A 57,375-nucleotide genomic window follows, 5' to 3' on the forward strand; every position below is an offset into this window, starting at 1 on the left:
CGTTTTTGGGTTTGTTTTTTTTTTTTTTAACAGCTTCCTGGCACCAACCCTTGAGATTCTGATACAGTAGGCCTGAAATCAGGCCTAAGGATTTCCATTTCTAACAAATTCATGGGTGCTGATCTGCTGATCCTCAAACCATACTTTGGATAACCTGGTTTAAGTTAGTGCGTATAATGGCACCCCACTCCAGTACTCCTGCCTGGAAAATCCCATGGATGGAGGAGCCTGGAAGGCTGCAGGGGTCATAGAAGTCCATGGGGTCACTGAGGGTCGGACACGACTGAGCGACTTCACTTTCACTTTTCATGCATTGGAGAAGGAAATGGCAACCCACTCCAGTGTTCTTGCCTAGAGAATCCCAGGGACGGGGGAGCCTGGTGGGCTGCCGTCTATGGGGTCACACAGAGTCGGACACGACTGAAGTGACTTGGCAATAGCAGTATAACTTGATGAAGTGTAAATCATCAATTTAGATTTGAAATTCAGTTTTCTATATCTCACTTACAGTCTGAAATCACTTCCTAGAAATGACCCAGTGTCTTTCAGACTTGATGCTCAACATCTTCAAACTCAAGTCTTTATCTCCCCCAACACCTCTGTTCCTTCCTCTGTGTTCTCTATCTCAACTTGTTTTCCTACTGAAGGATAGTTACAGGGCTCAAATAGCCTGGAGTTAAAACTCCCCTTGGGGTTCCCCCCACCATTCTATGCAAAACAAAGAACTCTCTCCTCGATTATGCCCAGTTCCCAGCCAGTCAGCCTCTGGCCGATCTCCAGAATTCCTTGCCCCAGCCATTTAAGAGATACCTACTCCAAACAACCCTGGAGAACAGGCTCCCTTAAGACAGTAGATTTCCACATATATGCCTAAATATACTCACTCTTTTCTTGGGTTAGTGCAGCAGCTCACTAATCTGACTACTGCCCCTTCTCGCCTCATTAAAGCTGATCAGTTCCTGTAAAGTGCCGGTCTCATTCTTTTTCCTCACCTCGCCTTCTCTAACTCCCTTACCTACTACACCTACCAAGGACCCATTCATTCTGGCAAGAAATCCATAAGTCATCTTTGATTCCTCACTCCTCTTCACCCTCATCCTTCACGTCTCATTAACCAACAAGCCAGGCCAATTTCACTTATATATTTCTCAAATCTGCCTCTGTCTCTACTATGAGCGCTGTAGTTCAGGCCTAAACTGTCACGGAGAAGGCGATGGCACCCCACTCCAGTACTCTTGCCTGGAAAATTCCATGGATGGAGGAGCCTGGAGGGCTGCAGTCCATGGGGTTGCTAAGAGTTGGACATGACTGAGCGACTTCCCTTTCACTTTTCACTTTCATGCATTGGAGAAGGAAATGGCAACCCACTCCAGTGTTCTTGCCTGGAGAATCCCAGGGACAGGGGAGCCTGGTGGGCTGCCGTCTATGGGGTCACACAGAGTCGGACATGACTGAAGTGACTTAGCAGCAAACTGTCACCAAACAGTTTTTGTTCCCGTCAAATTTATCCACACAGCTACCAGTGTAAACTACAGAGGAAAACATATTCTTTCTTCACTTTCAATGACTCTAAACCATGGACAGGATCAAAACCAAGCTCCTTGTTTACCAACATAAGTCATCTACTGTGATCTGTACCTGCACCTGCCCACCTCCAGGCATGCTTCTTCTCCTTGTGTGATGCACATTTTGAGGTCCAGCCACCTTGACCTGCTTTCTTGTAATCCCCTGCACATATCATATTATTTAAGGATGCTACATCTCTGCTCATGCTTCCTCTTTTCTCCTAAGGCTTCCCAGGTGGCGCTAATGGTAAGGAACCTGCCTGCCAATGCAAGAGACACGGGTTTGATCTCAGGGGAGGGGAGATCCCCTGGAGGAGGATATGGCAACCCACTTCAGTATTCTTGCCTGGAGAATGCCATGGACTAAGCAGCCTGGCAGGCTATAGTCCATAGGGTCTCAAAAAGTCGGACTCGACTAAAGCGACTTTGCACATATATGTGACCCTTTCCACAAATGCCTTCTCTTCCTGTTCCAGCCCTCCCCATGTCAACTACCTACTATCCTTTGAGACTAAGAGCTGTAGTCACTTCCTCCAAGAAGCCTTCTCTGATATGGTAACTTAGTGCTCTCATAATATCCCAGGTATATTACTTTTCCTAAACTAACAAAAGTTTTCCATTTGTTTGTTTTCCCCCGTTACATCTTTGGCAACTAAGACTAGCTGCACAGATGTAGGACTGTGTCTTGTTTATCTCTGTACCTGTGCACAAGTCCTGCCCTGGCATAGACTGGGAATGATCAAGGGTTTGTTGACTTAAGAAATGAGTTTTTATGCCAAGGCTATGAAACCCTGAATAGTGTAGTTTAAAATGTCATATATATAAAAGACAGGAAGAAAAAGGAAGGTTGGTCTCCGTGACCACTCTCATGCTCATCCTTTCCCGAAGCAATATTCTTACCCCAGAAAAGAGATAGAATTGGTGGTAGCATGTAGGTAACTCTCATTTATTTTATTTAATTTCTAAGGTTATTTATTTATTTATTTGGCTGTGTCAGGTCTCAGCTGAGGTATGCAAACTCATTGTTACAGCATGCAAGATCTAGATCCCGGATCAGGGATCAAATGAGGCCCTGCATTGAGAGAGCGAAATCTTAGCCACTGGACCACCAGGGAGGTCCCAATTCTGTCTAATTTAGATATACTTCTACTGGTGGTGGTTTAGTCACTAAGTCGTATCTGACTCTTGGGACCCCATAGACTGTAGCCCACCAGGCTCCTCTGTCCATGGAATTTCAAAGGCAAAAATACTGGAGTGGGTAGTCATATCCTCCTCCAGGGGATCTTCCAGACCCAAGGATGGAACCCGCATCTCTTATGTCTCCTGGATAGGCAGGTGGGTTCTAAAAAATGAACTACAGCAGAAGAAAGTGAGAAATGGTAATTTCAGGTAGACCCCAGCCCTGACAGTGATGCTGAAAGTCATTTTAGAAGAATATGAAATTGTCCTCCAACTTACTGAAAGTCCACCATCGTATCATCAAGAAGAGACTCTAGGGGCTTACCTGGTGGTCCAGTGGTTGGGATTCCTCACTTTCATTACAGGGGGCACAGGTTATATCCCTGGCCTGGGAACTGGGATCCTGCATGGTGTGCAGTGTGGCCAAAATAAATAAATAAATAAAACTTTTTTTAAAAAGAAAGAAAAGAGGCTCTTCATTAGCAACTCAATCCATTTGAGGTCATGGACTTCCTTGAAAATTTGATGAAAGTTAGGAATGCTCTCCCCTCCCCCCCAACTCCAGTAAATGCACAGAAACACCGCATATATATATTGATATCACAGACACTTTTAGGGGTTTCCATATCTTCTAATGTCTGTGCCTAAAGCAGCACATTAGGAATAATTTTGACGACACATTGAGCTTAGTAGGAAAAAACACCCTGTTTGACTAATGATGTCTTCCCAAATAGCATAAGAAATGGGTAGTGGAACCCACTGAATCTACCATTCCAGATTCTTCAAGTCCTTCTTGTTCCAAATAATGTATTTACCTATGTTGTGTTTTTTTTTTTTAATTGAGGTATAGTTGATTTACAGTGTTGTGTTAGTTTTAGTTGTATGGATTCTTCTTCAGATTCTTTTCCATTACAGGTATTACAAGATAATGCTTCCCTGGTGGCTCAGATGGTGAAGAATCCACTTGCAATGCAGAAGACCTGGATTCAGTCCCTGGGTTGAGAATCCCTGGAGGAGGGCATGGCAACCCGCTCCAGTATTCTTGCCTGGAGAATCCCCATGGACAGAGGAGCCTGGCAGGCTACAGTCCACTGTGTTGCACAGAGTTAGACACGACTGAGCGACGCACAGAGTCAGACACGACTGAGCGACGCACACAGTGAGCACAGCACAAGATACTGAAAAAGTTCCCCGTACCACCCAGTAGGATCTTGTTGTATAGTAGTGTTATCTGTTAATCCCAAACTCCTTGGGATTTCCCCTTTGGTAACTATAAGTTTGTTTCCCATGTCTGGGAGTCTGTTTCTGTTTTGTAAATAAGTTCATTTGTATCATTATTTTTTGGATTCCACATGTAAGTGGTGTCATATAATGCTTCTCTTTGACTTACTTCACTTTAGTATGATGATCTTTAGGTCCATCCACATTGCTGCAAATGGCATTATTTCATTCTTTTCTTATATCTGCTGCTGCTGCTAAGTCGCTTCAGTCGTGTCCGACTCTGTGCGACCCCATAGACGGCAGCCCACCAGGCTCCCCCGTCCCTGGGATTCTCCAGGCAAGAACACTGGAGTGGGTTGCCATTTCCTTATATCTGAGTAATGTTCTATCGCGTGTGTATATAGATATATAAATATCTATATATATGGCAACCCACTCCGGTACTCTTGCCTGGAGGGTCTCATGGACGGAGGAGCCTGGTGGGCTGTGGTCCATGGGGTCTCTGGGAGTCGGACGCGACTGGGTGACCTCACTTTCATGCATTGGAGAAGGAAACGGCAACCCACTCCAGTGTTCTTGCCTGGAGAATCCCAGGGACGGGGGAGCCTGGTGGGCTGCCATCTATGGGGTCGCACAGAGTCGGACACGACTGAAGCAACTTAGCAGCACAGATATATAAATATAACATCTACGTATATGTGTGTGTGTGTGTGTGTGTGTGTGTGTATACATCACACCTTCTTTATCCATTCATCTATCAATGAACATTTAGGTTGCCTCCATGTCTTGGCTATTGTAAACAGTGCTGCTGTGAATATTGGGATGTGTGTATCTTTTCAGATTAGGGCTTTTGTCTTTTCTGGAAGTATGCTCAGCAGCGGGATAGCTGGATCATATGGTAACTCTTCCTGTTTTAAAACTTGACCTATTTGGAAATTATCTTCTCCCAGATCATAAATTCCACAAGCGAGCAGAGATTTTGAGATTGTGACTGCTGCCTGCAGCTGTATCTTGATACTTTGCATTTGCCGACCCTGTATCTAGATGCAGTGTCTAGAACAGGACCTGGAGGAACTATGTGCTCAAAAAATATTCTTGAAAGAAGAAATATGTCCTCTCTTGAGAGTTCTGTGCTACAAAATTTACTGTCTACTGAGTAAATTAATATTTGCTTCTATTTATAATATGGTCATCCTCTTTGTTTCAAAAGCTCTTTGGTATCTACATCATCCTGAAATGTATAGACTAAATCTGTTTTTTGTTTTCAGTACTTTTACTGTTTTTCTTTTCATATTTTTCTAGATTAATCTCTTTTCTTCCATCAAATGATCACCACTTCCTTGATTACTTTAGTTCCATTGACTAAAGATAAGATTTAGCTGGTGCCATCAATATACAAAATGAAGTAAACAAAATGCATTACACTTCAATGACAACAAAATTAATGTCAGTTTCTCCAAATATATTTGCATAATTAATCAGCTCTAAACATATTGGAACAATGTAAATACTGAATGCATGTGTATTAAGTCACTTCACTCATGTCTGATTATTTGTGATGCTATGGACCATAGCCCATCAGACTCTTCTATCCAAGGGATTCTCCAGGCATGTATACTGGAGTGGGTTGCCATGCCCTCCTCCAGGGGGTCTTCTCCACCCAAGGATCGAACCCACATCTCTTACATCTCCTGTATTGGTAGGTGGGTTTTTTACCACTAGCACCACCTGGGAAGCCCCGAAATACTGAATATTTAAATATTAATAATAACCATTTATTATTGGCAGCAGTTGTGGAGATTTCTAATGAAAATGTGGTTTGGGTGCTTTAAAAACTTCCCTCAAATGATTTAAATATGGCCTCTGTAACTTGTTCCCATTCAAATTACTTCACAAGCCATTTCCTCAAATAAGGTACAAAGTCAGTTTTAGCACTTGTTAAATTATAACAAGTTCTGACTTAGAAGACTATGAATTAATGAAGTTTTATCTTGCTATCTGCAATCCTTAGGTTAAATCAAAACAAGGCTTTGACTTTTTAAAAGAAAAATTAGTGAAAACTACAATACATAGCATGTGATGATTTGTGCTGGCATACAAGCCACATCTTGAAATTCTGACCAACAAAACTCTAAAAACCAATTTGAGGACCAATGTTAAGATTTAGGGCTAAATACGTGTAGTTAAAATTCATAATTTCTTAGCACCCCTTAGCAGTATTCACTGCCAGCAAACTTTCAACATATCTGGCTGATAAGGGAGCTGGCAGAGACCCCAAAGGAACAGAAGTTAGTCATACAAAGTAAGGCCTATGCGAATTTTCTGCTACTGGTTTTAGACAACTTGCCTCAGAAGTGTATGCACTGAAATAGCTTGATTTTTAGGTGCAGCCATACAATTATTCACAGCACTCACAATGATAGGCTGCAGACCCTTGTCTGAACCCTCAGGCAGCTGTGTGTTCACCTGGGTGGTCATGCTGTAGCCTGCACCATGAATCATCAAGAGTGCTGCTCAGAGTTGGCTGATCAAGAGATACGCAGCTTGAAGGAACAGGATTTGAGACAGCCCAGGGTTTCCTCTTTGAGTAGGTTTAAAACATTTTTTTTTTTTTCTCACAACTTCCTTCCTGTTCTAACTGCCAGTACTCAGAAGTCAGGCTTGAGAGGCAGAGGCACCCAGGACGGAGACGTGGACCACTGACAGTAAGTTGAGATCCCTTCGGGGTGGGGAAGGCTGCAGGTGAGCACAGACAAATGCAAGAAATTTCTAAACCTGGCTACCGCCTGTACAGTTTATTTATTTTAAGAGGGGTTGTTCCTCTTTAAAATAAACCATGATAAGAAAGTTATTAAGGAGGCTGCAGAGAAGGGGAAGTCTGGGCAGGGAATGGCAACAGTGACTCAGGGGAGGCTGGTCTATGAGGGAGGGCGTGCACGCCTGCCCAGGAGACCCATCCTTCATGTCCTGGAGAAGGATTCCAAGGGCACCCGCCGGCAGTGCCTGGCCGGGTTCCTACAAGGTCGAAGCCGGCATCTGGCCAACCTCAGAAGCAAAAAGACTGTAGAACCAAGCTGTTACGAACCAAGCTGGTGCATGGTAAGTTGGTTGGTGCTGGGGTGGAGATGTGTGGTTTCCTGTTTTTAAGCAGACTTAAAGAGATGGGTTGAAAAGGAAAGAAAAAAAAAAAAAACATGAAACTGTTCTCCACGGAAAGAATTTTCTGGGCACATAAAGGAAATATATAATGAAAGCCCCCCCTGGGGTCCAATGAGATTTAACAACCCAGTGGAGAGCATAGCAGAACGCATGGCTATTGATTCATTAGTCTACCGAGATGACATTTCTACCACTAGCAAAAGCCAGTGAGGTGGGCAGAAAGATAACTGCTGCCGTTGCCAAGACCAGCTCTTTACATCTGAGAGGGCTAAAAGGAAACCCAGAAGACACCCAACAATTTATTGAGAAATGCACGCTTGGTTGCTCTTTGCTGGCATGCTCTATCTGACTCTTTGAGATCCCATGGACTGTAGCCTGACAGGCTTCTCTGTCCAGGGGTTTTTCAGGCAAGAATACTGGAATGGGTTGCCATTTCTTCTTCCAGGGGATCTTCCCAACCCAGATTGAACCCTGCATCTCCTGTCTCCTTCATTGCGTGTGGATTCTTTAGCTGCTGAGCCATCAGGGAAGCCCCTTATTAAGAGAGGCATTCTAGTAAAATTCAAGTAGGCTCAGCTAGGACACCTAGTCAGTGGGCCTTCCAAATGTTGTGGTCTGGTTTTGGCAGTCATGAGAAGTGCTTTAGGTGTGACCTGAAATACTTTCTTCTCTTTTAAAGGATGTTCCAGGTAGCACATGTTACAAACATGGTCTGTACTTCAACTCTGGTTTTTTGTTTAGTTGCTAAGTCATATCGGGCTCTTTTTGTGACCTCAGAGCACATTGGGCTCCTCTGTCCCTGGCATTTCTCAGGCAAGCATACTGGAGTGGGTTAAACTCTGGACCTAGGGTAATTTGTGGTATAAGTCAGATAAACTCTGAGGTGTTCTGTTCAAGGTAGGGGAAGGTAGATGCCTTGACTTGGAGGTCCCATGGTTGTATCTTCATGGAGAGACCAAGAAACACTGGATTCAGAGTTAGCATATTGGATGCTCAAGCAAGGGAAGTCAAGAGGTCTGTGCTGGCATCCAGGAAGTTCAGTCATAGGCAGTTGCCATTTATCTTCGCCATTGCTGGATTTCATTACATTTATAAGAAAAGGCCCCTCCCATAACTGGATATGACACAAGCACAGTAAGATCGTTTTATTCTTTCCTGATATGTGTGCAATTCTGAAATAAAAGTTCATTCACCACCCATACTACACAGATACAGCCCATGAAGAATAAGCAGGTTATAGCTGAACAAAGGCCAATAACCTCCAGGCACTGGACTATGGTCCTCTGTTATTTGGGAGAACATGAGCTTGTCCCTCAGGCAGTATGCTCTGAGCAATGAGCAGGTTCTGTTTTCAGTGGAAGCTCAAAATAGCTAGGTCAGTCTGATGGGAACATGAGGGCCTTGGCCAATTCATGGGCGCACAATAGATTCCAACTTCAGCAGGCCGATAGAGAGACACCCTGAGGAGTGGGGGTGAGGGGCAATAAAAGTTAAGAAGATAAAGAGAACCAGCTTATATGGAGGGCCTTCTGTGTGTCAGATCTGGTGTGAGAAACGTATAAAACTGAATCCCATGAGGACACTGAGAGGACAAGAAGGCTCAGAAGTATGCAATGACTTTACTGAAGTCACACACTGATGCAAAAAACAATCAGTAGCTATGCTGCCTCAGAAGAACATTTTAGGAAATGCACCATGGCAGAAATGTTCTTTAAGCCCCCATTCTGAGCATCTTTGTTCTGGGTCAGTATTATTGTCACCCCAGATCTTGTATTAGAGTCCATACTGGCACCCCCCACAGATGGGTCTCGTGTTCCTTTTGAAACTTCAATACTTATCCACTTAATAAAGAATTACTGAGTCCCTCCCTAGTGGTTTCCACATTCTGGTCTCGCTTGGGTTTTCTTAGAAGAGTTACTATTCACCATGTGTGCTTATAAAAATTGTCTTTGGAAAAGTGTCAGTTGCTCAGTTGTGTCTGACTCCTTGTGACCCCATGGACTGTAGCCTGCCAGGCTCCTCTGTCCGTGGGATTCTCCAGGCAAGAATACTAGAGTGGGTTGCCCTTACCTTCTCCAGGCGATCTTCCTAACCCAGGGATGGAATCCTGGTCTCCTGTATTGCAGGTGGATTCTTTACCATCTGAGCCATAATTTTTCATGTTTAATTTAAAACCTCTGTGAGTGGACTAATTGCAGTGTAACCTTTTGCCCAATAATGGCTGCCTTTATGCAATTTTCTTTGCAGATTATTTAAAATGAGTATTCATGAAAGCACCTAGAACTGTGACTTTACATAGTAGACACTCAGAAAAGCTGAATGCATCCACTGAGTTCTCTCTCCTTTTGCATATAAATCTAGGTGTCCATGGGGCATTGGTTCTAGGATCACACCCATCCTCCTTGATACCAAAATCCATGGATGCTGCAAGTCCCGTGCTCTTGGTATCAAGAGAGGACCAACCGTACTATGAATGCCCAGGGAGGAATAACGTATTATATCTTGGGAAATAATTACTTCAAGGGAATCACTAAAGAATTCTGCTTCTAAGAATCTGTACCCCACCTCTGGCTTGATCTTAATGTTTAATGCATGTAAGAGGACACTGTCCTCTCAGGCACTGGATTGGTTGCTGTCTTCCAGCTCTGCAGTTGCAGTTGCTCTTGGTGGGGTGGAGGCAGTAGAGAGCAGCTCCCAATTGGAAGCATCAATTCCTCTGGGTCATTTGGGAATAGTGACACACCAGAAAGGAATTTAGAACCGAGACAGCGTGCTGTGTCCCGGGGGTTAAAGTTAGATTCCCCAGTGAAGCCAAATCACCAGGCAGCAGAGCAGACCCAAATCCTCCTCGACTGGCTCCGAAACGTCTGTGGTCCTTCAGAGAGAGTCCAGCTCACCATGACCTGCTGTAGACCAATGACCTCCAGTTTGGGGAAAGTGGGCATATCCTAGACATCAGGAAGTAAAGATGACTGGGGGACATAGAATGCTGATGCTCACATAGGTACTTCTCTGCTGGAAACCCCCTACTTCTGGCACTTCCCCATTTCTTTCTATTCCTCCCTCAACTCTACCTCTTCTGTCTAATCCTCCTGGCCGGTGCATCAGGTTGTGTGATTAGGCAATTTCAGGGCTTGAGTTAAGTCTCCACTGCGCTTTCCTCCAGAGCCAAAGGACAATCTCTCTATTTGCTGTGCCTGTGTCTCCTATCATTTCCCATCAGTCCCAGAATGACCTCTGGCTTCACTTAGGAAAGGGAGCAATAAATAGAATCTAAAATTAAATTGCTCTTTAAAGAACTAGAATAGTGACGATTGCATTTTACAGGCTGATTCAGTTCCTAAACAATCCTGGCAGTTCCCAGAACCTCTTGTCTCTTCCATGCTCCTCAAAGAAACCAAATCTATTTTTAAGGAGGAAGGAGAGGACTTTGTCAACATGGCAGAGCCCAAAGAAAGCCTTGGTGTCTGGCAGTCAGGTACCTCGCTGAAGCTGAAACCAGCAAACACGGAGTATCATGAAGAAGCGAGGAGAAGAAGGGAACAGAGGGTAATTGAACATCTACTGTTGGCCAGAATAGTCCCAGAACTTTTCACGTCTTCTCTAACTCTTCAACTCCATCAGAAAAGCTTATGACTCCTACTTTACTGGTAAAAAAAAAACTCAGGCTCAGTGAGGCTAATAACACCCTTACATCCTGGAACGTCAATCATGGACACACATTTTGAATCTCTAGTCTATCTGACTCAGTGCTCAAATCCCAAGAGACACAACAAAGGGTCATTGTTTTATGAATTAACCAGGTGGTTTGTTTCATCTAAATTCAAGAGTTTTACCTTGTCTTTGCCTTCCACTTATTCAGAACTGCGTTATGAACCAGAAGAGTGTGCTGCATCCTGAGACTGGTAAATTCTTAGGTGTATGTCACTTCCGGTGTCTTGGAAATTTCACTGAATTTTTAAACAAAAACACTGATTTGTGCTGTTATACCCATGCCATGAATACCCACCCTAATTTAATTTGGCATTTTAATTGAGCCTGAGAGGATTAAGTTCCTGCCTCAGCCCATCTAATGCTTGACCCTGTTTCACTGAGCAGTAAACATGGGTGTGAGGGTTCGCTGTGAAAATTCACCTGTATAGGCATCTGTGAAGCAGGAAATAAAGATAACTAGAGAGGTGAGCACATGAAAACAGAAAAGAAAAGCATATGTGCTTTGGGGCCTTATTAAATATGTAATTGATAATTCCCCATTTCACGTTAGGGCTTCCCAGGCGGCTCAGAGGTTAAAGCGTCTGCCCGAAATGCGGGAGACCTGGGTTCGATGCCTGGGTCGGGAAGATCCCCTGGAGAAGGAAATGGCAACCCACTCCAGTATTCTTGCCTGGAGAATCCCATGGACGGGGGACCCTGGTGGGCTACAGTCCACGGGGTTGCAAAGAGTTGGACACGACTGAGCCACTTCACTTTCACTTTCATTTCACTTTTACTGTGTAAAGAACTGTAATCAAACACAGCATGAAAACAAGCGACACAGCCCTGCTCTTTGTGGAACAGGGTACAAGCCCCAGAGGGAGGTGAGCACAGCCCAATCTAGAATATTCTATGCTGATGATCTGGGTTCTCCCCAGCCTCACATCCACTTCCTCTTTCCCTTTCTTGGTTTACAACCTTGTTTAAATTAAGGACAGCCTTAGAATCACTGAATTATGAAGGAGCCTCAGAGATCTTTGAAGGCAACCGTTTCACTCTGCAGAGGCCAAAACTGGAGCAGAGGTTTAGCAGCTTGCGCAAGGGGACATGGGGTAGAGTTGCACCGAAATTCTCTTTAGATGACACTTCCCTGACTTGCTAAAGCTGCCCTGCAGAGTTTTGCAAAGCAGCACTCACCTCTGCCTGTGCAGCATCCCCCATGGAGATTCTCAAGATAACCAATAAGCTCTCTAATTTCATTATTGCTTCTTAATAAACACAGCTGGAGTGACAGAGCTTAGAGCCTGCTGTCAGAAACCTCCGCCCGGGCTCATATTCATGCTGTCACTTACACAGCATGCTTTCTCGGGCAAGTTATTTACTTCAAGTTTGGTTCCCTAATCTGTAGAAGGGAATGATGATAACAGCCATGCTTAAGGCTGTGGTGAGGACTAAGTGAGATAATCCTCGGGACAGGGTTTAGCGCTACGCGTGATAGCTGGTAGAATTATTGTTATCAATAACAAAACCAGATGTTCTTCACAGACTTACTGAATGAATTTATGGTTTTGGGGGTGGTGGGTAGTGGGGGGAAGGAATAATTAAGGAGTTTGGGATGGGCATGTACACACTGCTATTCCTAAAATGGATAACCAACAAACACCTACTGTACAGCACAGGGAACTCTACTCAATGGTATGTGGCAGCCTGGATGGGAGTGGAGTTTGGGGTGGGATGGATACATGTATATGTATGACTGAGTCCCTTCACTGTTCACCTGAAACCATCACAACATTGTTAATTGGCTATACTCCAACACACACACAAAAGCTGTTCTTTAGATGATGCAATTGGAGAGCAACCTGGCATTTCCCTAAAATTCCTACAAAATGGAAGGATAAAAAGAGAAAAATGAGGGAGTTCCCCAGTGGTCCAGTAGCTAGGACTCTGTGGTTTCACTGCCATGGCCAGGGTTCAATTTCTGGTCAGGAAACTAAGATCCTGCAAGGCACATGGTGCAGCCAAAAAACAAACAAACAACAAGAAAAACAAACAAAACACACACACAACACAAACAAAAAAGTTTTAAACTATTTTTAAAAGGAGAAAAATGATACTTGTAGTTCACTATACATACACAGCTTGGGAAACTGTTGTCAAGATATATTAACCAGTTGGGGCTTTGGGAGAATCTGAAATTTCCCAGAAATGAATTGTAAAATTGAAAATGCATACTCTTTGGGGAATTCACATAAATAAACAATATGAAATAATAAAACAGAGGCAGATAGCCTTTTATACAGGTGAAATAAGGTAACTGAAGGACAACTGAGCTGACACCTGACTACAGGTAGCAACCTTAGAAAAGGAAGCACCTAGAGATGGTCTCCCCTAACCTGTCACCTCCCAAGATGAGGAAAGGAAGATCACAGGGGTTGGAAAATTTGCTCACAGGGTCATAGCTAGTCAGTAGCAAAGCCAGAATGAAAACTCATGCATGATGAGGCCTAGTTCATTGAGGGGATAATTATCCAAAATCAAGTAGATTGACCCAGAACTCTTCCCAAACCACAGCTCTTCTGCTGGACTATGGTCATGTTCCCTGAGATCCAGACATTACTCAGTATCTCCTCCTGCCTCTGCAGGTCCAGGGTTTCAGGTTCACAGACATGATCCTTGGCTTGAGGCTGAGTTGTGTCATTGGTCGGGCTAGGCTTCAGAGAGAAGCAAAAAGTGAAAAAGAAAGTGAAGTCACTTAGTTGTGTCCAACTCTTGGCGACCCCATGGAATGTCTGTCCACACTCCTCTGTCCATGGGATTTTCCAGCCAAGAGTACTGGAGTGGGTTGCTGTTTCCTTCTCCAGAGGGTTTTCCCAATCCAGGGATCAAACCTGGGTCTCCCGCATTGTAGGCAGATGCTTTACCATCTGAGCCACCAGGGAAGTCCATGCTTAACACTCAATGCTTTGCTTCACTGTTTCCAAAAGTTATAGTTTCAAGGTCATGTTCTTAATCATGGACTCCAGTAGAGTCTATGAAGGACTTCAGGGCTCCACGAATCCCTGTGCTGCTTGCACAATTTCATGGGCTTTTGCTTTTCTCCTTTTATAAGGACCATGACTCTTACTAGATTTTTAAAGAGACTTGCAATCTCCAGAAAGATTAAGAACCACCAATCAAACCAGCTGGGCATTTTTGGTATGGATAGATTGCTCATCCCCCAACTTTTTCCACTTTGGAGAATAACTTAAACATCAGTATGTGCTAAAGAACAGTGTCTTGTAAATGCTAGATGCTCATCAAATATTTGTGACCTTCATTTTGCTTTCAGAAGGGCTTTCCCTGAGAAGTGCTTTCCAGTCCTTTATTTGTCATTTTATGACATTTTCATCTTTTTTTCTTTTTTCTAATCAGCTTTTCAGAGTGAACTGATTTGGAGTCATCTGACTTCATATCTCTTTTTCTTATGCTATATAATTAGACCAAATTATTTTCATTTGGTCCCAAATTTCCTCCTCTTGATTGCCACAATTTCATATCATAATCCCACATTATTCTCTGTTCTTCAATGTCTTTAAATAAATGTGTGGCTCATTTTCATTGAGCAATTATTATATGTTTGCAGTGGATCAAGGAAATTTAAAAGTGACATGTCTCTGATTTACCAATTAAAAAATCAAGATCTAGATGACAGATAAATTATGTTGCCAAGTATGACACTATCAAAAGTTAGAAAATACTGTCCTAGACTAGATCTTTCTCTCTGTCTCTGTTTCCCTCTCCTTTCAAAATTGAGATTTGAGGGTACAGAATTACAATTCCCTGTGTGTGTGCTCAGTCACTCAATCATGTCCGACTCTTTACAACCTCATGGATTATAGCCTGCCAGGCTCCTCTGTCCACGGAATTTTTCTAGGCAGGAATACTAGAGTGGGTTGTCATTTCCCTACAGATTATTAAAATCACCTTGAGCTAATTAGTGCCTGGATGTGGTGTCATCCTTTCGTAGTCAAACTTTAAGCGCATGACTTGTGAGAACCAAGTAATACTTTCCAGAAAGGCCTCTCTACAGTGCTGAAATGTCCTCATAAGGTGATAGCTTTGCTGATGCTCTGTCGGCAGTTTTTTTATGTGACCTCTACCCTGGGTATTTGGTCAGGCTCCTTAGTGTCACCAGAGGAGAACCTGTCTCATCTAATTAGTCTCATCTGCGTTGTTCTTTATCTGTGGCTTAATGGTTGTCCTTAAACTACCCACAGCCTACAACCTCCACCAACTGCATCCTTCATCGTTTTTCCAGCCAGTTTATTCACTTTCCCTGAGTGTTGTTTGGAATAGGACTTGAATTAGTCACTCTGTTGATTGTGCTGTTCTCTAGAGACTCAGCTCTGAGTGGTTCTGGTTCTTCGGCAGAAGCAAGAGTTGCCATAGCAACAGGCCTACAAGCTTCCTTCCTGCACAGGAAGTGGACTCAGGCAATGCAATACTGTTTGCAGAGTTGATCAAGGCTTATAGTGTTCAGCTTGTTATTTTTCTGGAAGAAGATAGATGAGCCAAGAGATATCATTTTTTTTCCTTTCCTTTTTTTTTTTTTTTCCCTGTTAAAATTGCTTTTGTTTAGCTTCACTTCCAAATTATTTTTCTTCCCATTGCCAATAATAGCAACATTAAATTTGAAACCACAACTGATTTTGGCCACAGATAGCTTCAAACTCTCAGAGGAACCTTATAGAACTTGGCAGGGTCACTCAAGAGGAGATGTGATAGGTATTGTCTTAGAGTTCTACCACTTCGGAACAGTAAAGCCTTTACCCAAGGCAGGGAAGAGTTACCCTGGGAGCAGAATGAAAGGAAACCAGGAAATTATCTCCTTGTCTAAATATCTCCCTTGTTTCCCCCAAATAGCTCCATTTCTGCCAACCCCAGGCCTGAAATTCTTCCTAGAGATTCCTTCCTCTTTATTAGGACAGGGCACCTCATTGAGATACATGAACTTGGGCAATTCTCTTAAGCTCTGGGTTTCGAGTTTCTCAGTGATAAAACAAGGGGAAGAGAATGGCTACCCACTCCAGTATTACAGCCTGAAGAATTCCATGGACAGAGGAGCCTGGTGGGCTACGGTCCATGGGGTCACAAAGAGTTGGACACGACTGAGTGACTAGCAAGTTTTTGGACTATATCACCTCCAAGGTTCATTTCAACTCTGAAAAGCTCTGACTATACCTGCTTTAAGAAAAATAATTTTAAAATTTACAATCAGTCATTAACATTTAAGTGTAAATAATTGTATTAGATCTTCCCTTGATGTTTTAACATAAAACAAGTAAATGTAGATGATGAAGGAAGAAAACAGGGTATGCCCAGGTAAGGTCTGAGAGCATAAGGTCACAGGAGATCTGGAGAAGGGAAGGAGGTACTAAAGGAGAAGTGGAGATGGACAGAAGGGTACTAAAGAGACAGTTGCAATTTGTCTAAAAGTTGGAGTCCTCTATTATTTTGTGTTATTTCAAAAGAACAGAAGCTCATTAGATATAGAACCTATTAACCCAATCAATGAGCACTTATAAAATGACAAGTATTCAAGTGTTTCGGGAGATTCAAGAGACTTTTTGGTGGTCCAGTGTCTAAGACTCTGCGCTCCCAATGCAGGGGCCCTGAGTTTGATCCCTGATTGGGGAACTAAATCCCATATAATGCAATGAAGAGCCAGGGCAGCCAAATAAATTTTTAAAGTGAGAGAGAAACAAACCCACTAGCTGGCCTTGGGGAATTATTAGCAATGTTGGGAGCCGGGGGAGGACACTCAGGCAGATATCACAGGGGCTAAAACTTCTCATGACTTGCTTTTGAGCTCTTGCAGGAGTTCAGGGAAATATGCAATGAATGGGGAAAAACTAACTTGCTTTACCAAGTACTTGACACCATTATGACTGGGATTGTATTGATACATGCTGAGCACTTTGACACCTGCAAGACTGGCTAGATTTGTAGGACTATGATCATTTCTATAACTCTCTGAACTGGGGCTGTTCGTTCATTGTTCAGGACAGCTTGTGCTGTGTTGCTTCACTTGTTTTATAGAATTCACAAGTGAGTTACTTACTGTCAGTTTCATTGAGTGAATAGGAGGGATTCATCACAGAATGAAAACATTCAGACATGTCAAAGGAAAACCTAGAATGTGTTATATTCTTATTTTGTGAAATAGAATGAGGCTGAATCAGAGGGAAATCTTCTGGAAAATCATTGACAATTACAGAAGTTTATTAGGGCAAAAATAGCACTAAGAGTGGGCTTTCCTGATGATTCAGTGGTAAAGAATCCATCTGCCAGTGCAGGAGATGTGGGTTCAATCCCTGGGCCAGGAAGATCCCCTGGAGAAGGAAATGGCAACCCACTCCAGTATTCTTGTCTGAGAAATCCCATGGACAGAGGAGCCTGGCAGGCTATAGTCCATGGGATCGCAAAGAGTGGGACAGGACTTAGTGACTTAAGAACGACAAGACTAAGAGCAGCCCCTCAAGCATAGCTCATATCCACGGACTTTTGGCCAATAGATCCTCACTGTCTTTCTTTCTGTCTCCCTCTAGATCAAAATGACTGAAAAGTCCCCAGAACCACACGTGGAAGAGGATGACGATGAGCTGGATGGCAAGCTCAACTACAAGCCCCCCCCACAGAAGTCCCTGAAGGAGCTGCAGGAGATGGACAAAGATGATGAAAGTCTAACTAAGTACAAGAAAACGCTCCTGGGGGACGGTCCTGTGGTAGCAGGTATGTGTGTGTGAGGAGACAGAGTGGGGCAGGTCGAGGGGCACAGAGAAGGCAGACATTTGAGCTACTCAGGAGCAGGTGCAAAGAAGAGTTTCCCAAGTGCTTCTAAGGTTAAGGGAGTGAGCTGCAGTCTCCATGTGCCAAACCAAGTTATAGATGGATGATTAAGTTTTCTTTGGAGATAAAGGGTACGTTGCCTTGAAATAGACAAAAATAACACATAGGAAGGATTTAGGAGTTTCAGACTATTACTCAGAATTGGATTCTCTCCATGGTCTCTCACGTTCTCTTTTTCTCCGTCTCACTCCTTACCTAACATCCATCATTTCCAACACACAATGGCAGAGTCAGACATGGTCCAAATATACGGATGCACCCTGCCCAACCAGCAGAGTACCTTACCCCTAGCCACTCTGGAAATGTTTGCTATTGATGAATAAGGTGGGCCTACAAGTACCTGGGTTCGATCCCTGGGTTGGGAAGATCCCCTGGAGAAGGAAATGGCAACCCCCCCTCCAGTATCCTTGCCTGGAAAATCTCATGGACAGAGGAGCCTAGTGGGCTGCAGTCCATGGGGTCACAAAGAGTTGGGCACGACTGAGCAACTAACACACTTACAAGTACCTGAAGCAGAAATAGCTTCACAGGAAGGTCCAAGGTCACTAAGACCAAGCCTGGTGAATCTGCCACTTCCATCTTTATTTCTCCTCTAGAGACAGAGATCCATTTTTCTTTTTCATCTTCTCTCTTTCCTACTTGAAATGTATACACACACACCCTGTATGTATATACCTCTTCTTTGTGCTCACAGTGCCTTATAATTTCTGCAGACCCAACAGCCCCCAATGTCACTGTCACCCGCCTGACCCTTGTTTGTGAAAGTGCCCCAGGACCAATCACCATGGACCTCACTGGTAAGTGATCACAGCTCTTCTGTTTGGTGGGGCCTCATGTCATCATGAGGACAAGGGCATGGTTTTTGTCCCTTGTCCCAGCCAAAAAAAAAAAACCTAGTAAAGTAAACAGCTTCCCAAGTGGCACAGTGGTCAAGAATCCACCTGCCAATGCAGGAGACACAGGAGACTTGGGTTTGATCTTTGGCTTGGGAAGATCCCCCGGAGCAGGAAATGGCAACCCACTCCAGTACTCTTGCCTGGGAAATCCCATGGACAGAGGAGCCTGGCAGGCTACAGTCCATGGAATCACAAGGAATCAGACATAACTGAGTGCACACACACACATACACAAACACACACACATACAATATAAAGATCAGAGAAAATATTGATCCTGTGTCAGCTACAGAACTTACCTGAAGGCAAGAAGAAATCTAAGACCTCCTGATTAATGCTAGGAATTCCATTGTGAAATATGCAGTACCTTTTTAGCTTAAAACTCTGATTCTTTGAAAGAAGCAACTTTCCTCACTAAAGATGTACAACTTAACATGTTATTTTCTTTCACTTTATTGCTGCCAAGATCAAGTCCTTTCCTGAAACTTAGGTCTGGAGGAGATGATGAGAGACTGGAAAGGTGGCTGATTTGGGGGAAAGTAGGCCACTGGGAGAAATGAGGAAAGGGCCACCAAGCCAGGGGTTGGGGACATCAAAGGCAGGTCTTTAGTGAAAAAAATAATAATTATTATTATTACCAGATTCATAAAATAGACTCATGAGACAGAACAGAGCATGCCTCTAGAACAGCAAGCTTAGGAGCAAGGTAGTTCCCCTCTCATAAGACAACCACTCTTTACCTTATATGGGCTTTTGTCAGAGGGAGGAAATTGGAGGCTGAAAAGACACACTTCCTGTTCAACTGAAATCATTAGAGCAGAGTCCCACATTCAACTACCCCCACGTTCTAGCATCTCTCAGAAAGAAATTCTCTCTCTCTCTCACCGGGCCTCAGACCTCTTCCTGTGAGAAATTGTGTAAAGTTAACAGGTACAACTGTCATTTTGCAAGATAAGGTCTGAAGTAGTACTAAGGAAACCTGCTCTGTTCGGAAAGGCTCAATCATCGATCCTGCAGGGAAAACTTGGTCCCTGTCCCTTTTTCCCAGCAACAAAATAAGCTTGGTTTTCTATCAGCGAAAAAAAAGCTACTGAAGTGAATCCTAGATGTATACAGAGGAGGCTGGTGCCAGCTATATGCATGAAGCATCTGCACAAAACTGTGCAAAACACACACACACACACACACAGTCACCCCAAATGTCAAATTATACAGGATCACTTTGGGAAAGGAACAAAGACCACCTCTCTAACCAAGGTACAGGAATTAGGGGGCAGATCCTGGTTTTATGGAGCCTGAAGCCTTTAGAACTTAAGTGATAAGCTTTCTTTTCCTTAAGAAAAAAAAAAAAAGTATGAAATTGCAAATGCAAAAGCAAAAATCTATTTTTTTAATTTTTTAATTTTACATATTTTTTAGAATGATAAAAAGGAACCAAACAAGCACATTTTCTAAAGCTTAGAAAACACAACACACGTTAACAAATCTACAAAAACAAATAGCTGGCATTCTTACATAATATTTTTCTCCTATATATTTGAGGACTGGGGGCAGAGTCTTTAAGCATAAAGTCTTGCATATTCTTAAGGTTGCAGTCAAACTTGGAGGGAAAGCTCTATCATGTTTCTTTCATATCGGCTATAAGATTTCAGGAATTCCAAATGTGTATTTGTGGAGCGACTAATCTCAAACATTCTTTGACCTGAGGACCATAGGGACCGTGTTGCTCTGAGGAGTCCAGAAAATGGCTCAGGAGCTTCAACTTCATTCATCTCCTTGTGAATGTCCTTTCAGTGAGAATTAACTCTTTTAAAATTCACATCTACAGGGGATCTGGAAGCCCTTAAAAAAGAAACCTTTGTCCTAAAGGAAGGTGTTGAATATAGAGTCAAAATTAACTTCAAAGTAAGTATATGGCCCTGTATGTTTGTATAAAGTTTCAATTCTTCCTGTAATCAGAAGAAGAAAAAAAATCAAATTTCTTACATTATCACATTGGCATACGTTTGTTAATTTCTATTTCTCCCTAAATCTGGGCTCTCGGTTTTAGTTCCCAAAGCTTCTTCCTCATGGGGTGGAAGACAATCGGGAAGGGTGGGCAGGCAGAGGCAGGGAATAACAAGGAATATTCACACTTTCCTTTTGTCCATCTCAACCATGTTTATATTAAATGGACGATCTGTGGAGCAGTAGAAAAACAGGAGTTTTTCTTTTTTGAAGTCCTTATTACCACTCCACCACCATTTCCGTCTTTTTTTGGTCTTTTACCCACCAGACCACATCTTCTACTATGCCCAGGAGACCAGCTTAAAGGCTTCTAGAAGGATGTGGGTTTTTTTCCTATATCTATGAGTCACATGCAGAAGTTAGAAGAATTAGAAAGTTCGGGTTTCATTTTATCACTCTTTCTTCAATGAAGCTGTTTTCCTTCTGTCTGCTTTCAATAGCTTTATGCTACAGGTTTTGCTGACTGACTGTTCCAAACCTAAGCAAGAAGTATTCATGGCTACACTACCCCATTGCCAACAAAACAAAATGTATCACTGAGAGACTGCTCTAATTGTTCTGTCCAAAATAAAAACAGAGCCCTGGTTATTGTCAAGGAGAAACAATACTCTTTCATTCTTACATGGGTGAACAATTAACCAAGCCATCCAGCTAATGGGGTTGTGCCCACTTTAATTTGCTTGTATAAACATGACCATGGTATAAAATTAACAGACCGGTTCAGCCCTAGGTAGAATGAATCATGGAAAAATAAAGTGCTCGAGCTGTCTATATTTTCATTCCACTTTAGTAAATTTTCTTTGAAAGGCTTGGGAAAGTGGCAAGATTCCAGACAACTTCTGAGAACGACAGCCATCCAAACTATATGCCAGAGGCAAATGGATTTCACCCATTATTTTCATCCGAGGGGGGTGTTTTCCTGTGACTCATCTCATCTCTAGACTCCAATCACAGTTATGCTACAAGCAAAATCATCTTCTAGGTCCAACTGTCCATTACGACTTTTCTCCCTGTTTGTTCTTCATATGTTTGGTGGATCATTTCTGAGATTAGGGTTTTCAGATATTTACATAATAGTTTCCATTAATGCCTTTGTAACCTAAAAACAAGAAAGGCCTTATGGACAGTCTTCAGGGAGAAGGAGCTCAAGACCCTTCTCTGGGCCATGGAGGAAGGAGAGACGTAATGTAGAATACTGAGACTGTTTTAATTAACCATCTCCTCCCCCACACCAAAAATCATAGTATTCAACAATTGGAACCAGCTTCGGTAACATTGAGTCTTGTGACTTCCTCTCTTTAATCTCTGCCTCATCGCCAGGCTACATGATGGTAGTAACTTATTCTGAACTAAATCTTCAGTCCTTTCATCCTTAGAGAAGCCTCAGTTAGGTCAGATCAGCATGAAATATGAGGAAAAATTGAAGACCCTCTTTAATCTGAATCACTTGGCTCCTTCCCACCTACAGGTGAACAAGGATATTGTGTCAGGACTGAAGTATGTTCAACACACCTACCGGACGGGGGTGAAAGGTAAAGTATGCACACTTACCACTGTACCAAACTCCGCTTCTCAGGGACACGTAAACTTCGGGTTATTAGCGATGTTTAGTCCTAAATTCATTGAAGAATCTGATGACAGCTGTGGACATTCACCCTTGGAGAGCCACACATATACTTACTTCCATGTTAACAGAAACCTAGTTAAGACTGGGTCAGCCACCGACCTTCAGCATTCTGCTTCTGAAATCCAATTTTATTACTTATAAAGGGGAAGAATAAGAATTCGATCCCTGGCTCGGGAAGATCCTCCGGAGGAAGGCATGGCAACCGACTCCAATATTCTTGCCTGGAGAATCCCATGGACAGAGGAGCCTGGAGGGCTACAGTCCATAGGGTCGCAAAGAGTCGGACACGACCTAAGCAACATAGCACGCAAGCAAACACAACCAAGTTTGAATTCAAGTACATAAATGTACTCTTGAATTTTTTAAAAACGCAGTTCACAAGTAAAAAACCTGCTGCTGCTGCTGCCAAGTCGCTTCAGTCGTGTCCGACTCTGTGTGACCCCATAGACGGCAGCCCACCAGGCTCCCCCATCCCTGGGAGTCTCCAGGCAAGAACACTGGAGTGGGTTGCCATTTCCTTCTCCAAAAAAACCTGAGTGTCAGAGAAATCCGATAGGAAAGACCTACCCAAATGGGAGGTGCTAGTAGCATATGATAGGCAGGTGCCAGCGGGGAGGGGTGGGCTGCGGTGCTCAATTTCCTGGCCAAAGAATAGGGGGGGCGGGGGGAACTCTTTCTAGAACTGAGAAAAGCGGCTCAGATGGTGAAGCGTCTGCCTACAATGCAGGAGACCCAGGTTCGATCCCTGTGTAGGAAGACCCCCTGGAGAAGGCAATGGCACCCCACTCCAGTACTCTTGCCTGGAAAATCCCATGGACGGAGGAGCCTGGTAGGCTACAGTCCATGGGGTTGCAAAGAGTCAGACAGGACTGAGTGACTTCACTTTCACTTTGTAACTAAAACAAATAATATCACATTATTTAATCTACAGTTTCCTTGACAAGCTGCACCTAAACGGTGCATGTTCAGTTGGGTTCTGTTAATAAGAGCAGAGAAAAATGAAAGGTGGAAGGCGGATGAAAGCACTTTAAACGTTTCGTTAACCTAATGGTGTGAAACAGCGTCCCCTAGAGGGGTGAATCAGTAGTGCATAGGTCAGTTCCACCAAATCCATCAAAGAGGACTAAGGAAGACAATGATCAGTTAGCATGGAGCACGACTAAGCGACTTCACTTTCACTTTTCACTTTCATGCATTGGAGATGGAAATGGAAACCCACTCCAGTGTTCTTGCCTGGAGAATCCCAGGGACAGAGGAGCCTAGTGGGCTGCCGTCTATGGGGTCGCACAGAGTCGGACACGACTGAAGCGACTCAGCAGTAGCAGCAAAGACCCACTTAATGACTCAAATCCCACAGAAGATAGTTAACCTTAAAGATCGTCCTTGCTCTTCCAATACCTAGTCTCACGAAAACATAGTTCAGTTTCCTATTTTCCTTTGGGTGTAAAGACTCTGATGTATCACTTGGGCAAAAGGTTGTCAAGAATGTCTGCAGCTATTCCTCCAAACTTATTCAAAATAACAGCCAATTTAAACATCACCTGCCTGCCTGCCCACCTACCTTTACTTAAACTTTCTAGTCCTTATTATTCTTAATATATATCCCAGTTGCTCACCTTTTAATAACTCTGGTTGGCTATTTTTACCATCTGTTTCAGTTCACCATTATTAAAAAAAAAAAAAAAAAACCAAATTATTGGTTTTCCCATTTCATCTAATTATTCCATCCATGATTTCTGTTCATTCTGATCACCAGCTGTTACCTTATCTCTTGCAACTATCCACAGAATGATAGTTTGTAGATAGAAGATCCTCAAGGTGTATTATATAGAAAAGAAACTGAATCCCCGAAACGTAAATAGTAGCAGGGCTGAGATCAGAACTCTGGTCTCAATTAGTTTCAGGGTTTTTTTAATTGAGATATAATTGGCATATAACATAGTGTTAGTTTTAGGTATACAACATAATGACCTGTACCTGTACATATTGTAAAATAATTACCGTGATTAGTCTAATTAACCCCCATCACCACACAGTTTCAGTTTTTTTTCTTGTGATGAGAACTTTTAAGATCAACTCTCTCTGCAACTTTCAAATACACAACATAGTATTGTGAACTATGGTCACCACACTGTACTTTAGGGCTTCCCTGGCTCAGTTGGTAAAGAATCTGCCTGCAATACAGGACACCCAAGTTCGATTCCTGGGTTGAGAAGATCCCCTGGACTTACTTATCTTGTAACTGGAAGTGTGTACCTTTGGAGTACCTGGAATTCTTTTTGTTGTTTGTTTGTTTTTTATGATATAATCTGCTACATTTTCATAGAGTCTTGATCCTCATTGATTTAGGGCACTAATTCCTCAGCTTTCCTAAATCTCAGAGTTAAAGACACTGATTCTTGGGACTTACAATAGTACTAACCATAGATTGAGAGTGGGTCAAAGCATACTACATTATGAAGAGATTCCAACTTTAAAAAATGTTTTTTAAGGAAAAAAAAAAAGTTGCTCCAGGTAAATCTGATATTTAGCCAGGCTTGGAAACTATTACTCTTGGCTTTGATCACAGTGAGCTCTGCTCCAAATTGTCACACAGGCTCTCACCCTAATGAACTTTTCTTTTTTCCCAGTGGATAAAGCAACGTTCATGGTGGGCAGCTACGGGCCTCGGCCAGAGGAATATGAGTTTCTGACTCCAATTGAGGAGGCCCCCAAGGGCATGCTGGCCCGAGGCACTTACCACAACAAGTCCTTCTTCACCGATGATGATAAGCATGACCACCTCACCTGGGAGTGGAACCTGTCCATTAAGAAGGACTGGACAGAATGAGCGCCCCAGCCCTTCGCTCTGCCTATCTTTGCCATCCAGAAGAGCCCTTGGTCCCTCCTCCCTGATCACAGTTGGGGCCCTTTCCCAGCACCCTCCACCCTCTTAGCACTGCACCCTTTCCCACACGGAGTCTCCCAGTGATAGCCGAACAAGATGCTTAAAATTGGGCTTTCGTCCTGCCCTCCTTCTGATCATGCCCAGATCTCCGAAGTTCTCTGTCCCATAGACGATCATTTAATATTCCTTCTTTTATTCCCATTTGAGCAACTGCAGATCAGAAAATGGGCACACTAGCACAGTCCTTCTGTCTCAGGTCCTTGTCTCTCCCTCCCACCCCTGGATTCTCCTGTGGTTACTGCTGGTTCAGTGAAGGTCAATCATCACGTTCCCTGCCAACTGGGGTTTTTCTTTTCTGGGAGACACTGTAAACAGCACAAGAGAACAAGAATAAAGCAGTTATAAGAGCTGACTGAGACCCTCCTTTCTCTGCATTCTCCCTTCAAGCAAATATGGAAACTGGAAGGTCCCCATTCATGCGTTTCCTCAGAATAGGTGGGCAGAGCTCAGTACAGGAGGTTTTACATAACTGGGAGTGGTTTTGCCCCCTGTTTCAGTGCAAATGCTAGAAAAATCTCAATTTATTTATTTTTTTAAATAAGCATGGTATTCTTCTTCTTCTTCTTCTTTTTTTAATTTGCTTTGCTGTGGCTTCCCTGGTGATTCAGACATTACCATCTTTACAGAATCTGCCTGCAATGCAAGAGACCTGGGTTTGATCCCTGGGTCAGGAAGATCCCCTGGAGAAGGGGATGGCAACCCACTCCAGTATTCTTCCCTGGAGAATTCCATGGACAGAGGAGCCTGGCAGACTACAGTCCAGGGGATGGCAAAGAGTCGGACACGACTTTCACTTGCTGTGGTGGATATTAGTTGCAGCACGAAGGATCTAGTTCCCTGACCAGAGATTGAACAAGGGTCAAATAGAAGCAAGGAGGATTTCTTTTAATTAATTTTTTTTTTTCTGGACTGAAATTTTAAAGTATCCATTTACCAAATCCATTACTAGTAATAGGTTAAATGCCAAAGAGCAGTGTTTTCGAGATCTTTCCCAAGACCCCTTTTCATTCCCCTCCTTCCTCTCTCAATCTAAGAAATAGACCCACCATTGCTGGACCCAGCTGCCTTTTTTCCAGACACACAGGTTCTTACCTTCCTCAGACACTATGCAATGACTAGTGTTTATCCCTTCAAGCTGTGTCTTATCAATTCCTTTCACTCCACCTTCTTGGAGCCTTCCTGGTCTATTGTAGCAGCTTTTTTTTTTTTTTTTTTTTTTTTGAGAAATTAAGAGCAATCCGTTTCTACAGTTACTTGAATTATGGGACACTCAGTGTCCCATAATTAATTTTTTTTTTTTATCTTTGGCCCTGCTGGGTCTTGCTGCACACAGTCTGTCTCTAGTTGTGGTGAACAGGGGCTACTCTTCATTGTGGTGCTCAGGCTTTTCATTGGAGCTGCTTCTCTTACTTCAGAGCACAGGCTCTAAAGTACAGACTCAGTAGTTCCAGCTCCTAGGCTCTAGAGCACGGAGTCAGTAGTTGTGGCTCATGAGCTCAGTTGCTCCAAGGCATGTGGGATCTTTCTGGACCAGAGATGGAATCTGTGTTCCCTTTATCTTCAGGCAGATTCCCAACCACTGCACCACCAGGGAAGTCCTTCAGTGTATTTTATTATCATATAGTGCATGCATGCTAAGTCGCTTCAGTCGTGTCTGACTCTTTGCAAACCCATGGATAGAAGTTTCTACTAAGCTTGAGGCTTATATATCCCCTGCCTTTGAGAATCCCTTGGATTTCCACAGGCACTTGGGCCACATTAGGCACTTTTTCTCTTCTGCTTAAGCTCTTCAGTGGCTTCCCATCACCTGAAAAATATAGCTGAAGCTCCTACACTTAGTATACAAGGTCCCCTGGGATCTGGCCTCAGAATGCCTTTCTGCCAAGATTTATTATTCCATTTTCTGGTAATACTCAATTACTAATAATTATCTTATTAGTAATTTGCACGTCACATTTGCATCTCAGTGCTTTGGCTCTTTACATGAAACTCCCTTTCCACCTTTATTGCCTAGAAAAGTTTTATTTGCCCAGGACTCTGCTTAGGCATGCTTCCCAGGCGGTGCAGTGGTAAAACCGCCTGCCAGCGCAGGAGACGCGGGTTCGATCTGTGTGTGGGGAAGATCCAAGGAGAAGGACATGGCAGCCGATTCCAGTATTCCTCCCTGGAGTCAGACATGACTGAGTCTGCACACACGCACTGCTTGGGCACCCCCTGCAGGAAGAAAGCTTTCACCAGACACCATCATTGTCCAAAATGTCCTTAGTTCATCTTCTCCTAGCACCCTATGAGCTTCCCAATTTTTTAATCACTTTCCATTTTACATTTAAATGATCTATTTAATTGCCCATTTTTCATATTAACAATCTAAGCTGGGAGAGGTGATCAGATCACCATTATTGCTATGTCTGTAGTGCCTAAGTCAACACTTGGCATAGAATGTTTTGTTTTATTTAAAGGAACTAGCCTGACTTTCTTCTGATTGGTTTTGTTCCGAGGCCCTGTTACCGAATCCTGTCTCTTATCTCAAAAGTTGAAGGTCCCCCTGCCCCGGAGTCAGCTGCAGTGTTCCCAGAGCACAAATTATGCCACAATCCATTAACTGCAGAGTGGGCTGCCCTGAGTTAGAGGCTCCAAACACCGAGACCAGGGCGTGGAGCGAGAGCAGGAAAATGGAAGCCATGCCGTCCAGATGCCTGTTTCTGTTATTTCTCTCCACATGCAAACTGTCCCCGGAAGTTGTTGCAGAAGTTCAGGAATCATCAGGTAAAAGAAAAGAGCACTTGAGTGACCAGGGGGTGAAACTGTTTTTGGGAGAAGGGAAGGGAATATTGGTAGAACTCTGGGTATTTGTTCCCCAAACCTAGGAACTTTTCAGGAAATGCTAGATAAAGATCTGCCTTGCCTAGTAGAGAAGAGGAGAGTCTGACATCCTTCAGAAATAGGCTATTATGGACTTCCCTGGTGGTCCCATGACTTAAGTCTTCGTGCTCCCAATGCTGGGGGCCCCAGGTTCGATCCCTGGTCAGGGAACTAGATCCCACTACTGCAACTGAAGATTCTGCATGCCACAACTAAGATTTGGAGCAGCCAAATAAATAAATAAATATTATTTTAAAATGGGCTATTATGAGAGGAGTCCCCCTTCCACAAGTTAGTAAAGAAATAAAGCCTTGGAATGACAACTGCACTCCTAAATCTCTTTGGCCTTAGTATGAAGAGGAAAAATAGAGATGCCTTTGTGATTTAGAGTTGCTTTTTCTCCACTTGGTACCTGCAAACTCTCTCTCTCTCTCTCTTCCTCCCACCCCTACCCTCATCTCTGTCTAGATGGTCCTGGTGCCCAGGAACCCATGCGGCTCACAGATGTCCAAGCTGCCATGGAATTCATTGCTGCTGCTGAGGTGGCTGTCATAGGCTTCTTCCAGGTTTGTTCAGATATTGCCACCTGCCCTTCTCCCAGTTCAGTTCACTTCAGTCGCTCAGTCGTGTCTGACCCTCTGTGACTAGAAATATGCTACCTTAAGGGAGCCATGCTAGTTACTTGCTGGCCGGATGATACTGCATTAAAAGTCAAAGGGCAGAGTCTAATTTTAGCTTGTCAATCAAGATCTCACAATTTCTAGATGTTCCCAGTCTCTGAATCATATCTTTCTCATATTTGTTTTGAGAGTTCTGAGGCTGCTGTCTGGGTCTCCCCATCTGTATATGCTTTGAAGCTTCAGTCAGTATTTTAATTTCCAAGGCAGGGCCCAGAGTAAACCAACTTGTATCAAGCTGGCAACACATTTGTGAATAGCTGCCTCCAGTCTAGAACCTTTTACCAAGTAAGGAGTCCCCCACTCTTCTTTTGCTTCCCAGGTGGCTCCATGGTAAAGAATCCACCTGCCAATGAAGGAAACACAGGTTCAATCCCTGGGTTGGGAAGATCCCCTGGAGTAAGAAATGGCAACCCACCCCAGTATTCTTGCCTGGGAAATCCCATGGACAGAGGAGCCTGGTGAGTTACAGTCCACCGGGTCGAAAAGAGTCTGACACAACTGTGCAACTGAGCATGCATACACACTTTTTTTTTTTTTTCGTTTGTTTGCTCTGAAATGTTGAATAAGGATGACATTTTGCATACTGAAGGTCTTAGCCAATCTTCCAGATCGGCTGCCTGGCTAAAAAAATCAACCATAAAGGAGAAGACATTATTCCAGCATTTTTCTTTTTCTCTGGAGGTAACATCTGGTGATTTCACAGCTAATTAATCCCCTACTCTCTCCTCTCAGACCTTGTCTGTTTCTATTCATTAATTCTAAATCACCATCATCTTGTCTTTTCTGTGTACACAGCTGGAAATAAAATCGATGAGATATAAGTAGGGGAGGAAGACGGGAGTGGGGTGGGGGAGTGGGGGTGAGGCCTGGGGGCAAATTTTTCAGTGATGAGAGAGAGATCTGACCTGTAGACAAAAACAGCAGCCTACACTCAGGCAGGAGTGCCAAGGCAGAACTGGAGGAGGGTGCGATAACTCAAATGGCCACCAGGTGTCGCTGTTTGCTCCGAGAGCAATTCAATTCTAAGGAGCAGATTTTTTTAAAAAGATGAAGCCTTGAAGAACAATTGTTCATAACCTAAAATGAACTCCACACGCTCTTTTGGATGAGCAAAGTGCCAACTCCCTCTACTTGACCCCAGCTGCAAGGCTAACCATGATCTTTTCTCTGAGCACATTTCCTTTTCTTGCCAGAGAAATGTCAAGGACAAACATGTTCATGGCTGTTTATTGCTCAGAGCTTCTGGGGAGGAGGGTCCCATGACTGCAGGGAAATAAGGCCAGCTTGCTGTAGAAGGTCTGGAATCATTATTCAGAACAGGCTTCCCTGCTCTGTCTTGCAGGCCTTGGTTCTAGAGGTAGAGCAACGCCTGAACAGTGTCTTCATGGCTTACACACAGTGGAGAGAGCACCCCAACGTCCTACACAGCCTTGTTAATAAAACTTCTAAGCTTCCACTTTAATTTCTCTTATTTTTATTTTCTCCTTTTTGGTTCTTTTGACAGCACCTATTTCTGATTTTTACGTTTCTTCTTTCCTCTACAAATTATTCCCCAAATATTTGCCTCCTTTGGTTTATCAATGACTGTGGAGGCCAACTCTTCAGGTCTTTGTGATTTTGAGCCCCCTCTCAGCTACTAACAAACTACAAGTTAGTCATTCAGTCATGTCTGACTCTTTGCGACCCCACGGATGGTAGCCCGCCAGGCTCCTGTGTCCATGGAATTCTCCAGGCAAGAAAACTAGAGTGGATAGCCATGTCCTTCTCCAGGGGAATCTTCCTGACCCTGGGTCTCCTGCATTACAGGCAGATTCTTTACCGGCTGAGCCACCAGTGAAGCCCAGCAAACTACAAGTTCTATGGTAAAGCCAGATAGGTGTTCTAGACTTAGCCACTCTGTCATAGTTACCTATTAACCCACCCAGCCTGGAAAATTCAACCATGTCCCTGAGAAGCCAGCCTACATTTTTAGAGGTCAATGTTGTCTCACTGGACACTTTGATTAGATAAGTGTGAGCATATTTCTACTCCCTAGTCTCTTTCCTCCAGAAACAACCTGTGGGATTTTTTCTTTTTCTTTTCTTTTTTTTCCTTCTTGTCTTTAGGATTCAGAAGTACCGGCAGTGTCCCTAATCCACAGTGTGGTGCAAAATTTCCAAGACGTGTCTTTTGGGATCAGCACTGCCTCCGAGGCTCTGGCTCACTACAACATCACTGGGAACACCATTTCCCTCTTCCGTCTGGTAAGTCAGGTGGGCAGCTCCAGCCTTCTAGTTCTTCCTTGGGTTGTGAATACACAGACTTCTGAGACCAGAAAGGAGTCTAGATCTTGAATCACAACAGTGATGCCGGCTTCAGGGACCATGTGAGGAGGATGGCTCAACTCAAGCTTCCTAAACAGATGCTGTCGTGAAATGGGAAGAGGCCTGGACTGCGGGTCAGGACATAAGATTTTCAGCACCGCTTTGTCACCGAGCAGCCATGTGACTTGGGCAGGTCACAAAACACTTTCTTGGCTTCAGTTCTTTCATCTATAAAACAAAAGGGGAGTGGGAGGGAGGCTCAGGAGGGAGGGGATATATGTATACATGTAGCTGATTCATGTTTTACAGCAGAAATTAACACAGCATTGTAAAGTAATTATACTCTAATTAAAATAAATAAATTTTAAAAAGAAAAAGTACCAAGAAAAAAACTACTGCATACAGCTCCATAATTTGGACATGGCATAGCTTAGTTAGCCATTTTCCTATTTATAGATAATTCAGTGTGTGTATTAGTCCCTCAGTCATGTCTGACTCTTTGCAACCCCATGGACTCTCTAGGCAAGAATACTGAAGCGGGTTGCCATTCCCTTCTCCAGGGGATCTTCCCAATCTAGGGATTGAACTCAGGTCTCCTGGTTAGCTCTCCATAGATAATTAGATAATCTCAAATATTTTATATTACTGAAGTTCTATAATAAATGCTTTTATGGGGCTTCCATGGTGGCTCAGACAGTAAAGAATCTGCCTGCAATGTGGGAGACCTGGATTTGATCCCTGGGTCAGATATTTTTATATTTCCATATATATATGCTTTTTAATATCTTCATATCTTTGAGAGTTTGCTTACATTTATCAAACATATGTTAACAACTACTGGGTTCTCTATGCAAGGTAATGATCCTTAAAACACATTGAGTATATTCTCCCCTCTCGTAGCTCTTAAAATATGGTAGAGATTATAAACATAACATACAAGTATCGATAATACAAACAGCATTACCATGGGTAAAATATTGTGTGTGTGTGTGTGTGTTAGTTGCTCAGTCGTCTTCGATTATTTGAGATCCCATGGACCTCCAGGCCCCTATTTGAGCCCTCCAGGCTCCTCTGCCCATGGAATTCTTCAGGCAAGAATACTGGAGTGGGTAGCCATTTCTTTCTCCAGGTGAAACATTATAAGAGTTTAACTGGTCAAAGCAGGATAAGCACTAAATGACTTGGCCCAAAACATCAGCTTTGTAACCTATGATCCAAGTTCTGGCTGAATGGCCTTAAGAGTTATTCCATATTCTGGACCTTCTGTATTGCCTGCACACATTAATCCAGAAATGTGCAAAATATAACATGCTGTTTTCCTCCTTTGAGCCATCTCCCAAACCCCTACAGTTTCCCTGTCTCTTTTACAATGAAGAAAATCAACAGTGGGTTAAGATTTCAGTGACTATTAGAACACAGTTCCTTTGTTCCCTTCTTAAGGACGTTCTCAGTACTGACATCAACACAGTTTCTAATGTTAATGCCATTATCAACAGTGTTAAGGGTAATATATTCTAATAAAAAGAATAAAAAATGGATTAAAAAAAAAAGCAGAGTAGGAATTCTGACCAAAATAAGTTATGAAGGAGGCAACTGAACTGGGATTTAAAGAACAGATAAAATTTGGACAACATAGAGGAGAATTTATGGACAAAATGGGGAAAAAAAGTTAAACTTGGAAAAGAGTGATCAAGCCAACCTGACTGGATCTCAGGGAACATGTTTTGGGCAGATGAATAAAAGAGCAATTTGATTGGAACCATATTGTCGAGAAATTTGAATACCAGCTTAATGAGTTTGCACTTAAGTTGACTGGCTCTGGGCAGCCCCTCAAGCCTTTAGATCAGGGGAATAGCATGAACAGAAATGTGTTTGCGCAAGATTATTTTGGCAGCAATGAGTCAGATGGATGATTAGGCATAAAGACAAGAATAAAGAGAACTTTTATTAGGCTGACTAGATAGATCGTGTACTAAGGATCTATAGCAAAGAGGTAGCAGCAGAAAGTGAAGAAAACAGCACCATATTCTCTTTCCTTGACCTGGGCACCTGCTTCTCTGGGTCCATCTCTTCTTTTAGCCTCCTTGAGTTCTTCTCTTTCTCTGTCCACACTACTGCAAGGATCAGATATCAAATTATGGAAAGGAGGAGAGGTTGAAAGTCACAGTATCTAAGGAATAGTGAGGTTATAACAGAAGTAGGTATTTCTGATGTTTTCTTTGGTTGTTGAGTTTATGTTTTTGGTGGAATGTCAAAGTGAAGATGACCAGAGTCCACTGGAAATAAGAAACTGAGCAGACATTAAAGTTTCAAAATTTCTGGTCTGAATGTCCTTCCCTCTCCTCTTTATCTTCTCTCTCTCTTACATTCTTCACCCAAATCTCTTTAAAATGTATTTTGTATTGTCTTCAGCTTTCTTTAAGCTCTTAATACATTGTTATCTAATTTGCATATCACTCCATTAAAACTGCTTTCAACCAGGTCACCATGGCTTCCATATCTCCAAACCCAACCAACATTGTTTAGATCTTATTTTACTGACCATTTATGCCATATTTGACGTTGTTAGCCACTCTTTTCTCTTTAATAGTCTCTCTTTCCTTGATCTAGGAACCTGCTTCTCTCGGTCCAACTCTTCTTTTAGTCTCCTTGAGTTCTTCTCTTTCTCTATCCATACTACTGCCTGACCCAATGCTCTTCCCAATCTAAGTTATAGAATCCATGGAGGCAGAGACTGTCTTATTCACTACTTCAACCACTGAGCATTTAACAGCATCTGTCAGGACTTCCTTGGTGGTCCGGTGGTTAATAATCTGCAATTCCACTGCAGGGCCATGGGTTTGATCCCTGATCAGAGAACTAAGATTCTGCATGGGGTAATCTGTGGCCAAATATAAACTAAAAATAAATTTAGGTAAGCATCTTTAAAAAAACAAAATAAAAAATAAAAGTGCCTGCCATGTAGCAGGTACTCATAAGTATTTATTGAATAAATGAATATGTGAATGAATCATTTCTTTTTTTGAAAAAGGCTTTATTTATTTAGAGCAGTTTCAATTTCAGAGCAGAATTGAGAGTAAAATGCAAAGATTCCCCTTATATCTCCTGCCACACACATCCATGGCCTCCCCCATCAGCAGCATCTCCACGAGAGTGGTAGATTTGTCACAGCCGATTAGGCTACATTAAAATGTCATAACCAACCAAACTCTATAGTTTACATCATAGCTCACTCTTGGTGTTCTACAATATATGGCTTTGGACAATGAGTAATGGCATAAATCTATTGTTATGGTATTCCAGGATTTTCACTGCCCTTAAATTCCTCTGTGTTCTGCCTGTGAATGAATCAATTAATGAATGAATGAGTAAGTCTTCAATAACAGGATCTTTTCTTATGTTTGACAGTTATGTGTTTGTTGAGGATTTGGCATGTTTTATCTCTAGCCTGGACCTCTCCATGATTCAGATGCTTGCTGGATATAACTATTTGAATATCCTCATAAGTACTGCAGGCCTGGAGTTTGAGCAAGCTCCAGGAGTTGGTGATAGACAGGGAAGCCTGGTGTGCTGCAGTCCATGGGGTTGCAAAGAGTCAGAGATGACTGAGCAACTGAACTGAACTGAACTGACTGCAGTCTTCACTTAGTCAAAACTGAATTTGTCATCTTCCCTCGCTGTGTCACGTTCTTCCCACGAAAACACTATTTTACTGAATAGCTATGTTCATTCAGTCTCTGGTCTTTGCCGATCATACCTCCCACCCTGTATTTGGAGCCTGTGTTCTCCTTCACTCTTCTTTTTACTTTCTATTACATCAGTTTATTCAGGCACCATCAAAATATTTGTAGAGACACAAAAAATACAAGTGATACTTCTGAAGGAAGACAGTAATCAACAATAATGAGTTCATAAATGTAAGGGAAAGGGTTAGTGGCTCAATTATGTCCAACTCTTTGGGACCCTATGAACTGTAGCCCACCAGGCTCCTCTGTCGATGGAATTCTCCAGGCAAAAATACTGGAGTGAGTATCCATTCTCTTCTTCAGGGGATCTTCCTGACCCAGGGATTGAACCTAGGTCTCCTTCACTGCAGGCAGATTCTTTACTGTCTAAGCTATGAGGGAGGTCCCTTAACAGCAATGAAAACTCAGTGTTGCCACTGGTGAGGCTCCGTGATAGAGGTCTGATTTAGCCAGTCCCACAGCCATGGCCATTACACGTTGTTTTATTATCCAGTTAATACTTCCATCTTTATTAAATAGATTGAAGTATTTTCTGTGTCTATAGCTGCCTGAATCTTTTGTTGCTCCTGCAGTATTATTATTGATTCAATTAATGTACTGATGGTGTAATGCACAAAATTGACTTTTCCTCTGCTCTTTCCATTTTGTTCCTCGCTTAGACTCTTGGCACCTTTGGCATAAATATTGTCAGTACCTTCTTAATAGGTTTCCCTTCACTATTTCTTATTCACTTTCTAGATTGGTATGACAATGATGGATTTAAAATAGACATTTGACCATGACACCTCCTTCTTAAAAAACTCTTCAATATTCCCCCATATTACAAGAACAAAATCAAGACATTTAAATGTGTAGTTTTTATGACCAGGCCACTACCTGCTTCTCCATTCCCTTTTCTAGCACATTCCCACCCTAGTCTCTACCATTTCAATACCCAACTATACACAGTATGAGGACATGATTTTATCATGTCACGTGGGCTAATTCTCTGCATAGAATGCCAGCCCCGCTCAGGCCCTTTTCTCTTAGGCTCACCCAACCAACTCCTCCTCATATTCGTGAATCAGTTCCAGCAGCTTATCCTTCAGAAAGGCTCCCTGGAATCTCCAAATTGTCCTAACTACTCCTCTAAAGCTTCCCAGGTCACACAGTGGTAAAGAATATGCCTACCAATGCAGGAGATGCAGGAGACTCAAGTTTGATCCCTGGGTCAGGAACCCCTGGAGTAGGAAGTGGCAACCCAGTCCAGTAGTCTTGCCTGGAAAATCCCATGGACAGAGGATCCTGGCAGGCTACAATCCATAGGGTCTCAAAGAGTCGGACACGACTGAGCACGGACAGAGTTTCTGCTAAAATCCCATGAAACTGACCACTTTAGAGTGCATGTGATGTATTTCTGTGTCTGTTTCACCTTTACCCTACTAGACCATGAGCTTATGCAAGGCAGGAACCATGACTTATTCATCTTTGTGTCCCAAAGGTCTACAGTAGGTCTCTGGTACCTCGAAGACATTCAGAAAGTGTTTGAGGAATTTACTCATTCCCAAAACTCTGTCTGAAGATGCCTGAGTCCCTTCAGCAGTTCTTCCCCCACCTGGACAGAAGCTGCTGGTTTGCACTGTAAAATAGGATTAAATCAAATCCTTCTGTGAAGAGTTTTGGTGAGAAAGATATAAGCTGTGTATAAAATAGACCAATAATAAGGTCTTAGTGTATTTCACAGGGAGCTATATTCAATATACTATAATAAACCATAATGGAAAAGAATATGAAAATATACATACATTGTATATATAAAATACATAATTGAATCACTTTGCTGTATACCAGAGACTAACATAATATTGTAAGTTAACTATACTTCAGTTAAAAAAAAAAAGATGCTTTTTTAAAGAAAGATATAGAAGGTTACACTAATGCATTTCCTGGTACCGTTGAACTATTTGTAGCAACCTGTCCATACAAAAAACTCCAATTAGCTACAGATCCACAAGTACTTCTTTCCCAGTTTGTTGTTTATAGTCTTATGAAAGCCTGATTTAAAAGTTCTAGTTCCACCAAGAGACACATTTGGGAAGAAAAACAAGTGCTTGTTGCTTCCAGTGTCTCTGCAGGTTTTACGACCTCTAACGAACGCTTTAACTTTGTTTACGATTTATTCTCTACAAAGCCCTGTTGATGACTTCCCAGAGCTGCTCACGCTTCTTTAGAATCTGCTGGTTGTTTCCCACCAGTGACAGACCTACCTACTCCAAATGAACTCTTGGAACCTCTGTGGAAAGATTATTTATGTGCCACACCGAAAACAAGCACCCTGCTCCATTGGCAGGTCTGTGGTGACAACTCTTAGATAAACATTTTCTCCTCAGTTTCAGTTCAGTGGCTCAGTCGTGTCTGACTCTTTGCAACCCCATGAATCACAGCATGCCAGGACTCCCTGTCCATCACCAACTCCCAGAGTCCACCCAAACCCATGTCCGTCGAGTCAGTGATACCATCCAACCAGCTCATCCTCTGTCGTCCCCTTCTCCTCCTGCCCTCAATCTTTCCCAGCATCAGGGTCTTTTCCAATGAGTCAACTCTTCGCATGAGGTGGCCAGAGTATTGGAGTTTCAGCGTCAGCATCAGTCCTTCCAATGAACACCCAGGACCGATCTCCTTTAGGATGGACTGGTTGGATCTCCTTGCAGTCCAAGGGACTCTCAACAGTCTTCTCCAACACCACAGTTCAAAAGCATCAATTCTTCTGCATTCAGCTTTCTTTATACTCCAACTCTCACATCCACACATGACCACTGGAAAAACCATAGCCTTGACTAGATGGACCTTTGTTGGCAAAATAATGTCTGTGCTTTTTAATATTCTGTCTAGGATGGTCATAACTTTCCTTCCCAGGAGTAAGCATCTTTTAATTTCATGGCTGCCATCACCATCTGCAGTGATTTTGGAGTCCTACACTTTCAAAAATTCAGTCCAAATTTTACTAGGATTATTATTCAAGTTTTTGGGATAATTTTTTTAAAAAAGAAAAAGAACATCAACCAAAACTATCCTCTTTTTTTTAGTGTTTTCTTAAATTGAGGTATATTTAAAAGTTTGGCATTGAACAAACTGAGGCTTTTAATATACTCAAAAAATACCATACAATGTGACTGTGCCCTTCAGAAGAGGATCCCAATGTTTAGAAATGATAATCAGTTCCTGTGTCCTGTAGGGGTGGTCTGGGAGTGAACAGACATACTTACACAATGGACATGGGTTTCACGGATTCCTGCCCGTTGGTCTCTGTGGCTCTGTGTAGACCCATTAGGAGGCCCTTTTATGTCTGCAGTTAAGACTTCTCCTTGACACTGGGAAATGTGAACCAACTGCAGATCTTCTGATACTTTCTTTTATTTAAGATCTAGAATTTCATCTGTTTGTTTTAGTGCCTAATTTATGATAGGCACTAGAATCTGATGAAATTATTATTATCATCCCTGTGTGCACTTAGTCACTCAGTCGTGTCTGACTCTTTGCGAGCCCATAGACTGAAGCCCACCAGGCTCTTCTATCCATGGGATTTTCCAGGCAAGAATACTGGAGTGAGTTGCCATGCCCTCACCCAGGGGATCTTCCTGACCCAGGGATCGAACCCAGGTCTCCATCACTGCAGGGGGATTCTTTACTGTCTGAGTCACCAGGGAAGCCCATTATCGACCCTGCATTATCAATAAAGAAACTAAAGTTCCATGAGCCTGATTCTGATGTCTAGACTTTCAGAACTATAGAGTCACAAACATCTAACTCATACCCAGCATTCTCCAGGCTAGAATACTGGAGTGGGTAGCCTTTCCCTTCTCCAGGAGATCTTCCCAACCCAGGGATCAAACTCAGGTCTCCTGCATTGCAGGCGGATTCTTTACCAGCTGAGCCACAAGGGAAGCCCAAGAATGCTGGAGTGGGTAGGCTACCCCTTCTCCAGCAGATCTTCTCAACCCAGGAATTGAACCGGGTTCTCCTGTGCTGCACGCGGATTCTTTACCAACTGAACTAAGAGGGAAGCCCATATCCAGTATGGCCGACTCCAAAGCTACCTTTTCTACCTTATTATAGTGACTTTCTACAGTATTTACTCTGAAAAAAGCCTGTTTTTACTCCTATATTCTACCTACTCTAATGCTCCTCATTAAATAAAGCCAAAGAAAACAAAAAATGTTTTTCCTAAACAATTTCTCTCTCCCCTAGCACTATTTAATCAAACCCCCATCTTATTTCTCAAGATTTAACCTAGACATGACATATTTTGGGTTTTCCCAGTTGGTGCAGTAGTGAGAAGGAAAAGGCAACCCGCTCCAGTATTCTTGCCTGGAGAATCTTGCCCAGAGACAGAAAAACCTGGTGGGCTGCTGTCTGTGGGATCACACAGAGTCGGACACAACTGAAGCAACTTAGCAGCAGCAGTAGTGAAGAATTCACCTGCCAGTGTGGGAGGTACAAGAGATGCGGGTTGGATCCCTGGGTCAGGAAGATCTGCTGGAGTAGGAAATGGCAACCTACTCCATTATTCTTGCCTGGGAAATTCCATGGACAAATAAGCCTGGTGTGCTATAGTCCATGGGATCCCAAAGAGTCAGACATGACTGAATGACTGAGCACACACACAGACACACACACACACACACATGTATGACATATTTTGGCAAAGAAATTTCAGAATTAGCCCATACAGCAAATTTCCACTGTAAGAACATGTTTAGAAATAAGCTGAAATAATAAGTGGAAATATGAGTTGACAGTTATATGGGAGAGAAAAGAGTGCAGCATTTGCTATATTTATGGAATGCATCAGTCTGTAAAAATAGTTCAGGCCAACTATTTAAACGTGACTGAGAAAAAATTAAAATGTTGTGTATGACAACTTGTCTGTGTGAGGACACAGCTTGTCTTAGCACTAGTGTGAAGTCCCTCCCCACTCGCCCAACCAAGCACTAACCAGGGCCGACCCTGCTTAGCTTCTGAGATCAAGTGAAATTCAGGGCATTCAGGGTGGTATGGCCATAGACAGCCCCCTACTCTCAATAGGACACTTACTGTTACCCTAATCCTGTGTTGAATAAACCGTGAGCCTGTCCTAAAATGGAATCTCAGATATTATTTGAATGTGTACCTCATTTTGAGTATTCTCCATCACTTCTATTTGAAGAAATAGAATTAGTCTAACTTTGACCCAACGGGATAGTAATAGAGTAGAGGCATCCCTTCACGCCTTTCACAATTATTCCTGGAAACCTGTTATAAGAAATGCACCTAGCCAAGCAAAGAATCAGAGCAGAGTACATAAAAATAAACTGATAAGGAAGGCAATAAATAAGATTTGCCAAATTTTAAAATATTTTTCTAAAGTATATATATATATATATATATAAATATATAAATGTATTTATTTTTGGCTGCACGGGGCCTTCACTGCTGTGCACGGCTTTCTCTAGTTGTGGTGAGCAGGGACTACTCTCTAGTTGCGGTGTGTGGGCTTCTCATTATTGTGGGCTCGAGGGCACGTGGGCTCGGTGGTTTCAGCTCACAGGTCCTGGAGTCCAGGCTCAGTAGTTACGGTGCATGGGCTCTGTTGCTCTGCAGCATGTGGGATCTTCCTGGACCAGGATTAGAACCCATGTCTCCTGCATTGGCAGGCAGATTCCCAAGCATTAGACCACCAGAGAAATCCTAAAGTATATATGTACCAAGTATATGGTAACCAATTAGCTTATAAAAACAAACCCCAGAGGCGAGAGGGCGTGTACTGAACAAATGATTTCTCCATGGTAGCCAAGATATTTAATATTGTAGCTGGTGCAAACTAAAACAACTTTAATGTTTTACAAAAAGCTGGGTTGTTAATTACAGGAATCTACCAGAATTAATTCAAAGGAGTATTGCCAAAATACTAACAAACAGAAAAGGAATGATGAAATCCATTGGTATGATACAGTGTCTGACTCATATAATAATCTACATCTGATACTCTTGGGGAACCTCAAAATTATATTGTAAGGTGACAACCCTTCTGGTTTACTGTTTCTGTTTTTCTTCTGGTGCCCCTTTTCTTGAGGAGAAAAATAATATGATTTTTCAAGGAAAATTCTTTCCAAAAACTGGAAAAATATATTAAAAAATATTTTCTCCCACTCTGGGATCCAGGGTCGGATTTTCTTTCCAGGGCATTATGCAAATAAATTCCCTTTACAGAAGGGAGGTTTCCTGTTTAAATATTTCCAGGAACCCTACACATGAGCGCTCCAGAGTTTGTTGGTGTAAGAAATAGAGAAATAATCAGGTATGCTTCATTTAAAGAGCCATGACCAACTGGAGAGGCTTCGGGAGGATGGCTTTTATGAAAGATCTTTGCTTCTTAGGGAATGTTATCACCACTTCACAAACTCTGCCTCCCATATACTGCATTCCTCAAGTCCAGAGCCACCTGGAGTAGCTGGCATTTCCTGTTCATCCTGTTCTGGGAAATGCGAGGGTTTGCCGGGAAAAGAGAGCAGCGAGGGAGGAGCTCCTGGCTCTGAGCACGGTTCTATCCACTGTGGTGTAGACACCAGGCTTCCAAGTTTCTAGAAAAATAACCAGAAAGTATTTAGACATGTTAAACATAAAAAGGACCCTGGTTGTGATTACAGTAGTGATTCTGATGGTTGTACAATTAGCAAAACCTTAGGAAGGAAACGTACATTGCTAGGTCGCTTTAGTCGTGTCTGACTCTGCAACCCCTTGGACTGTAGCCCGCCAGGCTCCTTTGTCCATGGAATTCTCCAGGCACGAATACTGGAGTGGGTTGCCATTTCCTCCTCCATGGGATCTTCCCGACCTGGGGATTGAACTCGTATCTCCTGCCTCTCCTGCATTTGCAGCCAGATTCTTTACCACTAGCACAACCTGGGCATTATGCAGCTTTAAAAATCCTTTGTGCTCACTTTCTTTCTCCTGGAGGAGAGGGATGGGAGAAGGGTGGGCGAGGCCCCACATAGGATGACATTTTCTCCTGCTTTCATAGTTCTCTCCCAGGCTTTCTCTCAAATAGTGTGAATTTTAAAACAATTAAATATGCAAAGGGAACTCACATTTTAAAATATCCTGTAGTTTCGATGATTTTTTTTTCAAGATTCTTTTTTTAAAGACAAATATTTTCTGTACTTTGGCATTTATGTATTTCATAAGTTTGAGTTGTGAAAAAAAAAAAAAAACCACAATCATTAGGTGATTAAGTCGTCAGTTGAGTAAATGTCAGCACTTCTGGATCTCAGCACTTTGGTGTAGTCAAAGCATTTTAAACAAAACAAAACAAAAATGCACACTAGTTATAAACAAAAAGGTTGATGACTACATTGAAATTAACTTCTATTCATATTCAGTTACCATTAAAATAGTCCCCAGTGAGAAAAGATATGTAATATAGAACCATAAAGGGCTCATATCCATAATATATAAAACATCTTCAAATCAACAAGGAAAGGATCAACTCAATAGAAAAATAGGCAAGTGACTTGAACGGAAACTTCAAAAAAGATGATATATAACTAGTTAATTGGGGAATTGGAGGTTAAACCACAATGAAATACTACCACATATTCATCAAAATGAATAAATTAGAAAGGCAGATAATACCAAGTGCTGGCCAGGATGTAAAGCATTGGGATCTCTCAAACAGTACAGATGCAAGTATACATTACTATTCATTTTAGAAAATAGCTTTGCCTTATCTCCCAAATAAACATCAAAATGCACGTCAAAAATATACATATCCTATAATTGAAAATTTCAATCCTAAATACATGCTCAATAGATACAGAGGCATGAGTTCCAAGAGAAATGAACAAGAGAGTTCATTGCAGCATTATTTTAATAACCAGAAACTGGAAACAACCTCAATATCCATCAGTAGTAAAATAAGATTTTGCATATTTATACAATGGGATACTATTACAGCAAGGAAAATGAACATATTACAGCTATATGCAATAATATGGATAACTCTTAAAAACAAAATAATTGAGATACACAAAAAAAACATTGTCTGTTTCCACTTACATCATTTTTTTTGTGCATCCCCACTGCATGTGGGATCTTAGTTCCCCAGCCAAGAACCAAACCCACACCACCTGCATTAGAAGCATGGAATCTTAACCACTGGACCACCAGGGAAGTCCCTACATAATATTTTTAAAAAGAAACTCAACTGTAACAGTGAGGTGAATTTTTAAGCAGTAAAGCTATAAAGAATGAAAATCGTCATTGTAAAAGTCAGGATAATGGTGAACGTTGGCAGAAAAATAACGGATTATAAAATGGACATGAACTTGAGCAAACTCTGGGAGATCATGGAGGACAGGGAAGCCTGGCATGCTGCAGTCCATGGGGTCGCAAAGAGTCATACACAACTTAGCTACTAAACAACAATAGAAAGATCTCAGAGGGGTTCAGACATTCTGGCAATATTCTATGTCTTTCCCTGAGTGGTGGTTCCACAGTTGTTTACTCTGTGACAATTTTCTGAGCTTTATATTTTCCATTTGGTGCTTTTCTCTGCACACACACACAAATGTGTGTTTTATTTCACATTAGAAATGTATGTAAATAAAACATAAATCTGATCCTCTAAGTGGCTCCCCTTGCCCTCAGGTTAGAATTTAATTACTTATCTTGACCTCAAGGTTCTTTGGGAATTTGCCCTGCCTACCCCATTGCCCTGATGGCTCTGATCCTAAAGAATCTGCTGCAATGCAGAAGACCTGGGTTTGATCCCTGGGTCAGGAAGATCCCCTGGAGAAGGAAATGGCAACCCACTCCAGTATCCTTGCCTGGGAAATCACAAAGATAGAGGAGTCTGGCCAGCTGCAGTCACTTTCCACCCCACTGTACATGTCTCTCTCCTACTGCACTTAACATTCACTGCTATAGTCGAGCTAACCTAACTGCAGCTTCTAGAACGGAACACCTATCATTTTTTTGCCTTTTGCAAGCACTGTTTGTTATTTAAAACTCCCATCCCATCCTCATTCATCTGACCAAGTCTTAGCCGTTGATTAGGAGCTGTCTCTTCCTGGAAGCATTTCTCCTCTTCCTTAGGTGACATACGGGTCTGTGATGATACTTGTCACCTTCTGTGGGATGTTCCTGTTTACTTCTCTGTGCCCCACAGGACAGTGCATTCCTCGAGGGCCAGAAACATTTACCTTTCTGTCTTTGGAGCTTGAGTTAGTGCCTGACTTGAGGTTAATAGTTCAGAAACATTTATTGATGACAGAACAGTGACAATTTTATCCTTTCTGTGTGATCCAGGTAGATAACAAACAACTGGATTTAAAGGGTGAAGACTTTGAAAGCATGGATGCCACCAAGTTAAGCCGTTTCATTGAGAGCAACAACCTCCGCTTGGTTACAGAGTACAACGCTATAGTAAGTAGCCCCTGTCTCTAGACCCAGAAGTCCTTTTGTCAGGGAGGGTAATTGCCTTCATAGGAGAAATCTTGTCCTCCAAGCATTCTGATCTTTTAATGAATAATAACAGTTGTTATTGTTGTTATTGTTGTTTAGTCACTAAGTCATGTCAGACTCTTTTGGAACCCCATGGACTGTAGCCCACCAGGCACCTCTGTCCATGGGATTTCCCAAGCAAGAGTACTGGACTGGATTGCCGTTTCCTTTTCCAGGGGATCTTCCCAACCCAGGGATCGAACCCAGGTCTCCTGCATTGCAGGTGGAGTCTTTACCAGCTGAGCCACAAGGGAAGCCCAAGAATACTGAAATGGGTAGCCTATCCCTTCTCCAGTGGATCTTCCCAACCCAGGAATCAAACCAGGGTCTCCTGCACTGCAGGTGGATTCTTTACCAACGGAGCTACCAGGGCAGCCCATAATAACAGTAACCACCATTAAATCAACTCAAAATTGTTTATATTGCCATCCCTACTACAACCCTTTAGATTGATAAACTTGTTTTTACCCAACAAAGAAAGAAATAGAAAAGTGAGATGACACGTTACATGACTAGTAAGAGAGTCAGAATGCAAAGTTGAGGTGACTAATCAAAAACTTCTGAGTTTGGTTGCAAGAGAGTTCAGTGAAGCAACTCTGATGTGACCAGCATTCTAGACCATGCTTCTCAAACAAGATGGCAAGCTTGCCACAATTGCAAAAATGCTGAAGGTCAATTTTTTTTCCTAAAGCATTAGAGACCAATATTTTTATAAAATACAAATGAGCTGTTTAAAAACACTGATCACATATTTGGATGTTGCAGCAATGTAAAATTTCTAAAAAGTTTTTACACACCTATTCTCATTTTCTGTGTCTACCTCCTTGCAGACTCATGACCAGCAGTTCTGTCGGGTACAATTGGCACTTGCCTAGACCCTCCTGGAGTCTCAGGTTTCTTTCTGGGTGTATTCCTTGGTTGTTGCATTCGGTCTACAACCTGGGTGAAGGTGTTGGTCCACCTGTCCAGATAATCTTCTGGCCTTCTAACACCTACAGCTTATAGAATTACCTTATATGTCCTACCTTTTACCTTCCCGAACTTACATCATTAGGTGATGGGAGTGTTGATTTCCAGTGATCTACCTCAGCTCCGAAATGCTGCATATTCTCTCATAACAGTACTTTATATGCACGTCATGCTTTTCAGAACTAACAAAACCCTTTTATGTCACTTTTTCATATAATACTCACATATTTTTTTGAGGTAGAAGAGAGGAGATTATTATGTCCATTTTATAGAGGAGGACTCTCAAGTTCCAAGCAACATTCAATATTACACAGTAAGTAGAAAAGACATCACTGAAGGCAGAAAATTTGATGATGCATGAAGTCATATTGTCTATTTCCATTTTATAGGAGAGGAAATGGGAGTTCAGAAAAGTGAAGTAACTTCCTCCAGCCCTACAACTTGTCATTTGAAGTTCAGTGACAGCCCTGTCCACTTGACCCAGCATTTTTCACGACTGATCTGTCTGACTGAGTCCTGTGGTTTTTCCGTTCCCCCACATAGCCTACAACAGAAAACATTTCTTTTCCTGTTGACCAAATTCCTGTCCGCCTCTCACACCATGTTTGTCTCCATAGAATGGTGATCCCATTTCCACTTCTGCTAAGATTTCAAACACATGCATCCCAGGGTCACTGGTAGCAATAATTTAAAAGGCATTGAAAAGTGCCTAGACCATTATCATTCTGGTCATTGTCTATAAGGCTACCAGGAGTGCATTGGGGACCAGAAAAGATGATCTTCCAGTGCCTGGTTTATGACCCAGGGTCCTGGAATTCCACAGGTGAATGAGGGCAGAGGCAAAGACTAGCCTTCCTAAGTTCTGATGATTGGGCCGTCTCTCATCTTATAGAACAATGACACATTTTGTTAAGTTCTACATTAGAGGTGACACCAACTCATATCAAGAAGAAATTAGGAAAGAATTTCTCCAGAGAACCAAGTTTTATCATGACTTTTTCATTTCCCAAAAGTAGTGTTTTTCTCTTTTTGAGACCTGCACACACTACTATGGTTATTTCTCATCTGTTTCTGGTGCAGAGGTTTGCACCAGTAGCAACTGGACAGAAATTCCAAGTCCCGTAGTTGACCTCCTGTGCACTGTTAATGCATACACTCAACATTTGGCTTCAAGATGAAAATTGGACTGTGTCTATTAGGATTAAACTCATCATTTCTGCAATGTTCAGTCTCTTCCTCTATCCTTCCACTATATCATTTGACTCTTTAGCTTTGGTTTCTTGACTCTCCCCAAGATTTATCCTCTATCTATTCTAGGAAGGTAGATCGCATGCTATAAATTTAAGAGATTGTCTCTTGTTTTGTTACTTAAATTTATAGCATGCAATCTACCTTCCTAGAATAGATAGAGGATAAATCTTGGGGAGAGTCCCCTGTTTTAAACTCCAGGGAGAAAGTTTCTGGAAAGAACTTATTGGATCCTCCTTGCCTACACGTCGGCCAGTAGAGCTGAAAATTCTCTACAGGGTAGTATGTAGCTTCTGCTGCTACTGCTAAGTCACCTCAGTCATGTCCGACTCTGTGTGACCCCATAGATGGAAGCCCATCAGGCTCCCCTGTCGCTGGGATTCTCAAGGCAAAAACACTGGAGTGGGTTGCCATTTCCTTCTCCAATGCATGAAAGTGAAAAGTGAAAGTGAGGTCGCTCAGTCATGTCCGACTCTTAGCAACCCCATGGACTGCAGCCTACCAGGCTCCTCCTTCCATGGGATTATTTAGTGATTCCCATTCCCATCATTCTGAGACTTTGTTCATTAACCTACAGCTCTCTCTGTGCACATGCTAGTTTTACAGCAATACTCTCTGTATTCAGAAGGGGGAGGTAAGAAGAAATGGGATTTTGTTTAAAATAGAGACAGTTGCAGCACTGTTTCTGAAAAGGGAAATGAAGGGGGCTAGAGTCATAGTTTTATAGTCTCCCTTCTCTCCTCCCTCTGCCTCACAGCTGTCTCCTCCACTCGACCATCCACAGCCTCAGGGGAAATCACCATCTCTAATCAGCAAAGAAAGGCCAAACTTCCCATCTCCTGAAGCAGTTATCTTATGGCTGACCTGAAATGAACTAACTCAACCGTGCTTAGGGCTGAGTTGATTTTGTTGAGGTTTTGTCATCAGCTGAATAGGAGTTTCATAGATAGCCTCATGTATAGAGTCTCATGTATAGAGTCTGTACTCTTTAAGTACAGACTCTTAAGTCACTCTGCCTGCTGAGAATTCCAGCTCATCACTTATGTGACTTTAGGAGATCTTGCACCTTAATGTCTTTATTTATAAAACTGGGACTTTGAGGATTAAATTAGTTATTATACATAAAGACCTGAAAACACTACCCAGCACATCATCAGCACTCAAAAGTGTACACTACTAAGAAGGATTCAAAATCCCATTTTAAGTGTATCTGGCTTCTCTTGGTTTTTTATTTGTTTTGCTTTGTTTTTTGCTGTGCTGTGTGGCCAGCAGGATCTTTGTTCCCTAATCAGGGAATGAACCCACACTTCCAACAGTGAAAGCTTGGAGTCCTAACCACCGGACCACCAGGGAATTCCCAAAATCTGACTGCCCTTGCCACATTTCAAAAGGAGTTGAAAGAAGTGACTAAAATATTCCATGGTATATTTGTTGTCTAATGATGCATAACAGTTTACTCCAAAATGTAACAACTTAGAACAGAAAAATAATTGATTATCTGATACAGTTTCTGTGGGTCAAGTTTGGGAGTGGCTAGGGATGGGGGCCTCTGATCCCAGGGGCTCATGTGAGGTTGCAGCCATTGGTCAGGGAGGTAATCATCTGAAGGTTTGATGGGGGCTGGAAGATTTCTTCCCAGATGATTCAGTCACCTGATTGGCAAGTCAGTGGTGGTTGTTAGCAGGAGAACTTAGTTCCTTCATAGGAACTACGTGAATCTCTTCCCAGGGCTGGTTGAGCGGACAGTATAAGAGAGTAAGTGATACAGGAGAGAACAAAGCAGATGCTACTATGTCTTCTATGACCTAACCCTTGGAGGTCACACTCCATCACTACTGCAGTATCCTTTTGGTTACTCAGCTCCACCCTGTTCAGTGTGGGGATGAGGGGTCTACTAAATTACATGAAAACTAGGAGAGTGAAACTGATCCAAAGCCATCTTGTAGGAATTGCCATTGGTATGATGGGTGGACAGCTATCATTTATGGTCCAGTGTGCCTAGTCACTGAGTTAACACTAATATTTTTTCCCCTCCTTTTCTCTTTCATTCTGCTTTAATACATTTCAATTTGCCAGACTGCAATTGGCCTATTCAATAGTATGATTCCGATTCATCTTCTACTGATTATGAACAAGGCCTCCTCGGAGTTTGAAGAAAACTTGCACAGATTTCAGGAGGCAGCTAAGCTCTTCCAGGGGAGGGTAAGTCTGGACGGGGAGATTCTCTTTTGAATACTCAGCTGTAGGACACCAGAAAAAGAGAGATGGGGCTAGGGAAGTGAGAGAAATGTGGAAAATAATTATGGTTAAGAGATAACGAAGTGAGAACTGGAATATAATAAATCCCATTACTCTGCCTTAAAACATAAGATGTATTTTAAACTGTTAAAGATGTATTTAATCATATCTTCCATTAGCAGTAAGTCTATTTCTTTTTTATTCATTGATGGTTGGACAAAAAATAGAGATCCAAAGAGACGGAACATAAAAATCACCTGTTAGTCATGATAGCTTCATATATCTATGCTGTGCCAAGTAGCTTCAGTTATGTCCGACTCCTGGTGACTCTATGGCCTGGTAGCCTGCCAGGCTCCTCGTCCATGGGATTTTCCAGCCAAGAATCCTGGAGTGGGTTGCCATGCCCTCTTCCAGGGGATCTTCCTGACCCAGGGATCAAACCCATGTCTCCTGAATTGCTGGAAGATTCTTTACCACTGAGCCACCAGGGAAGCCCCATGATTTATTTACTCCTCACTATAAACTCTGAAGTTTTAGACCTCAGGGCTTATTTCTCACATAAAACACATATCTTGTACCTATTACCCACTGGATAGGCAATAAATATTTTTCTTTCCCTTCCCCACTTTGTGCAGTTCTGCTTATGTCACTGAAATAGTAAAACTTCAACTACTTCAAGTCTACTGCATTGAACTAGAGACCCCAGTGATGAGGGCTGTTTGGTAAAAAAAAAAAATCTTTCTGGTGGTTGTTTCCCTAACACTGGAAGTTTTCAGTGTTACTAAATATAGATAACTCTCTAACTAGACTGTTATCAAGGAGATTTCCTCATTGGGCAAAAGGTTTGATTTAATAATATAAAATAGTTAACAATTATTTACCATCTGAGCCACCAGGGAAGCCCTATCAAGCACTTACTATCAGTTCAGTTCAGTTGCTCAGTGGTGTCTGACTCTTTGCGACCCCATGAATCACAGCACACCAGGCCTCCCTGTCCATTACCAACTCCTGGCACTCAGACTCATGTCCATCGAGTTGGTGATGCCATCCAGCCATTTCATCCTCTGTCGTCCCCTTCTCCTCTTGCCCCCAATCCGTCCCATCATCTTACTATATATGCTAAAAACTGTATTAGAAATATTATCTATTCTCTCATTCAGTCTCCCCCCAACAAAATCCAATGAGAACACTGAATCTCAGAGAGGCCAAGTAATGCACCCAAAGTCAGACAGCTAGAAAGTACTAGAGGCAACATTTAAAAAGAATACTTTCTCCCTTAGCTAATCATTAAACTGTCTTCCAATGCTTTGTTCTTAAAATTAAATTAAATAGACCTAAAACAATGCAAAGTAAAAGGAGAAATTCATTTTAATTCAATGAAGATTTAAATTGTGTGGCACAGACCCTGAATTCAATCAGTGTAAACTGCAACAATCACCAAGTGTCTCTTTCTTCCAAGGACCTCAGACAGATCTTTCTCTTTCAAATTTCCCCAACTGCAGATTCTTTTTATTCTAGTGGACAGTGGAGTGAAGCAAAATGAAAAGGCGATATCATTTTTCAAACTAAAGATGGCTGAACTGCCTGCTTTAGCAATTTACCAGACTCTGGATGATAAGTGGGATACATTGCCTATAACAGAAGTCTTAGTAGAGCAAGTGCAAAATTTTTGTGATGGATTCCTGAAAGGGAAGGGATTGGTAAGTATGAAACTGCAGGTAAAGCAAGTTGAGGTTTTTTCTCCCTCTCAGTTCAGTTCAGTTCTGTTGCTCAGTCATGTCCGACTCTGTGAAACTCCATGGACTGCAGAATGCCAGGCTTCCCTGTCCATCACCAACTCCCAGAGCTTGCTCAAACTCATGTCCATCGAATCAGATCCATTTTACCTCTCAGTCCCTTTAATTTTCTGTTGAATAAAAATTCTTTGACCTCCACTGGATTTGATTAAAAGTAAAGGAGTGGGAAGATATAGTGGTCAGGGTCGAGACTCTTTTTAGGATGTAATCATGGGAGTGAGTGAATGTCGCTCAGTCATGTCAGACTCTTTGTGACCCTATGCACTACAGTCCATGGGATTCTCCAGGCCACAATATTGGAGTGGGTAGCCTATCCCTTCTCCAGGGGATCTTCCAAACCCAAGGATCGAACCCACATCTCCCACATTGCAGGTGGATTCTCTACCAGCTAAGCTACAAGGGAAGCCCAAGAATACTGGAGTAGGTAGCCTATCGCTTCTCCCGGGGATCTTCCTGACCCAGGAATTGAACCGGGGTCTCCTGCATTGCAGGTGGATTCTTTACCAACTGAGCTATCAGGGAAGCCCATAGTCATGGGAAGCAAACCAAAATAGAACTCCAAAAGCACTTTGGGGAAGGTCTTGCATATTCAAAGGAGCTGAATTTTGGATTTTACCATTCTGTGTACAATATCGATGGGAAACGAGTCAAATTCATATGAGGAGTTCATGAGATAACAGTGGAAGATGGATTTAGGGTTTTCAAGAGGGATTAAATAGCTCAATTTGTTAGTCTCAGAGTTCAAAAACAAGATTGGGCTCCAGAGCTGAATATCCATGTCATGATGTTTTTCAGAGACAAAATCATGAAGCAAAAGAGAAGACGTCAAAGGTGGAACTCTGATTGCTTCCCTGTTTCTTCTGCATACAATCAAGTAACTACTTTATGCTGAATAAAAAGGAGTCAATAAAAAGACTCAAATCTCAGAGACATTAAATAACAGACTCACCAAGCTTCACACACACACACACACACACACACACACACACACACACACAACTCCAGTTTGTTCCTTAAAATCTCAATTACTCTACTTGCCCTTTCTTTAAAATTTTCTATATTCTCTACTACCCATCTGATTTTTCTCTTCTACATTCATACTGAAGGGACCCATACACTGGATGGAGGTTTTAAGAGAAACACTGTGCTCTTGCTGTAAAGTGGAGGGCAAGGGAAGTTGGGGAATGGGGAGCATTCTTAGAGGGAGACTGTTCTGATGGGTCATTTAATATTGAATTCATACTGCACGAGACTTACATACAACCTCTTGTAGAGCTGCCTAAGGGTTGAAACCCTACTCTTCATAAGCCCTTGTCCCTCTCTGACTCAGAGCCAAGGACACAAACATGGTTTTAAACACCTGTCTGGAATTGTCTTCATGCCAGAAGTCTAACGGTATTTCCAAGTCTCTGAACTCGGCAGAAACAGACCGTGTACAACTCTATGCTTGTTTCGCGTTCCTAACTCCCCATGTGAATCAACAACCACATGATAAATTAAAAGCCCTATCTTATAGGAAAAGGCTGGCATCTCTTTGCAGACCTAACCTCTTGTAAATACCCCCTGCCCAGCTCAGCAGAGTGGACCTCCCTCTTCAGTGCCTACTGTTCAGAGTCAGGCCATGAGCCACCTCTGTGTCACTGTTCCCTGTGGGTGGGATGGGAGCTGGTGGAGATCATCCTGCATGACCACTGGGATAAACATGGTAGTGGAGCTGGGGATTGAACTAGGTAAGAAGTTGGGGAAGGGGGGAAGAGAAGTGGGGTGCTTGGGCGCTGGGGGCAAGCTGGGGCTGACCGAGTGTGGGTTATTGCAGATGAGGGGTGTGATCCAGCCCATGTGGGACAGAGGGAGAGTTTGGCTGAGTGTCTCTGGCCCACAGGCTGTTACTGTCAACACACAAATGCTGCACTGTTCCCAGGAGGCCTTTGGCTCCGAAGGAAAGTGCCTAAGTGCTGAAGAGCTGAAAAACCACAGTGTATACCTAAGGGCTGGTCCAAGTGGGGAACAGACACTGAAAGACTTAGTTGTTCCTTTCTGGGGGGAAAACTCCATGGCCTGTGAGCTGGGAGTTGGCTGCTGGCTGGGAGTCCATGAAAGCAGCGGTGGAGGGCACGCCCCTCGGCAACATGAGACCAGCGGATTCCAAGGAGGCAGACCCATCCATCCACAGGGCTGCTGAAAACCACCCAAACAGTCTCCTGCTTGAGGCTGAAAAATATTCCTGGGATAGGCACATCCCAGAAGCTGCCCTTTGATCCTGCGAACCAGAACTTTTGATATTTACCATCAGGAAATTCTTCCTGATATCCTGCTGAGGTCCACTAACCACACAAGCTCGTTTCTTCTAACTTATACTGCATGGAAATTCCTAATGGCTGCCAATTACCATCTCTAAACAGTACTTTTAACTCCTTGCTGATTGCTCTTAAACCTTCCTAACCTGTCTTCTTTCCTCCATATTCGTCGTAATCCAAATTAAAAAAATTTCCAAGTCATTTGATTTTCTTTATTATTTCCTCTTTTCCTCTTATGTCAACATTCCCTCTCTTTTGCTTAAAAGAATGGGATTCCAAACCCTTGTTGGTATTTGGAGAATCCCAGAGACAGAGGAGCCTGGTGGGCTGCCGTCTATGGGGTCGCACAGAGTCGGACACGACGGTCGTGACTTAGCAGCAGCAGCAGCAACACATAAATAGGAGATCCAACCAGTCCATTCTAAAGGAAATCAGTCCTGGGTGTTCTTTGGAAGGAATGATGCTAAAGCTGAAACTCCAGCACTTCGGCCACCTCATGCGAAGAGTTGACTCATTGGAAAAGACTCTGATGCTGGGAGGGATTGGGGGCAGGAAGAGAAGGGGACGACAGAGGATGAGGTGGCTGGATGGCATCACCGACATGAATTTGAGTGAACTCCGTGAGTTGGTGATGGACAGGAAGGCCAGGTGTGCTGCAATTCATGGAGTCGCAAAGAGTCGGACATGACTGAGCGACTGAGCTGAGCTGAACTGAACTGAACACATAAATTCCCATGAGCTATATTCTGTTCAATATTGGGTTCATTTTTCAATTATTTTACTTGAAGTCTTCCTGCCAATAACTATGGTCAGCATTGACTACACAGATCTTAACATCTTTACAGGGTATTTTTCTGTTGATGACCTTCAACAGCAATTTCATTATACTTTGTACTTTGTATGTTTCTTTTTATCTTATAGTGTTTAATTATTCCTTTTAGGTTTATGTTTCTCCAAAACTGAAAGATATTCTTGTCTGTCTCCTTCACGGCCAATCTTGTTCTTTGTATGGGAAAGTGTTAGTTGCTCAGTTGTGTCTGACTCTTTGCAACCACATAGACTGTAGCCTGCCAGACTCCTCTGTCCATGGAACTCTCTAGGCAAGAATACTGGAATGGGTAGCCATTCCCTTCTCCAGGGGATCTTCCCAACCCAGGGACTGAACCTGGGTCTCCTGCTTTGCAGGTAGATTCTTTACCATCTGAGCCACCAGGGACTTATGAGCAAAGAATGGAACTTCTCTAGAAAGAAGAAATTTCTAAAGGTTCTCATTCATTCACTAAAGATCAGACTTAGTACTAGAAACTTCTGTCATCTCTAGATCCTCTCTTTGTGTAATTATCTTCCTAAGACTCTATATTCCTTTCCCCAAGGCTGTATTATTGTTGAAATATCTAAATATTAATATGTCACAGCTATTTTTCACTGTGGAACCAACCATTCATTAGTCCTAGTTGGCAAGACTGCCATATTTTTGTCCTTAAATTATGAAGGAAGTGGTGATGTTATACAATACTTTGTAAAAGCTATTGGATGGTTTGGAAGACTATGACAGAAGGAAGGAGTGGGAGCAGCATGAGTCAGAGGAATGCCAGGAAAGTTTGTATTTGAGATTCACCTCTCTGTGACCTTGGAAAAACCACTTAGAACTTCCACTCATCAAGGATAATACAATAATAATTCATAGGATTTTTTTTTGAGATCTCAAGGTGACATCATATATTAAATAAGGTTTGTCACTACTTTTTTTGAAGACTTTTTCTGATGTGGACCATTTGTGTAAAGTCTTTATTGAATTTGTTACAATAATGTTTTTGTTTTATGTTCTGGTGTTTTGGCCCCAACGCATGTAGGATCGCCCCAATGCATGTAACCTGTACCCCCTGCACGAGAAGGTGAAGTCTTAGCCACTGGACTGCCAGAAAAGTCTCAATCATTACTTTTATTTTTTTAATTTAATGCTACCCTCCCTTTTCTGGATAATAATCATTTCTCTAATCATCTGAACTTATAGCAAAGGAGAAGCTTCCTTCAGGTCTTAAAAGAATTAGCATGGGGGGCGGGGCCTCACACCTGAGATTGGAGAAATAGTTGAAACTTTAAAAGTTTTGGTTTTATCAAATATGGAGGTACTGGGAGTTGAATCCAGGGCCTCATTCTTGCTATGCATGTGCTCTACCACTGAGCTCCAGCCCATCCTCCCTTGAAATAACTATAACTTGTAAAATGTAAGCTTTATTATTACCCAGATATGGTGAAGCCAACAGATCAGGAGATGATCGTCACTGAAAAGAGAGCTTGTTACTCACAGTTCCCAAGAGGAAGGAACAGCTCTGTCACAAAGAACCACATGGGGAAGCACCAGGGTTGGTCAAGAGACAGAAGGACCAAGGGGGAAATGTGGGCAAGGGCCTTCATTGTGGTTTTTGTGGGAAGGAACAGTCAAGGCAGGGTACGCTGGATGGACTGATATAAATAATTTCAGAGACTCTGGGCTATAGAATCTGTCCTTAGTTGCCTTGAACCTGGCCCTGGTGCTATTAGAGCAAATGGACTGTGTTCCAGAATGTGATGAGATTCTTGTGAGAGCTCAGTAAAGGAAGTGGTCTGGGTATAAAGTATGGATTTGTTGGTTTGCATATGAAAGAAACTCTGTCAGGTGAATTGTTTATTATCGCTAGGATTGGCTAGCTCTGGGAGGAGCAGTTTCTCCAGGGGCAGCAAATTCCCAGATGTCAAGTCATCAGAAACATTCATTGTTTATCTGCAATCTTCTACCACTCACCTGTCATGGGGTTTCTCTGTCAACTCACCTGGTTTGGTCAGGCTATAAAGGAAGGCATACTGTCTTTATCAGGCCCTTATGAATACACATATACCTTGGGTGTGTGGGGATAAGACGGGTGCTAAGTGGCCCATTATGAGAGAGCACTTCACTTATTCATATGTCCACTCATTTATTTAAATACTAATCAACTACAAGTAAGTCAGGCAGAAATGCCTCCTAAGAGAGAAAGTTGGCCTTGACTGATGAACGACAGAATGGGGAAGTTTCAACTGTAGTGACAACAGGCAGCACAGAGTCCATCAGACTGATTCTGGGTCATGGATAGAGAAAAGTAGAGCAGGGAAACCTGGATAAAAAGGAATGGAGAGCTATGGGGAGAGATGGGTAAGAGGCTGGCAGTGGGCTGGGGAGACCCCAGAGTCAGGGGAAGAGAAAAGGCAAAGTGACAGGGGTACCCCACAAAAGGGAAGAGGCTCACCACAGACAAACTTTATTTCACAATCGAGTTTGGAACCAGCCCTGTGTGGTTCAGACGGTAAGGAATCTGCCTGCAATGCAAGAGACCTGGGTTCCATCCCTGGGTCAGGAAGATCCCTTGGAGAAGGAAATGGCAACCCATTCTAGTATTCATGCCTGGAAAATCCCACGGACAGAGGAGCCTGGAGGGCTACAGCCCACGGGCTCACAAAGAGTCAGACACTAGACACAACTGAGCGACTAACAACATTCGCCATGTATTTCACCTTCCTGAAAAGGATCTGGTTTCCTAAGCAAGGAAAATAAACAGGAAGTGGGATGGTATCTGACGCATGCCCCTAATTATAGCACTTTTACATCCAGAGACATAAGAACAGAAAAAGAAGAACATTTAAAACTTCTTTTACATTCCAAACCTTTGGAGAAAATATACTTGAGAAATCAAAGAAACAAATGAATTTTAAAATCATACCTCTGTAAACAGGTGTGAGATTCACCTGCATTCAAATCATATCTAATGTAGGTCAGGGTGTCATTCTTTCTTTTCTATTTCACAACCAGAGGTCATTGTTTCTGTGAGTTTCACAGCAAAATCTCTGAGTTACACTAGAGCAGAAGGTTAGGGAGAGTGAAGGATGAGGAGGTTAAGCTGCATGTATGGGTTTTGAAAAGTTGTGTGGAATCCAGACTTTAATGTGTCATTGTCCAAACAGTTGCACTCGGTCTTAATAGCAGGATTCGATGTCTACATTAGACCCACTATTCTTAATATGGTAACATGGTTTTAGCCTAGGCTCGAGGAAGAAAAAAATAGATGAGATTTGATGTAATTCCAGCTGTAGTGAAGTAAGAATTTAAAAATTAACAAATATGTAGTGTTTCAGGTCCTATTTCCCAGAAAGAAGACTCTGAGACTGAATTTCCTTACAGGAAGTTTATTGCAGCGGGGCAGAGGGTGGTGGGCAGTGTTCTTAGGACCTATGAGGAAATGAAGAAGATTGGATTGGGCAGAAGGAAAAGCTGGTATGTGATATTGTCACATAACGTCTCAGATTATCCCATGGGGCTATTAAGTGCTGAAATGTCTTTGCAGGGTCATACCAAATTGGAGAATGGAGAAGGCGCCTTTATACCCGGACGCTGATCATTTGATGCAAATCATGTTTCCCAGGTGGCTCAGTGGTAAAGAATCTGCCTGCCAAAGCAGGAGCCCCTGGAGACAAGAGTGAGATCCCTGGGTCAGGAAGATCCCCTGGAGGAGAAAATG

The 57,375-nt window shown here is 42.6% G+C and overlaps 2 protein-coding genes across 5 annotated transcripts; both read left to right on the top strand.

Moving 5' to 3' along the window:
- Window positions 1-6,608: 6,608 nt before the first annotated feature.
- Window positions 6,609-25,537, top strand: ARHGDIB (Rho GDP dissociation inhibitor beta). 2 transcript variants are annotated; one of them, XM_086401908.1, is made up of 6 exons: window positions 6,609-7,064; window positions 17,408-17,591; window positions 18,422-18,505; window positions 20,433-20,509; window positions 22,080-22,143; window positions 24,869-25,537. In XM_086401908.1, the coding sequence occupies exons 1-6, from the start codon at window positions 6,855-6,857 to the stop codon at window positions 25,066-25,068; spliced, it is 819 nt and encodes a 272-aa protein (XP_086258034.1). In that variant the 5' UTR covers window positions 6,609-6,854; the 3' UTR covers window positions 25,069-25,537. The 2 variants fall into 2 exon arrangements, with proteins under 2 accessions (XP_086258034.1, XP_086258035.1); XM_086401909.1 differs by having other exon boundaries at window positions 6,609-6,670.
- ERP27 (endoplasmic reticulum protein 27) lies at window positions 25,489-52,067 on the top strand. 3 transcript variants are annotated; one of them, XM_086401906.1, is made up of 8 exons: window positions 25,489-25,620; window positions 27,719-27,951; window positions 28,516-28,613; window positions 30,833-30,970; window positions 44,101-44,217; window positions 48,589-48,714; window positions 50,253-50,450; window positions 51,342-52,067. In XM_086401906.1, the coding sequence occupies exons 2-8, from the start codon at window positions 27,771-27,773 to the stop codon at window positions 51,387-51,389; spliced, it is 906 nt and encodes a 301-aa protein (XP_086258032.1). In that variant the 5' UTR covers window positions 25,489-25,620; window positions 27,719-27,770; the 3' UTR covers window positions 51,390-52,067. The 3 variants fall into 3 exon arrangements, with proteins under 3 accessions (XP_086258032.1, XP_086258031.1, XP_086258030.1); XM_086401904.1 differs by lacking the exon at window positions 25,489-25,620 and adding an exon at window positions 44,472-44,570 and having other exon boundaries at window positions 26,383-27,951; XM_086401905.1 differs by lacking the exon at window positions 25,489-25,620 and having other exon boundaries at window positions 26,211-27,951.
- The last annotated feature ends 5,308 nt before the right edge of the window (window positions 52,068-57,375 follow it).

Source organism: Bos grunniens, chromosome 5 (assembly GCF_055505025.1).
Source record: "Bos grunniens cultivar Pamir isolate PY7600 chromosome 5, Bosgru_T2T1.0, whole genome shotgun sequence".
NCBI classification, from domain to species: Eukaryota; Metazoa; Chordata; class Mammalia; order Artiodactyla; family Bovidae; genus Bos; species Bos grunniens.

What these genes read in the sequence shown, in the direction of transcription:
- ARHGDIB (XM_086401908.1), top strand. Translation starts at nt 6,855, where the DNA reads ATGGCAACAGTGACTCAGGGGAGGCTGGTCTATGAGGGAGGGCGTGCA. An exon ending in GGACGGTCCTGTGGTAGCAG is followed by an intron (nt 17,592 to 18,421) that starts GTATGTGTGTGT and finishes TAATTTCTGCAG; the next exon opens with ACCCAACAGCCCCCAATGTC. An exon ending in CTACCGGACGGGGGTGAAAG is followed by an intron (nt 22,144 to 24,868) that starts GTAAAGTATGCA and finishes CTTTTTTCCCAG; the next exon opens with TGGATAAAGCAACGTTCATG.
- ERP27 (XM_086401904.1), top strand. Translation starts at nt 27,771, where the DNA reads ATGCCACAATCCATTAACTGCAGAGTGGGCTGCCCTGAGTTAGAGGCT. An exon ending in GCCCAAGAATACTGAAATGG is followed by an intron (nt 44,571 to 48,588) that starts GTAGCCTATCCC and finishes TCAATTTGCCAG; the next exon opens with ACTGCAATTGGCCTATTCAA. An exon ending in CTAAGCTCTTCCAGGGGAGG is followed by an intron (nt 48,715 to 50,252) that starts GTAAGTCTGGAC and finishes CCCCAACTGCAG; the next exon opens with ATTCTTTTTATTCTAGTGGA.